The 71205-nt window shown below is 47.3% G+C and overlaps 2 protein-coding genes across 2 annotated transcripts in view; one reads left to right on the top strand and one right to left on the bottom strand.

The window, feature by feature from the left end:
• The window catches only part of ALDH9A1 (aldehyde dehydrogenase 9 family member A1), a 39639-nt gene extending 6406 nt beyond the window's left edge, over positions 1 to 33233 (top strand). The window contains exons 3-11 of the mRNA XM_075564324.1: positions 6561 to 6690; positions 16494 to 16628; positions 20824 to 21020; positions 23033 to 23173; positions 24802 to 24990; positions 25185 to 25272; positions 28327 to 28468; positions 30747 to 30859; positions 32553 to 33233. Of these exons, the coding sequence (XP_075420439.1) occupies positions 6561 to 6690; positions 16494 to 16628; positions 20824 to 21020; positions 23033 to 23173; positions 24802 to 24990; positions 25185 to 25272; positions 28327 to 28468; positions 30747 to 30859; positions 32553 to 32647 (1230 nt within the window). The 3' untranslated portion in view covers positions 32648 to 33233. The remainder of the gene's footprint in view (positions 1 to 6560; positions 6691 to 16493; positions 16629 to 20823; positions 21021 to 23032; positions 23174 to 24801; positions 24991 to 25184; positions 25273 to 28326; positions 28469 to 30746; positions 30860 to 32552) is intronic.
• An 8996-nt stretch (positions 33234 to 42229) lies between these two features.
• On the bottom strand, positions 42230 to 69989 carry MGST3 (microsomal glutathione S-transferase 3). The gene is made up of 6 exons (XM_075540460.1): positions 69903 to 69989; positions 48957 to 49080; positions 46400 to 46473; positions 45198 to 45255; positions 43598 to 43670; positions 42230 to 42481 (listed from the first exon to the last, which is right to left on the bottom strand). The coding sequence occupies exons 2-6, from the start codon at positions 49071 to 49073 to the stop codon at positions 42345 to 42347; spliced, it is 459 nt and encodes a 152-aa protein (XP_075396575.1). The 5' UTR covers positions 49074 to 49080; positions 69903 to 69989; the 3' UTR covers positions 42230 to 42344.
• Between the last annotated feature and the right edge of the window lie 1216 nt (positions 69990 to 71205).

Below are 71205 nucleotides of genomic sequence, written 5' to 3'. Positions count from 1 at the left end.
CGAGGCATAGTGTTCCATTGTGTGTATGTGACAATTTAGGTTGTTTACATCTTCTTGCTATTCAGAATAGTCCTGTGATGAACATGGGTTTGCATGTATCTGTTCATGTTAATTACCTGCTTTTCTTAGAGATTTCTTTGCTTGAGCTGATGTACTTTCCTTATATCTTTGCAATGCGCGTCGACTCATATCCCATGTTTCTACACGTGCTTTGGTGATTGTTACCCTGTCGTGGATTGAATTGTGTCCCCTCAAAAATATCTGTCAACTCGGCTGACTGATCCCAGGACAGTCCTACACTGGGCATGGCTGCCCTCCACTCTTTGATGTATTTATGTACGTGTGTACAATGCTAGTATTTCTCTGTGTTAATGAGGCGCTACGAAGGTGGGTTATGTCTTGGCTCTAGAGTCACAGCCTTACAGGGGGGCATGACTCAAGAAATGTCCTCATTCCAGTCACACCCAACTGGTCGCCGTGATAAAAACAAAGTTCTCAGCATAAAACTTTCACAAATCGCTTCCTGTTTGTACACTGTTGTATCCAAGTGCAAGCAGAACACCATTTCACTCTTGCCAGTATAAGACTGCTTAATGTACTTGAAATGCTGCCCACAGAGTCACCAGTGTGCTCATGCTTCTCACGGAGCCAGGACTTAAGGCCTCGCTAGAAGCAGAAGTGAACTAAGCTATTCATGGTTGAGTCTGCATTTTGGAAAACTTTCATATTAATCAAACACTGCTCAGTAATGGGGAATAGCTTCTGTTGGATTAATTCATCGATGCTTGATTTCCTTGTGGTGTCTTCCCGGTGTCTGTATAATGGGGCACAAACTTTAAGGGTTAAACAGTCGAGCAGTTGTTTTGGTGACTATAGAGCTAGGGAAAGAGAAGATGGCTTTGGTGAATATAGAGTCAGAAAGAGAAGATGGGTTACTGGTTTTAAAAAGAATTTAGTCCATGTTTGAACATAAGCAGTGATTCTTTGTGGAGGAATGTGCCAACTCAGTAATTGCAATGTCGACTTAGAATGTTCTGGTTTTGCCTGTTGGAAGTAAGCGCCGTAAAGGCCGAGACTGCATATATACCTTTACTGTCCCTGCGTTCCTGCTTCAGTTTCCCCTGATGTTTGTACTTGTGGAAGTTTTTGTTGGCTATTTTGCTTCTGGTCAGCCTTATTACATGGCTCTTTTGGTTGTTGCTATCAAAGGATTCTTGATTGAGCATTTTTATTAACTGCTAGGCATTGCACCACACTGCTGTTGATGTCATCGATGGTGTTCTGAGCGTGGTGGTGTCAGCATTGCAGCCGCAGACTGGCCAGTCAGCCCCCTGGATCTCTCTCATAGTTCCAGGGAGTTCTCTGGCTAAAGATCGGTTTCGCAACTGATGGGCACTGTGTGCTCATCAAAAGTGCTGTTCCCCCGGTGTTTCATATTTCCCTGCCCTTTTCTGTCCCCAGGCAGTTCCCTGCGGGCTTTGATGATCAGGGCAGAGACAGAAAGGCACCACCTCAGCCAGGGCCTCCTCTGCGTGGTCAGTTTCCACCGTCATTCTTAGCCCCTTCCAGTTACTTTGGCAATGTCATCATCAAGCTATTTTGGAGACAAAGCCAAGGGGCTGGTTTTGGGGACCAGTACAGATATGACACCAGCCTCCCGCTTCCCTACCAGTGTATTCAAGTGCACGACTTTGATGTCCTTGAGGGCAAACTTGGGGCGGCTCAGTGGAGGTACTGGTGTCAGATGAAGACCCTCAGATAGAGTTCTACTCAGGCCATCTCCAAGCTAAAAACTGCTCGCCATTTTTAATAAGAGAACATTTCTTCTTGTCAATTGCTTGATTAGTTTTAATGTATGTTTAAGTATCCCCCATATTGTTTATTTTAAATTGGATCCACAAAGCAGTTGTTTATTTCTTACATATTCAATTATTTTTATCTTCTTTCTCCAAAAAACTCACTGCCCCTGGGGAATACAAATAATAGACTTTGGAGACAGATTGTGGCACCCCATCAGACTCGACTGGAAAACACTCATAAAGGCCAACAAACAGACTTGAACTATTTATAGGCCTTTCCATTTTGTCAGTGGCTTTCTTTTTGTTTTTTATTTTTCTGTTATTGTTTTGTTGGTTTTGACTTCCTTTGTTGTTTTGTTTGGCTTTGCCTGGTTCTTGCACTTATTAATGTCTTTGCATGTCTATCTAGATAAAATCGGCAGGATAAACAATTTGGAGGTGAAAAGAATGGGGTTCTGGGGGACACAGGGGAAGGGGAGGTGGGAGAAAGAAAGGGGGTATGGGGAAACCAACCCAGGGACAAGGGAGCAACAAGTGAACTAAAATCAATAGAGAGAAGGGTGTAGGATGCCTAGTAGGACTTAATCAAGGGCAATGTAGCAGCAACGAATTATTAAACCCGAAAGAAGGCCAAACATGATGGTGGGACAAGAAGAAAGAACCAGGAGGCAAAGGGCATTTATTTCTGTAATGCTCACTTTCTCTACATGATCGCTGAAGACAAAACGGGTGCATAAACAAATGTGGGGAAGAAAGCTGATGGTGCCCGGCTATCAAAAGATGTAATGTTTGGGGTCTTAAAGGCTTGAAGGTAAGCAGGTGGCCATCTAGCTCAGAAGCAACAAATCCCACATGGAAGAAACACACCAGCCTGTGTGATCATGAGGTGCTGATAGGATCAGATATTGGGCATCTAAGACCGAGAACAAAATCATACCCAATGTGAATGGCATGGGGATGGGTAGGGGAGGAAGGATGTGGAGTGGAGACCCAAAGCCCATCTGTAGACAATTGGACATCCTCTCAAAGAAAGGTCACAAGGAAGAGATGAGCCAGTCAGGGTGCAGTATAGCACCGATGAAACATACAACTTTCCTCTAGTACTTTAATGCTTTCTTCCCCCCACTATCGGGACCTCAGTTCTACCTTAGAAATCGATTAGACCAGAACATGCACACTGCTACAGATAAGAGACCAAAAACACAGGGAATCCAGGACAGATAAACCCCCCAGGGCCAACAATGAGAGTAGAGATATCAGGAGGATACAGGGAAGGTGGGGGGAGAAAAGGGGAATCGATTACAAGGATCAACATAGAACCCACTCCCAGGGGGATGTACAACAGAAAAGTGAGTAAAGGGCAACAGAGGGTGATGTAAGATATGAAAATAATAATCTATAACATCAAGGGTTCATGAGGGAGGGTGGGCAGGGGAAGGAGGAAGGGGAAAAACAAGGAGCTGATATCAAGGACTCAAGTAGAAAGAAAATACTTTGAAACCCATGATGGCAGCCTATGTACAAATGTGCTTGACATATGGATGAATGTATGGATTGTGATAGACGTAAGAGCCCCAATAAGAGTGTTTAATAAAAAAACAAAACAGAACAAAAAACCGCTCACTGCCACTGAGTTGATTATGGATGGCAGCGACCAGACAGAACAGGGTAGAACTGTCCCCGTGGGTTTCTGAGCCTGGACACCATTGTGGGAGTAGAAAGCCTTCCCTTTCTCCTGAACAGTGGCTGGTGGTTTCAAACTGCAGACTTTGCAGTTAGCAGCCCAATGCCTGACTGCTGTACCACCAGAGAACCTTTAGGCCAAAGAAAAGTATGATTTAGCTTTCCCCTTTATTGGTCTTTTAATCTTTTAAGCTCATTCCTGTATCACATTTAAAGTCTTATAGTAAGTTGTGGAAATGGTATTTGAAAAGCGTACTGGTGGATGGTGAGTATTAAAACAGACTTATCCTATGGTTTTAAAGGCTTCATTTCTTTGGGTAAATTATAGTAGTTTCCTGCGTATAATCTTTAAGTGCTAATTTCATGTTAGACTATTTTGTCTAACTTCCCTAGGACTTCTCTCTCACTGTGTGTATCTGTCTGCAAACACGTTGTTGCGAGGGGCCAGTGAACCACCATACAGACCTTCTGCTGGCAGTGGGTTCTGACGCCTAGAGACCCTGCGCGCCCCAGAGCCGACCAGTGCCCGGTCCTGCCCCGTCCGCACAGTTGTCGCTATATTTGGTCCCAGGGTTGGCAGCACGGGTCTGTCCACCTTATTCAGTCTTCCACGCTTCACCGAGCCTGCCCTTTGCCCCGCGTGCTGCCCCCTCTAGGACATCCTGATTACGTGTCTCTCCCTCTTTGCTTCTGAGGAGCATTGTGGTGGTTCCTCCTCTGAGACAGCTATGTTTGTTTTTCTTGACCAGCACCATAATGGAAAGACACCAGTTCTTCTTTAGTCTTCTTACACATTTTCCAGATTTCTTGTACATATGAGGTAAATGAAAATACCGTGGCTTGAGTCAGGTGCATCTTCGTCTTCAAAGTGATAACTTTGTTTTTTAACCCTTTAAAGAGAACTGTGCACACATGCACGTCCATGTTTATACATATGTAATGTTCATTTCTCAAAACTTCATAACTAATCTTGAAATAAAGGTTGGGGCCTGAGTCTGTGTCAGTCTGGAGAATAGGGCTGCTATTTAGTCCTAAGCTTTTGCTTTTTGCACTTTTCATTGTGAATTCAGTGAAGGTTTATTGAGCAGAACCCTGGTTTGTCACATGGTCACGGGACAATTCATCCACATGTTGTTTTCTCTTGTTCATTGCAGCCCTCTCAATGAGCCATCCGGTCTCTCACCCTCTGCCTGCCGGCCTCACCCTACGCCCGCCGGCCTTGGGGAAACTCTGCCCCTGGGACCTCCCGTGGTTGATTAGTCTAACGTGTCCGCACCTCGCTCGCTGTGTTACTGTTTCCCGATAGACCCATCTGCTATTTGGCTGAGAGTTGAGCCATGGGAGGAGCTCAGTTCCAGACCTGAAGAGTGACTAAGGGCATAGCTTCTATCTGACAAGCAAGCCTGGTCTCCTTTCTTTTCTTTTTTCTAGTTATCATTTTATTGGGGCTCATAAAACTCTTATCACAATCCACACATACATCAATTATGTAAAGCACACTTATACATTTGTTGTCCTCATCATTCTCAAAATCCTTGCTTTCCACTTGGGCTCCTGGAATCAGCTCCTCATTCCCCTCCTCCCTCCCTGCTCCCCCTCCCTTCTTTCTTTAAAAAAAAATCATTTTATTGGGGACTTGTACAACTCTTATCACAATCCATACATACTTCCACTGTGTCAAGCACATTTGTACGTTTGTTGGCATCATCATTCTCAAAACATTTGCTTTCTACTTCAGCCCTTGGTATCAGCCAGTTATTTTTTCCCCTCCCTCCCCACTCTCCTCTTCCCCCTCCCTCATGAACCCTTGATAATTTATAAATTATTATTTTGTCATATCCTACACTGTCCAACGTCTCCCTTCACCCACTTTTCTGTTGTCCATCCCCCAGGGAGGAGGTTATATGTAGATCCTTGTCATCGGTTCCCCCTTTCCACCCCACCTTCCCTACACCCTCTGGTATCACCACTGTCACCACTAGCCCTGAAGGGACCATCTGTCCTGGATTCCCTGTGTTTCCATTTCCTAATCTGTACCAGTGTACATCCTCTGGTCTAGCCAGGTTTGTAAGGTAGAATTGGGATCATGATGGGGGTGAGGAGTGGAAGGAAGCATTTAGGAACTAGAGGAAAGTTGTATGTTTCATTGTTGCTGCACTACACCCTGATCTCCTGTCTAATTTTAACTTTTGTTCTACATTTTTCTTCCACTCTTTCCAAGACTTAGAATATCATCTCTTCTGCTAGTGGTAGCCGGCACCATTTATTTCTTCTGGTCTTAGCAATACGCTTGTATCACTTTTCCAACTACATCCCTACTATTGGTTTTATTTTCATTTAATGCACCAATATGTCTTTTAAAAATTTGCGGCTGGAGTCCGGGTTCCGAGGGGCTGAGGCCGGTGCTCGCAGGTGAGCGGGCGCCGGGGCCTTGGCTTGTGCCCCTCAGCGCTGCTCCATGTGCACCGGACCCGCGGCGGGGTCAGCCAGGCCGAGTCCGGCAGATGTGCGCCAGGATCCAAATTCCTGAAAGAGTGTGCCTGGCCAGTCCAGACAAGTTAAACAGCACCTAATATTTTAAGAAAAGGAGCCAAGTTGGGCTACTGCCAATCATCAGTTCCAACCCACCAGCCACTCTGCAGGAAAAAGACCATGGCTTTCCACTCCCATAAAGAGCGTACATCGGAACAATGGTAGACTTGGAAACCCCTTTAAGCCGAGAGCGATGGCCTGCAAGCTGTTGCACCCTGTGGGCGGTCCGGGTGCTTTCACAATGCAAAGTTGCAGTTGAGCAAACATACCCCCTCTGGTTTATACAACGAAAACCCCAGGTCCGAGTTCCCGTTTGCTCCCTTACCCACAATGCATCAAGTCGCTGGCGTAGAGCTGACTAAAATCCTCCCCCTTGGATGGAAGAATCTGGCTGCTGATAACCCCTACTCTGCTTATTGTGGTTCTGCTTATATGTAATAAAGTGATAATAAGGGCCTCTGGAAAAAAAATTAAAAAAAATAAAAATTTGGTGTTCTGAGTGTTGAATAGGTCTTAAATGTATGCATCTTCTAATTTTCCTCAAAGGAACGGAAGGATGAAATTGCCACCGTGGAGACCATCAACAACGGCAAGTCCGTGTTTGAGGCCCGGTTGGACATTGACACCTCGTGGCAGTGCCTGGAGTATTACGCAGGCTTGGCTGGCTGCATGGCTGGTGAGGCCTTAGCTACTCTTCTCTGAGGGGCTGACAAGGAGGGGCGGGCACAGCTTTCAGCAATAATGCAGTTGGACTCGGTGTCCTCATTTTCTACAGGAGAGGCTCCGGGAGTTACTTCATGTGAACAGGAGCTAGTGGTGCCTGCCTGGTTGGGTTGTTTTGGGATCCCAACACTCCACATGGTCCTCAAGCTCTAGGCTGAGTTGCTAAAAAACTAATTATCAAGAGTCCATGGGCTGTTTCCTTACAGAGTAGACTCTTGGAAACCATGTAGGGCAGTTCTGCTCTTTGCTTTAGCATCTCTGAGTTAGAATCAACTGGATGGGTTTGGATTATATGGAATTAAAATTTTCATGGTATTTAAAATATTCTTTTTCATTCTAAGTAAGATCAGATAGTCCTGACAGGGCTGATATTTATCATTAAGAATTAGTCCATTTAGAACCACTTGACCTTACTTTTAAAAAAAGGTACATAGTGGACTATACATTGAGCTGCTACCGTAAAAGTCAGGGGTTCAAACCCACGAGCTACTCTTGGGGGAAAAAGTTAGCATGACTAAATTCTGGAAAGTTACTTTTTTTCTAGTTGGCATTAATTTTCCTAAGTGTTAGTTGGTGGGGGAGGGGTTTAGTTAATTTGGGAGTTACCAATTTCTGAATTTGGGGCTTGTTCACATTACCATTAAGGACTTCACAGAGAGTAAATGAGTCCATCCAGCAGGTATTTTTGGTGTCAGCAATCTGCCTTGGACTCAATTTTATATGCAATTTGACAGAATTATTCTAAAATTATATGCTGTGTGGCTCTCTTTGAAGATAGCCCTTTTTAGCCAGTACTGTTGGGTCACATTATTTATAATGCTATTTACATACTTATAAGCATAAAACCAGGAACAAACTGCTTAAGGTGCTGGCTCCTATAAAAACACCAAACCACGATTCACAGAACGTTGCAGACAGCTGCAGCCGCGCAAGCGCTGCTGGGTTGCTGGGTTGGATATGTGCTAATGTAGACAGACTACAGGGCCGTTTTCCCTTTTGGCATTTTCGTTAGCAGTCACGTTCACTCTGACAGGTGGACTTTCACCATCCTCGGGAAGACTCCCTGATCTCAGTCTGAGCACCCTTGCTGGCTATGATGAAGCTCTAGATTAAGGTTTCTCGCTGGCTTTCTGGGATTCTTAATCCAGAGGTCTTGACACAACAGGCTGAAGCAGACCCTGCTTTTCTTTTCTGAACTTAGTATTTGATGGGTTGTTGTTCCAGTCAGTTCCGACTCCTAGCAAGCCTACGTACAACAGAAAGAAAGCACGGTTTGGTTCTGTGCCATCCTCACATTATGTTCAAGCCCACTGTGGCCACCTTGTGAATCGGTCTCACTGAAGGGCTCCCTGTTTCCTGCTCCCTCCGCGTTACACTGCGTGACGTCTTCTCCAGCGCCTGACCGCTCCTGAGTACATGCTCAAAGTATCAAAGGACGGTGTCTCGCTGTCCCTGCTTTTAAGGAGCATTCTGGTTTTATTTCACCCAAGACAGATTTGCTTACTCTTTCGGCAGTCCCTGAGACTTACAGTATTCCCTACTCACACCATAGTTCAAGTGCATCAATTAGTCTCCCTTTGTTCTTACCCTTGTCTAGATTTTCCCAATGCAATCAGTCATTTGATTTCTTCACCACGGCTTCTGTGAGCATTGGTTCTGGATCCAAGTAAGCTGAAATCCTTGACATCATCAATCCTTTTCTCCATCTACCACGATGTTTTTATTGGTCCACTTTGGAGGAATTTGGTTTTCTTTATAGTGATTTGGTAATCTGTATTGAAGTTGGTAAACTTCATCCACAAGTCCCTTAAGTCTTCCTGGCTTTCTTCATTCAAGGTTGTGTCATCTGCATATCGCAAGTTAATTGTCTTCCGCCAATCGTAATCCCAAATTCTTCATACAGTCCAGTTTCTTGGATTATTTGCTCATACAGATTGAAGAAGATGGCCAAATGATACATTCCTCATACACACTTTTGCTGATTTTCAATCAGGTAATATCCCTTGTTCTTGAATAACTGCCTCTTGGTCCATGTACAGGTTGCACCTGAGCTCAGTTAGGTGTGTGGAATTTCTGTTCTTCTCAGGTTATCTCTGGCTCCTTATGCTCCACATAGTCAGATGCCCTTGCACAGTCCCTAAAACACAATAGGCATTTTTTTTTATATTTTCTGCTGTTTTAACCAAGATCCATCTGACCTCAGGAATGATTGTCCTCATTCCGTGTCATCTTCTGAATCTGTCCTTCATTTCTGGCAGCTTCCTGCTACATTCATCTTTTAATTATGTTCAGGAACATTGTACTTACCTGTGATATTACTGCTATTGTTTGATAATATCTGCATATCGTTGGACAATCTCTCTTTAGAGTGGGTTCACATTTGGATCTCTTCCATTTGACACGCCAGTTTTCTTGGCATAAGAGAATGAATGCTTGCAGGGCTTTGTCAGTTTGTCGAATTGTTCCAGTTGGTTTGGTGTCAGTTCCTGGAGCCTTGTTTTTTGTTAGTGCCTCAGTGCAGCTTGGACTTCTTCCTTCAGCGTCGTTGGTTTTGGATCATCTGCTACCTTTTGACATGGTTGAAATTTGCTGGGAAGTGACTTCATTTTTTTTCTATTTTTGATGTTTCCTGCATCATTCAGTATTTTGCCCATAAAATTGTTCAGGATTGCAATTTGAAACTTGAATATTTCCTTCAGTTCTCAGCTAGAGAAATGATGGGTGTGTGTTTTCCTTTCTAACGCAGGTCTTGCACACTTTATTGTAAAACTTCTTTATGAGCGCCTCTCAATTGTCTTGCTCATCGCTGGTGCTTCCTCTCGTCCGTCCTAGAGCTGGCCGCAGAGGCTCCTGACGTCCACATTGATCCTTTCTTGTGCTTTCTTCATTGATGGTGTCCTTGATGTCACCCCACAACTCTCCTGGCTTGTGGTCATTCGTGTTCATGCATCGAATCTGCCCTGAGATGGCCTCCAAACTCAGGTGTGATATGGGCCAGGTCGTATTTGGACTCTCTTGGACTTGTTTTTTTATTTTCTTCAACTTTAGGTTACGCATGCGCAATTGATGATCTGTTGCACATGCAGCCCCTGGCCTTCTTTTGGCCAAAGAGCTTGAACTTCTCCATTGTTTCTTCCCCTAGAGGTACTCAGTTTGATTCCTGTGTCTTCCGTCTGGTGAGGTCCATATGTGTGTTTGCCGATATTTGATTGAAACAAAGTATTTACAGTGAAGATGTTGTTGCTGTTGCAAAATTCTATCGTGTGACCCCAGCTTCCTTCCCATACTCAAGGCCATGCTTTCCAATTACCCATCCTTCCTCTTTGATTTCAACTTTCCTATCCTTAAAACTAAAAACAAACAAATCATTTATTGCTGTTGAGTGGATGCTGACTCATAGCGACCCTAGAGGACAGGGTAGAACTGTCCCTGTGGTTTTTTGAGATGGTCACTGCTTAGAGGTGTAGAGAAGCCTCCCTGTCTTTCTGCCCAGGGGCACCTGGTGGGTTCGAATTGCTGACCTTGATGATCACAGCCCAGCACATACCCACAATGCCCCAGGGCTCCATTCACATCCTAATCGGCAGTGTTTTTTTTTAAAGATCATTTTATTGGGGGCTCTTACAGCTTTTAAAACAATCCATACATGGTGTGAGATATGACAAAATAATAATAATTAATAAATTATCAGGGGGAAGCGGGGAGGGAGGGGAAAAATGAGAAGCTGATGCCAAGGGCTCAAGTAGAAAGCAGGTGTTTTGAGAATGATGATGGCAACATATGTATGAATGTGCTGGACACAATTGATGTATGTATGGATTGTGATAAGAGTTCTATGAGCCCCTCATAAAATGATTTAAAAAAAAGACCATACAGCAAAGCAGTAATTTATCTTGATTACATGTTTGATCAGTTTGAGATTACATAAGATGGTAGACTTCTTCGTTTTCTTCATCACTGACTTTTGTAGTTGGTGGGTAAATTTGAATAATATTTATTGTATTATAAATATTATCCTATCACAGACAGCATTGTACTTCAAGATAAATCTTTAAAAGTTCTCTTTGACAATGAATCCCATACCGTATCTCTTGAATTTTTCATTCCTGGCAAAGTAAACCAGTTCAACATGACCAATAGCTGCCAATCTTCATGCCTCCTATTGTGATGACTTCTCCTTTTCCTCGGAGCCCGGCGCTGCAATGGGGTATGCGCTGCAGTGGGATATGCGCTGCAGTGGGGTATGCGCTGCAGTGGGGTATGCGCTGCTGTGGAGTATGCGTTGGCCTGCTCCCCACAAGGGCCGGCGGTTTGAACCCACCAGCTGCTCCAGGGCAGAAAGATGAGGCTCTCTGTTTTCCTAGAGAGTTAGACTCAGAAACCCACAGGGTGGGTCTCCTCTGTCCTGGCAGGTCACTGTGAGTCGGAATGACTTGATGGCCGTGAGAGGATTTCCTAGGTCCCTACCTCTCACACTCCACTTTCCTGTAATGAATGTTAGCAACCGCTTCTTCTCGCTTTCAGTCCTGCCTCATCAGCAAGTGAAGGCACCGGCAGCTTTGCTCCGTCCACATCATTCAGTCCAGCTCTGCTCTGTGCACTCAGCTCGTCCACAGTAGTATTTTGAGTGCCTTCCAATGTGAGCGGCTCGCCGTTTGTCTGAGTCTGAAAGCTTGACAGACTTCCACCAAGGGTGAGCTAGCATAGGCTTTTGTTAATTCTTGTGTTTCACCATCCTTTTGCTAGCGAAATATATCTTGGGGCTTCCTGCAAAGACTTAGGGAGAGCAAGGATCCAGGATGTCTGTCTTGACGTGATGGCTGGCACTTACCCTGGTGCTTTGTACCTTGTAGAGTCTTTGTAGATGTAGACTTCACGTGCCATCCACCACAGTTAGAGTTGTGCACCCGTCAGCACCCTCAGTGTTGGCACATGGCCCTCACTGAACGGCCTGCTATGCTGGCTTCCCCGTTTCACAGCGCACCTGCCGTGGACCAGGGTCCCAGAGTGTCGGAACCCTTGCCAGCATTTGTTGTTCTCCGTTTGTCTGTTGTTTTCGGGGATAAGGCGATGTTCATCGTTGTTTTCATGTGCGGCTTCGAATGGCTCACGGTCATGAACGCTTCTTCATGTTTGGCCACCTGAATGTCTTCTTTGATAAAGTGTCTGTTCATCGTCTCTGCCCATTAAAAAAAACCATTTTATTGGGCTCTCATACAATTGTTATTGCAATCCATCCATCCATCCATCCATCCATTGTATCAAGCACATTTGTACATTTGTTGCCATCATCATTCTCAAAACATTTTCTTTCTACTTGAGCCCTTGGTATCAGCTCCTCATTTTCCTCCTCCCTCCCCCCTCCTTCACAAACCCTTGATAATTTATAAATTATTATTATTTTTTCATGTCTTACACTGTCTGAAGTCTCCCTTCACCCACTTTTCTGTTGTCCGCTTCCCAGGGAGGGGATTATATGTAGATCCTTGTGATCAGTTCCCCCTTTCTCCCCACCTTCCTCTTCCCCTCCTGGTATTGCTACTCCCATTATTGGTCCAGCCTCTGCCCATTTTTAAATGGGACCATTTGTATTTTCCTTGTTGAAGTGTTAAAGTTTTCTCTCAATTTTAGGGATTGGGTCCTTGTCTGATGTCATTGCCAACTTTTTTTCCTAGTCTGGCTTCTCTTTTTATACTTTTTCTTGTGACCTGACTGTCGGGCTGCCAACCGCTGCATGCCTAGCAGAGGCGGGGAGTGTCAGCATGCTTTCGTGCACATCCGGAGCGCCAGTGGGATAGTTTCCAATACGGCCTTCCCCATCTTCATATAGTTGGGGGCTTTCTGTGGCGTTGGATGCCAGCACGCTTGTCTTCTTACAGTCTCTTCAGACTGTAATCACCTGCCCCTCCGGGAGGAGAGTCTGTGTCACGGGGTTTACGTTTTAGGACCTGGCCGTCTGTCCCTGCTTTCTCTCGGTTCAGATTTATGATCTGAAAGGAGTCATCTTTCTGAGGGCACCTCTGTTGGATCTGTGCTTCTGGTTTTTCCCACGGCTGCTTCTCTCATCTCGAGTTGGAGTTAACACTTCCACGTACAATCTTATGTAGTCATCTCATAAGTTACACTTAACTGTAATACAACACTAAATCCCCCTCCATGCTCTGGGAGTGTATTCACAGGGGATGCTAGGTCAGTAAATAATTAGGGGTCTTCAAGGGTCTCCTTTCCTCTCTCAGATGAAAAGAATCTAAACAAGAATCTGTTAGAGCCCCTCCCTCTTTTTGGTGAAGTCCTTTGATGTACCCAGTGTCTAATTTTCAGGGGGTCCCAGTCTTTCTTCTGCAGTTGGTGTGTTCTTCTTTGATTGATAGTTATGTTTGTTTATTTGTTCATTGATCACTTTTATAGCTCTGGGTTTTGCATTGAGATCTCTGGGCCATTCTGAGTTCATTTTGTAAATGGTATGAAGGGCCCGGGGGACCTTTGCAGAGCAAAGTGGGGAGGAGCGTGCAGCTCCGTCGATTCCCTCGAGGCAGAGGTCAGACATGTCTCCACCTTACATCCTTCAGTATCCTCCCCTGACACCAGTCCTTTCTCCCAATGGCATTCGACGCCACTGCGTTAGTTTAATTGTGACGACATTCCGTAATCAGCTGCCACGGCCACACAGAACTCAGAGACAGCACTCAGAACTAGGGGGGTTATTATGAGAATTACAGGTCACCACAGTCACGATCAGAAAATATTAAGGATGCAATCCTGTTTTCCGCAGCAATGCCTCGTTTCAGTGACGCTCTCAGCTCGTCTATGCCCGGTCCTGAGCCTTGTAGCCACGCGGTTCTTTGGCTTCTGCCCGCTCTGTTTCATGGTATCCACAAGGCTCTCTGTTCTGTGGGGTAAACGTCAATGGCGGTGGACATATGTGACCTCCGCTGCCTTGCTTCTTGCAGGAGTCAGACATGCCTCCACACTCCATCCTTTTGAGCCTATTCAGACACCACCCATTCCTCCCATGTTTCTAGGCTGGGTTCCATCGTTTGTTGTAGAGGCCACACAGACTCTCAATTAGCAAGTTCATTAGGGAAGCTCATAGATTATCACAAGTTAAGGTCAGCAAACAATAAAGATACCGTCCCTTGGTCCTCAGCCAGCAGCCAAGTCTCTCTCCTGCCCTCAGACTCTCAGCCACATGGTCCCTTGCCCTTTGCCTCCAAGGGCCAGGAAGCTAGCTGGCCGATGGCTTTGTCTCACAGGTCCATAGACTCGGGCCAGATGAGAAGGAGGTACCCTGCAGGCTCTATGCTGCCTCTCTGTGTCTCCATGCCACAGTGCTGGGGCCTCTGTGCCATGTCAGACCGTATTCTTGGACATGCTGTTCCAAATAGTCCTGCCATCTTTCCCTGTGTCCCAGGTGGCTCTTAGACACCGAGGAATGGCTTTGATGGCGGTTTGGTTGTCTTTTACTTGACCATACTCCCAAGGAACATGAAGGATGGTGTCTTAAGTCATACCCTCGCCTAAAAAACAACAAAACAAACTCACTGCCTTTGAGTCGATGCCAACTCACGGTGACCCTGTAGGACAGGGTGCCCACCACCCCTGTGGGTTTCCGAGACTATACGCTACGGGAGTAGAAAGCTCCGTCTACACCTGTCTCTTCCTCTCCCACCCCTGGTAGCCAGCAAAGTGTTTCTTTTCATTGGAAAGCATTTTCTTGATTCATTGTTGTTGTTGTTTTTTAATATCAGTGGTCTCAGTAGTGTTAGTCCTTTTGTGTGTGACTCACTTTACTCAGCACAGTGTCCTCCCGGTCCCTCCTTGTCATGAGGTGTCTCGCAGTTTCACCAGTGATTCGTAGGATTCCATTGTGTGTACGCACCAAAGGTTATTCTCCATCCTTGCCCTGAGGGACATTTAGATTGTGTCCGAGTCCTTGCTTTTGTGAATAGTGCTGAGATGAATGTGGGCGGGCTTGTACGTGTTCATGCTGTTGTTTATTGTCACCAAGTAGCAGGATTGCTGGGTCATAAGGGATAGCCATGCCCTGTGATTTGAGGATCCTCTGTACCTCTTTCCACTGTGGATGTCATGGTTCACAGTCCAGCCGTGGTGTTTTTGTAGATGCGCTTTACCAGATTGAGGGAATTCCTTTCTATTGTATGTTTTCATCATGAAAGGGGGCTGGGTTTTATCAAATACTTTTGTGGTGTAGTCAGTCGTTCCACGTTGGGCTGCTACAGCAAGGTCAGCATTTGAACCCACCGGCTGCTCCAGGGGAGAAAGACGGGGCTTTCTACTTTCCTCCAGGGTCACAGCCTTGGGTTCTCAGGGGCGTCAACTTGATGACAGTGAATTTATTAAGATGTTTGTGCAGTTTTTAATTTTTATTCTACTAATATAACTTGTGTAAGTCTGGGTAGACTAGAGAAACAAATCCACAGAAATTCATATGTATATAAGAGAGTTTTATGTAAAAGGTAAGTGTACAGTAAGAAAGCATCCCAACAAGCAGTCCAGTCCATGCCCATAAATCCGACATTAGCCCATCTGTCTGACACCAAGTCTCAAAGGCGCAACACACAAGCATTGATGCCAACTGCAGGAGGAAAGCCAAGTCAGTGAACGTGAGTCTCCACGAGGCTGCTCCAGCACTCAGGGTTGCATCGGGGTAGGTCCATGTGGCTCCTCCTCAGGGATGTCTCACAGGAAGTGAGCCTTGCCAGCTGAAGGAGGAAACTGGCTCAGGCAGCCGCACAATGGTCTGACCATCTGAGAGCAAGAGACCCGAGAACAAGAAAGGCGAGGCTTGCCGAGCTATTTATCTCTCTACCCTTAAATTAATCCCACATGTGTTTATTGGCCAGGTTGGCACAAGAAACCTTAACTATCACAGTCTACCCCTTGCCAACTTGACACCTGTACATAATTCGTTAGCCTAACAGTTGCAGTTACGGTAAGTAACACTTATACCTTAATCCTATGAATATGTTCCCCTACCTATGAAAGTTTATAAGCCAACTACTTCAAACATGTTTTCATTAATTGATTTTCAGGTTTTTAAACCCAACCTTTCCTTCTGGGGATAAATCCCACTTGGTCATGGTGTATGATGATCCTTGTAATAGGCCTCTGGTTGGCTAGTATTGGGCTAAGGGTGTTAGTTTAGCACTGATCACCATTAGAGATCATGGTGTGCAGTTTTCTTGTCATTGTCTATGCCTGAATTTGGTGTCACGTAATGCCAGCCTCGCAGAAAGGAGGGACTGCTTAGGAAACATTCCCTCGACTTATATATTTTAAGAAGTATTTGAGAAGGACGTGGTGACGGTTTGTTAAATGTGTGGTGTAATTCACCCACGAAGCCTGCTGGCACTGGGGTTTCTTTGTGAGAAGTTTTTGATTATTTAGTCTTTACTTGTTATAGGCCTACTCTGATTTTCTATTTATTTTTAAGTTAGTTTGGTCATTTGTCACTTTGATTTTTTAAGTTATCTAATATAGCTCCCACATATCTTCAGAGAATCAACTTAAGTTGAATGAGCATGGGTTTGAGGGATAGGCAGGATTCTCTTTGTGAAGAGACAGTGGGGAGTCCAGTGCACAGATGGCTGGAATGAACAGTAGAATGGAAATGAGCGGGCCCACTATACTGGGCCAGAGAGGAGGCTGGTCTAACTGGAGGGCAAGGTAAGTACAGGTGTTGGGGAAACTGGGGAGAACAGAAGTCCGCTCTTTACACTCCTGTTTGCCCCTTAGGTGAACACATCCAGCTCCCAGGAGGGTCCTTTGGGTACACCAGGAGAGAACCACTCGGCGTATGTGTGGGCATAGGCGCCTGGAACTACCCTTTTCAGATCGCCAGCTGGAAGTCCGCTCCAGCTCTAGCTTGTGGTAAGAAAGATTTATTCCTCAACTTCCAACCCTCTGTTCTCCCTCCATTCTTTACCCCTCACCTGTACACTCACCCCCCCACCCCCAAACATGACCTGCTCAGGGTATACACAGATTCTGAGGGCCTGGGTCCAGTCCTGCGTGGCCAAGCCCCATAAGAAACTTATAATTTAGGTTACACACACAGATCGTGTCTGTACTGTTCCCATTCTTTCTTTTTTACTGTTCCCATTTTTGTACATCAAGCTATTCTTGCATTTTGAAAAAAAAAGTTTCTTTTGGCATTAGACATCTTACTTTTACTGTCACATTGAATTGGATCTGGTCTATTACCAAGTTCTGTTTTTCCTGGACCACTAATGTCTGTGTTACACAGAGCACTCAGGAGTTTGACTGGATTTAGGAAGCAGAGAAGAAACCTGCTCCTTCGTTTGTATCATAAAAGAAATGTTCCAAAGAGGGGGAGTGCATGATGGGGACCCAATGCCCACCTGTAGAGAGCTGAACACCCCTTCCAGAGGGGTAGTGAGGAGGAGATGGGCCACACAGGGTTCAGTGTAACAACAATGAAACTCAAAACCTTCCTCTAGTTCCTGAACGCTTCCTCCCCTCCCAATCATCATGACCCCAATCCTACCTTGCCTTGCGGACCTGGTTGTACCAGAGGATGTACAGCGGTGCAGTGGGGATCTGGAGGCACAGGGAATCTAGGACAGACGAACCCCTCAACACCAGCGGTGGGAGTGGCGACACCAGGAGGGAAGGGCATGTAGAAAGGGAGAACCGATCTCGGAGATCTATGTGTAACCTCCTCTCTGGGAGATTGGCAAGGGGGAGGCGGGTGAGGGGAGACGCCGGGGAGTGTAAGATAAGATATAATAATTATTTATAAACTATCAAGGGACCAGGAGTGGGATCGGGGAGGGAGGGGGATGGGGGGAAAAAAAGGGAAACTGAGCTGATTCCAGGAACCCAAGTGGAAGGTGAATTATGAGAGTGACGAGTGCAACGAATGTATAAGGGTGCTTTGCTCATTTGATGTATGCACAGATTGTGATAAGAGCCTTATGAGCCCCAATAAAAAGATTAAAAAAAAAAAAAAAGAAATGTTCCAGAGGGCATCCATCCACCCACCCACCCACCGATCGGGGCCGCTTTGGCTTGAGTGATTGCAAGCAGTTGTCTCATCCTATTGAAAAAGGGAATCTGGAGGACAGTGTGAAAATGGCACGGAGACCACACTTGACCTCCTCCAAAAATCTCCACACCCGCCCAAGGCCTATCGCCATGGGGCAGGGATCAGACATGCCTCCACACTCCATTCTTCTTACCCAACCTGACACCAACCGTTCATTCCACGACACGCAGGTTCTCTGCTGGGTCTGAGAGTTCATCGGACATGGCCACATAGAGCTCACAGGCAGTACTCACACTGATGGGGGTTTATTAGGGAAATTAACAGGTGACCACAAGTCATGATCAGTCAACAGTAAGGAGACAGTCACTGGTCCACAGCAGCACGTCTCCTTAACCAGCAGGAAGTCTCTTTGTCTCTCTCTCTCTCTCTCTGTCTCTCTGGCCTCTCAGCCATGTGGTCCCTTGGCTTGTGCCTCTGTGGGCCAGGGAGCCCGCCTGCTACTCCACCTCACTGCTTCAGCCACAGGTCACAGGGGCACGGCCCCTCTGTTCTCTCTGCATGGCTCTGCCCCTCGGTCTCTATGCCACACTATGGCGCCTCGGGTCTTGGCTGCGCCACTTTAGGCAAGGTCTCAACTGGACTCTGCTGGCAGTGACTCTTCTCGGGTGGTCCTGGAGCTCCTCTCTTTCTGCTTCTGGAAGGCCCCATTCTTACGCCCACCAATCCCTTCTAGTAGTGTCTCACACACCCTATTTACATGGCTCGCGCCACACCGCCATCTGGTGGGAGTTAAAAAGACAGGATAGAAGAGATATTCCACCAACAAACAGACTTTGAACTATTTGTAGGCTTTTCCGTTTTTGTCAGTGGCTTTCTTTTTGTTGTTGTTATTTTGTTCTTGCTTTCTGCTGCTGTCACTGTTTTGTTGGTTTTGACTTCCTTTGTTGTTTTATTTGGCTTCGCCTGGTTTTTGCACTGATTACTGTATCTGTACGTCTATCTAGATAAGATAGGCAGGACAAACAATTCTGAGATGAAAAGAACAGGACCAATGGTTCTGGGGGGATGTGGGAGAAGGGGAGGTGGGAGAAGGGGAGGGGGAGAAGGGGAGGTGGGAGAAGGGGAGGTGGGAGAAGGGGAGGTGGGAGAAGGGGAGGTGGGAGAAGGGGAGGTGGGAGAAGGGGAGGTGGGAGAAGGGGAGGTGGGAGAAGGGGAGGTGGGAGAAGGGGAGGTGGGAGAAGGGGAGGTGGGAGAAGGGGAGGTGGGAGAAAGGAAGGGGGAGTACCCACCTAGGGACAAGGGAACAACAAGTGAGCTAAAATAGTTAGAAGGAAGGTCATAGGAATCCTGATTAAGCATAGGGGCTTAATCAAGGGCAATATAGCAGCGAGGGATTACTAAACCCGAATGAAGGCCAAACATGATGGTGGAACAAGAGGGAAGTCAAAAGGAAATAGAGGAAAGAACCATGAGGCAAAGGACATTTATAGAGGCCTAAATACAGGCAGGTACATATGTAAATAGACATATAATGAGACAGGAATAGAACTATGTACTTATATCTGTATGTTAAGAATTAAGGTAGCAGATGGACATTGGGCCTCAACCAAGTACTCCCTTAATACAAGAACATTTTGTTCTAACAATCTGGCATCTGTGACACTTACCTTCCTGACATGATCACTCAAGACAAATGGGTGCATAAGCATAAGTGGTGAAGAAAGCTGATGATGCCTGGCTATCTAAAGATATAGCATCTGGGGGTCTTAAAGGCTTGAAGATAAACAAGTGGCCATCTAGCTGAGAAGCAACAAAGCCCACATGGAAGAAGCACAACAGCTTGTGTGACTACAAGGTGTCGATGGGATCAGCTATCAGGCATCTAAGACCCAGAATAAAATCATACCCAAGGTGAATGGTGGGGGTGGGCATAGAGTGGAGACCTGATGCCCATCTGTAGACAACTGGACATCCCCTCACAGAAGGGTCACAAGGAAGAGATGAGCTAGTCAGGGTGCAGTATAGCACCGATGAAACACACAACTTTCTTCTAGTTCTTTGATGCTTCCTTCACCATGCTATCATGACCTCAATTATACCTTACAAATGAAATCACACCAGAGCAGGCACACTGCTACAGATAAGAGCCCACAACACAGGGCAAACAAGGAGAGTAGAGGTACCAGGAGGATTAGAGGAGGGTGGGGGGAGAAAGGGGGAATCAACCAGAAGGATCAACCTAGAACCCCCTCCCAGGGGGATGAATAATGGAAAAGTGGGTGAGAGGTGATGGAAGATGATGTAAGATATGGAAAAAATAACCTATAACTTATCAGGGGCTTATGAGGGAGGGCAGGCTGGGACAGGAGAAGAAATGGGGAGCTGATATCAGAGGCTCAAGTGGAAGAGAATGCTTTGAAAATGATGGTGGTGTATGTGCAAATGTGCTTGACACATTGGAGGAATGTATGGATTGTGATAAGAGATGTAAGAGCCCCCAATAAAAATATTAAAAAATATATTCCAAGTAATTTCACTTCACCACAGACAAGAAGACAGGTCTTAGAAAAAAACTATAATGTTAAGATAAAAGGCCTTATTAGAATATTCTATTGAAATACAGTTTTTGTCCATCGCTGCTTTGAGTTCTTTTTTTTAGCGATTGCTATGTGAGTAACAGCCGTGGAGTAGAAATGTCAGAATTCAGGCACTAGCTTTGAGACCATCATCAAAATTCATCCATCTGGTCTTCATTTTCGACTTTCATGAAAGGAGACGCCTCAGCTCTGATCCCCAATGCCATTTCGAGTGTGAAGCGAGATCATGCATGTGGACAGGGCTCGATGTGCGAGTGGAAGGCACAGGGGCTGACGCTGGGCCAGTCTGCAGGATCCAAGATGAGACACGACGACCTAGCTGTTGATACGATTCCCGGGGGAGCCCTTGTTGAGGAAGTGCAGCACAGATGGAGTCTTCCTGGAATCATCCTCTAGCTCTGACCTTAAATGATCACAGGCTTTTTTAATTCTCTTCTTGTTGTGTCTGGGGCTTATGCAGGTAACGCCATGGTCTTCAAGCCGTCTCCCTTCACGCCCGTTTCCACGTTGCTGCTGGCTGAAATCTACACGGAAGCTGGCGTGCCTCCCGGGCTCTTCAATGTGGTGCAAGGAGGCGCTGCCACCGGCCAGTTTCTGTGCCAGCATCCTGATGTGGCCAAAGTGTCCTTCACTGGAAGCGTTCCCACTGGTGCAAAGGTGAAGATCCAGCCAATATTGATGCCACAGCCCCAGCCACAGGCTATTTTGAAGGCGTGTCTTTGGGTTTTTGCTAGCCTACATTGGGAAGGAGAAGTAGGTGTTATTGGGCAAAGGTCTGCAGTTGAAGCAGTGCAGAGGGACCACATCGGGGTGTTTAAGACAGTAGATCTGCATCAAGTGAGGGTGGGGTGGGGTGGGGTAGAAGTCGTCCTTTCCTGCTTATGTTATGAGAGGGCCAGGGGCCTGTATTGTTTGGTGACTTCACTAATGTATAGCAGCCCTCTCCTAAGAAAGGGTATTTCCTTAGTTTATTTAAGATTCATTCTTGAAGGAAAGTGAAAGGAAATAGAGGAAAGAACTAGGAGGCAAAGGACATTTTTAGAGGACTAAATACAGGCATGTACATCTGTAAATATATTTAAATAAAACGATTGGGAAATATATATATATATATATGTTACGTGTCAAGGGAGCAGAAGGACATTGGACCTCTACTCAAATGCTTTCTCAATGCAAGAACACTTTGTTCTAATAACCTGGCATTCCTGACACGGTCGCTGAAGACAAAATGGGTACATTAGCAAATGCGGTGAAGAAAGCTGATGGTGCTTAGCTACCAAAAGATATAGTGTCTGGAGTCTTAACCTCTCTGGTGGTCTAATTATGTCAGTAATTTTGTAACCCAAAGAGGTACATTGTTTTGCATAAGATTTGTTGTTTTATATTGTAGGCCTGTAATTCTTAAGAAATTACTCATTTTAATCTCTCTAGTAGACATTCCAGGTATGATAAACTTTAATGCACAGTTAACATTGACCCTGAGCCACACTCGGGGTTACCGCCAGGGAGGTTAAAGGCTTGAAGACAAACAAGCGGCCATCTGGCTGAGAAGTAACAAAGTCCACATGGCAGAAGCACACCAGCCTGTGTGCTCTTGAGGGGTCGATGGGACTATGTATCAGGCATCAAAGACCAAGAACAAAAATATATCAATGTGAATGAGGGGGGTTGTGGAGTGGAGATCAAAGCCCATCTGTAGACAATTAGACATCCCCCTTACAGAAGGGTCACAAGGAAGAGACGAGCCAGTCAGGGTGCAGCGTAGCACCAATGAAACATACAACTTTCCTTTAGTGCTTTAATGTTTCCTCCCCCCCACTATCATGATCCCAATTCTGCCTTACAAATCCAGCTAGACCAGAGCATGTACATGGGTACAGATATGAGCTGGAAACACAGGTGATCCAGGGCAGATAAACCCCTTGATCAATAATGAGAGCAGCGATACCAGGAGGGTAAGGGGAAGGCGGGGGGGAGAAGGAGGGAACCCAATCACAGTGATCTACATATAACCCCTTCCTAGGGGACAAACAATAGAAAAGTGGGTGGAAGAGAACATCAGTCAGTGCAAAACATGAAGAAGTAATGATTTATAAATGATCAAGGGTTCACGAGGATGGGAGGGAGGTTAAAAAAATGAGCTGATAGCAAGGGCTCAAGTAGAAAGACATTGTTTTGGGAATGATGGCAACAAATGTGCTTGGCACAATGGACGTACGTATGTATTGCGATAAGAGCTGTACGAACCACCGATAAAACGACTAAAAAAGAAACCTGTTTAAGAAGGGTATCTATAGTATTATGAGAATTTTGTTATAGAGAAAAGAATTAAACCTTGGACAAATAAAAAATTCATTCTTGTATCCACTCTGACCTCTGCTAGCCATAAACTTAGTGCCAGTTGTAGAAACGGTTTTCCCTTTTGATAGTCGTGGGTTGGCAGTATTTTGTAAATGAACGCCAAGCTTCAGACTGGAGTGCAGCTATGCGGGTTTCTTCCGCTTTCCCAAAGGGGTATTTTCAATGGATGACGGCTAATGCTATTGACAGAATAGGCTCCCAGCTAGATAGAGTTCAAGAGGGATCGGTAGGTGTCCAGTCTGGTTGGCCCAACGAGTTGTCTGATTGGTGTTTCACTTAATCTGCATTCTCTGCTCTCGCTCTGCAAGATCATGGAGATGTCGGCCAAAGGCATCACACCTGTCACCTTGGAACTGGGAGGCAAATCGCCGCTCATCATCTTCGCCGACTGCGATATGGAGAATGCCGTGAAGGGGGCGCTGATGGCCAACTTCCTCACGCAGGGCGAGGTATGTGGTTATCTCTGGGGTAGTTTTCTTAGGATCCTCGACCCCTACAATGGCATGTGTTAAAAAGTTTTTTATTAAAAGTAATTTCAGACTTACAGAAACATTGCCCAACACAGTATAAATAAGACCTGTGTACCTTTGACCCGACCCAAACCGAACTCACGGCCATCGAGTGGATTCCGACATAGTGACGCAAATTCCCGGGACAGGAACATTTTACCACACTTCATGATCCTCTTCATGTTTATGCATTTTCATTTCCTGAACTGCTTGAGTGTAAGTTGCAGACAGACGTAGGCCTCCAACCACAAAATACTTCAGCATGTATTTTTTTAGAGTCTATTTCCTTACACGAGCACAGTACACTTAGTAAAATCAATACATCGGCATTGATCAGTACTATTATTCATCTGTCGTGTTGGTTCAAATGCCCTTTGACAACTCTTGTGCAAATGTCTTTTTACCAAAAGTGAATAGCCCACCTCTCCCCTAACTCTGGAGCGAGTCCAGGACGCTGCGTTGCGTTTATGGTGGTTTGGTGACTTCTTAACTGAGGTGAAGGGTAGTGCTGCAAGGGGACCCCCCGGGGACCCCAAGGGGACCGCTCACCTCACAGTCAGCAGCCCCACGCGCAACCCAGCATGCTGCCCCAGGTCTCCCCTTTCCCCATGGAGCGCAGACAGTGCCTCTCCGCGTACTTCACAACTCACTCCTGCAGTTGTGCATGGGACGGAACAGCTGTCCCAGGTTTAAGGAAATATGTTTGCATGTGAATTGTTTGTTCATAACGTTTGTGTATTTTTCTATTGGACTTTGGATCTTTCCAGTTAAAATTATTTTCCTTATATTTAGTAAGCTATGTCTTAGTTTTGTTTAAGTTTTTTTCTGATATGCAAAAGATTTTTGGTTAATATGTAGTCAAATTTACTCACTTTTCATTTCTTCCATTGCATTTGGATTTTGAGTAATAGTTAGGCAGCCTTCCCTGCACCAGGAGTGAAGTGAGACGGAGGAATTTCTAGAGGGGCTCGCCGGCATGGTTCCATATTTTATATTTAGCTTCCTAGTATTTATTCTGTGTCTGGGATGAGTGCTGTATCTTATAATCATGTACTTAGTTCATCTTTGCTCCAGGTGCTTGAGACCCCCCAGTGTTATACACTGATTTTCCGGGCATGCTTGGACCTGTTTCTGGGCTTTCTCTTCTGCTGCTCGGACACTGTTTGAACTCCATTTGCAGTGAGAGCCTCTCACTTATAGGAGACTCCAAATAGCCACCATTTGTGATTTTAGAGACAAGCACCGTGAAAGATTTGGTTCAAGTCTTTCTCTTTCTGCTTCGTCTTCTGTCCCCCGACTCTCTCCTCCGTCCTTACAGCATCGAGCCAGAGGGAGCACCGTGTGAGAAATGGAGCAGTCCAACGGCGTCTGTTAATAGCCCTCACTGAAAGGACGTGGTTTATGTGATGGGGCGCCTTATCTCCTAGTGTCTGGCGTTGACCTATCGAGCATGGGGCAGATTGTGGGAATGGAAATATTTTTTTAAAAAGGGTAGTGTGAAACTTCAGAGGTTTTTAAAAAGTTTTCCCTTTTCCCTTCGATGCATAGAAGCTTCTGTTGCCCTTTAGGTTTGTTGTAATGGCACAAGAGTCTTTGTACAAAAGGACATTCTCGGCAACTTCACAGAGGAAGTGGTGAAGCAGACCCAAAAGATAAAGATTGGAGATCCTCTTCTGGAAGACACAAGGATGGGTCCCCTCATCAACCGACCACATCTGGAACGCGTCCTAGGGTTTGTGAAACTGGCAAGGGAGCAGGTGAGAAGCAAGAGGTGGGGGAGGCTTAGAGGACCATTTCCCTTTTTCCATATTGGTACCCATTTGCCACCAGTACCCGGAGCAGTGTTATACCCTGCCCTTGCCATGAAGTGGCTAAGTGTGCGTGTGTTCAGGAATACATATTGGGACTCGATGTTTCATATAAAATTGCAGTATTTTGTATTTTTCGACAGGGTGCGAAAGTGTTATGTGGTGGAGACCTCTACGTGCCTGAAGATCCCAAATTAAAGGACGGGTATTACATGAGACCTTGTGTATTAAGTAAGCCCTTTTCTTGTTTGTTTTCAGGGGTTGTGAATTAAATACTGAGTGGCTGCGAAGGAACACTTAACAAGCATGTATGAGGTGCCCCACACTGTGTCCCCAGCACCCCAGATGGGAAATGGGAGTGCTCTGTTGCCTTTGAAGCCCCCTGTGCTCCGCTCCTGGCCACACGTGGTAGTTTGCCTGGCCTTTTCATGGGGTGCACCTGTTGCTCTGGAAGCTAGGAGTTCAGCAAGTTGGAAGTGTATTTTTTTTTGAGATGACAGGTTTTCTCGAGAAAGGCGATGAAGACTGTGTATGTCATTTGGGTTATAGGTCCTTACACGTAATAACAGGAACCCTGGGGGCGCTATGGGACAGGCATTGGGCTGTTAACCTCAAGGTTGGTGATTCAAACCCACAAACCACTCCCAGGGAGGAAGATGAGGCTGTCTGCTTCTGGACAGAGCTAGAGTTTCATAAACCCTAAATTGACTGGATGGCAGTGGGATATATGGCACAACCAAATTCTCCATATGATATATTAACATTTTTAAAGTTATGTAAGTTTATCACTTTTAGCACTTCTTTCCATTTTACAATTGTTGCTTTGAAGAATTTTATACTGCTATCCTACTCTGATCAAGCCCATCCATTCCCCTCCTGCCTCATAAGTAACCATTATGCAGATGTGTTTCATCTTTGCCCTACTTTTCTCTATATTTTTTCAATGTATGTTAGTGATTCCTATAGAAATAATCCACTTTGCAAGCTTACAAAACTATACTAAGGGACTTGTAAAAGTTGATGGGGAAAAAAGTATCATTGTTATATATTTTTTGTATCCAAAATGGGTTTTTTGGGATGGTTTCCCACTCATCTCGATTCAGGGTCTTTCAGCACTGCTGCCGTCTGCCGGAGCAGCCTTCTGCAAGCCTTGCTTTCCTCCTGTTGGCTGACAGAGGGCCGTGGAGCAGCCAACACACAAGACTACTGTTTGTGCTTGGCTGGAGACCGTGGTGATTTCATAAAAGCCTGGGCGAGTGTTTGACATCCATGAAGTAGGAATTGGGGCTCTGCACCCGGCGCTGCTTCTTGTGGCACCTCTTTTCTTCCTCAGGATTGGGAGGAAGGAGGTCCGTTGTCAGAGGCACGCTCGCTGGGGAGCTCGTCCCTTCCCGAAAGGCTCAGTATCATTTCCTTCCTTTCCTCCGTGAACTTTTTGAAGGCCTTTTGTACAGAGATTGAATTTGCTGCCTCATGCTTTATACCGTATCTGGAAGATGAGTAAACTGGCCTTTGCCCTGACGTTGATAAATGATGCCAGTTTTCAAATACTTGACAGTTGGTGCAGTTTAATCTTTAATCCTTGCTTAAAAAAAGAAGACCCACTCATGTTTAAAAGTTCATAGATTAGCTTGCAGTTATTCAGAGAATATTTAACTTACAAGGCAAGTTTGTTAACTGTAATTGTTAACTTGTAATATATAAGTTATACAGTAGTATGCATGTTTTTACCCATAGTCTTAAAAATAAAATTATATGCAAAAAAAGCACGCATAGCAAAAAGAAACATACACTATAATGTTGATAGTCGATTTCTCTGGAGGCCGAGATTAAAGAAAATTTTTATTATTGCACATTTTTAATATCACAGTTTTCTTCAGAGACCAATGTATTTTACAACTAGGAGGGAAAAAAGGTTATTTTATTAAAAGCTATGGACCTAGACAAACAACAGGGAGCGCACTCCCGAACGTGAACCCAGTGATTTTCAAAGCCTCCTCGGAGGTCCGCTGTCTCCTGTGACTCAGACAGCCTGTTTATAAAGGCAGGTTCCTATCGACTTCTCCAGAGCCCGGAGCAGGACCATTAGGCGTGGGGCCTAACCGTTAGTGTGTGCCACTAAGCCCCGAGTTCATTTATAGTGCACAGTTAGGTGTATAGGCGCGAGGGTGACGCCATGTCTAGACCTTTAAGTTGTTCACTCACGCGTAGGGTACTGGCGGACCGAAGGGTGACCGTGACCATCGCGAGGGTCGTGGTTCACTCAGGACCTGTTTCTGACATGTCAGCTGCTACTTCTTCCCACGTATCTTCTGACTCTTCAACGGAGAACTCAGTGCACACTGACTCAGGCGGTACCAGCAACTCAGAGAAGAGAGTAAACTGCTTTCTGGAAGCACCGACTAATGAACTGTTGTGAGCAAGCATTCTGGTCAATGACTTCTGTAAAGATTATATGTGGATTGCTACTTTTCAAAGAATTAGACTGTGATAAACTACCTTTAAACATAACTCCTCCCCCTAGTCCCCACCCCCCAAATAAAGCAAACGCCCTGCCCTTGAGACGCTCTGACTCCTGACTTGTAGCGAGCCGACAGGACAGGGTAGAACGGCCTCTCAGTTTCCCGACTGTCACTCTTTTCTCCCACTGTCCTCTCACTTATTTCTAAGTTCATGTTTTCATGCTATATTTTCTTTTCATTCTTTTTTTCAAATGACATTGTTGCTAATTCTAATCTTGCCCCAGCCACCACCAGAATTTGGAAAATGTGTGAGAAGTCATAGTGAAAACATTATTGGTTACATATAGATAAAGCATTTAAAAAGAAAATTAGGACGATACTCTATACAATTTGTATCTTTGCCAGAGAACATTTTATCATGAGCATTAAATATGCTTGTAAAATGTTATGTTTAGAAGCTTCATAACAGTTGGAGATATCGATAGTTTGTGTATGTGTAAATATAGATACTTCATGTGATCACATCTTCTCTATGGGAGACTTAGTTTGTTGCTCCCAGTTTTCACCGTTATAGTGTCATGATGAATATCGAGGTTCTTTTTTCACTTCATAAACTACTTCCTTATGCTGGATTAAAAAAGCACATTTATAGTTCTAGCACCAGAAGGATGGTGCAGTTCATACGCAAACTGCCAAGGTCAGACAGGATTTTGAAGCAGTGCGTCCCTGGCCCTGTTTACTGTGAACAGTCAGGTGGCACATTTGCAGGTGCCGGGACCGATCGGTCGTTGGCTGAAGTCTGCTCTCAATCCCATGTTTACAGCTAACTGCACTGATGACATGACCTGTGTGAGACAAGAGATCTTTGGGCCTGTGATGTCCATTTTATCGTTTGACACCGAAGCTGAGGTTCTGGAAAGAGCCAATGATACCTCTTTTGGACTGGCAGCTGGCGTCTTTACCAGGTACGTGGGCACGGGCGGCCACGCAGCTCTGGAGAGTGGGCCTGCCCTGTCTGCTGCGACTCCCAGCGGTTCTCATCATGTCACTTAGGATTTTAACCCACCCCCCTGAGTTGATTGCTACTCGGCAACCCAGCGGGGTAGGGCGGAGCGTGCCATAGGGTTTCCGAGACGGTACATGTGGATGGGAGCAGACAGCCTCAGCTTTTGCCCGTGGAGTGGCCCTAAGGGTAGCAGCCCTGTGCTTGACCCCTGCTCTCCAGGGCCCCAGAATGTGTGTCCGCGACCAGCATCCACTCTTTGCTTCACGTTAAGTTGGCCCTGGCTGGTCAGGGAACCTTACTATATTGACTTTAAGCTGAGCTTCAAACTTGGCTGCTGGAAACTGTGGCCATTTCATGAATGCAGTGCATAAGCATTTAATGCTCGGATCGATATGGAGTAGATAAATACTGGGCGGTTTGGCTATTAAGAGATAACAGCGTCTAGGGTCTTAAAGGCTTGAAGTTAAACAAGTGGCCCTCTAGCAGGGCAACAGCAAAGGCCACGTGAAAGAAGCACACCAGCCTGCAGGAACATGAGGTGTCAATGGAAAGAGGTATCAGAATTTAAAAACAAGCAACTAAATTAATGAGAAGGAGCATGGACAAAGTGGAGACCCAAAACCCACCTATAAGATAATTGGACAGCCTCTCTCAGAGGACCACATGGAAGGATGTTTAAATCCAGGGTGTGGAATAGCACTGCTGAAACATAACTATCCTCCAGTTCTTTAATATTTCCCCCACCTTACCATAATGGTCTGTGTTTTACCTCATCAATCTTATTAGATCTGCATACATTCATTTGTATAATTAAGATTGTCCGATGCATAAAAGCCAAGATAGGTAGCCCTTCAGAAACAGTAATGGGAGTAATGGTCCCCTGAGGGTACCGGAAGGGGAGAGAAGGGATGACTGTACAGCCCCACTCAAGGGCAGCACACCACAGAAGTGTAGGTGAATGGATGTGTTAGAAGGTCTGATATGGTAAACAATAATAATATAGAATAAGAATAATAAGGTTTCCTGGGGGACAGAGTGGGGCCAGGAGGGGACAAAGGGGAGCTGATACCAAAGAGTTCAAGAAGAAAGAAAATGTTTTAAAACTGATGGTGGTAGCAATTGTACACTTATGCTTGATGTAATTGAATTATGGAATGTTAAGATATCTGAAAGAGCTCCCAATGAAACGGTTAATTAAAAATTAAAATAAATAAATACTGGGCAGTCATCCCAGAATACGTGGCAGCGAAGCTTTGTTTTGATGGGGCGCGAGTGGGCTAAGTTTCTGCTTTGGCTCAGCTTTGTCGCTCTAGAGCCCAGTCCATTTACAAACGAGGCACACTCAGATGTGCACCACTTTTATTTCTGCACAGCGTTACTGGGGAAATGCACGGATTTCTGAATTTGCCCATTTAGAATGCCCAGTTCAGTGGCGTGAGTGTAATCACAGCTACCACCACATCCGTACCGCGAGTTGTGGCTGCGTTTCATTCGGCCATCCTGCTGGCTGTGAAAGGGCCCGGTGCAGGGCTTGGCTCGTAACTGAAAGGCTTTGACAATTCACATGCACCAGAGGCTCCTGGGGGAAAGATGTCACATTGTGTTTCCCTACAGCTTTACGGCTTTGCACACTCCACAGGGGCGGTTCTGCTCCGTCCTGTAGGCTGACTGGACTGGGCGGCGGTGGGTTGGACTGGGGGTTCAGTGGGAGCTCATTGTGGGTTGATTTCCATGTCCAGGGGCGTCTTGCCCATCTTCTTGGTCGTCTCGGTGGCAGCACAAAGTTTCAATTTTGCTTTGAAATGTATTTTTCTTTGTCTACTGTGCTTTGGATGTTATGGCAAAGCGAACATTGCCCGGCCCAAGGTTGGGAGGCCTACTCTGTTTCCTCTGAAGGGTTTTGTCATTTCAGCGTGCACATGTTAGCTCTGTGCTCTGCTTGGGGTCTTCTTTGTGTGTGCGCCAAGATCATCCTTGTGCCTGCGGCCCCGGCTCTCTCGTCCAGGCGGTCCTTCTGCTGTGCGTGCTGAGCGCCTTCCTTGACGGATGCCCGTTGGAAGAGACCGTAACACCCAAACCCGTGTCTGATTTGCCAGGATGATTAAAGATTTAAAGTGGATTTTGCAGGAACGAGAAGGGGGCTGAGTTTGGGGACCCTTGAAACGAGCAGTCTGATGCTCCCCGTGAGGGCAGTAGTCTAAGGAACTGCACAAGCGCTGCTTTTGTTTGCCTTGCAGGGACATCCAGCGGGCCCACCGCGTGGTGGCCGAGCTCCAGGCTGGAATGTGCTTCATCAACAACTACAACGTCAGCCCTGTGGAGCTGCCCTTTGGCGGATATAAGAAGTCAGGTGAGGGTCCGGCGAATCCGGCACGTGTGAGAGCCGGCCCAGGCCTCGAGGGATACTGGGCGCGATGCCGTTTTTTGGGAGCTTAGTGATCTCAGACCTGTCTGCCTCGCAGTGGCCTGAGGAAATAGACAGGTTCTTGGTTTGTACCCAGCCCCACGCATCAGTTCCTGGGAATGCAAACCAAACACCTCTCCCCGCCCTTCCTTCGCAGGACTCTTAGACACATGGGACACATCTCACCAGGCTCGTCTTTTCCTTTGAGGCTGAGGTCATCCCGTCAGTGTAGACCCACTCCTCCTGGGGTCCCACAACCTCCTCTGAGGGCTTTTTAGACTCAGATTCGGGCACATGTCTCTGAGGCGGCCTCAGCGAGCTTCTATAATTTGTTTTCTCTCTGAGGCTGAATTAATGAAAAGTCCCTTTGTCTAACAGTTCCAGTCCATTCCCGTGGTCGCCATCATTCCACCGAATGGCGTGTCGGGAGGTTCTCCTGGGTGGGCAGCGAGACACGTGCTTCGGTGACATGGCACATGTGTGCGTGCGTGTGGCGGGAGCAGCCTCGAGGCACCGGAAGTGCCGTCGCTCCCTTCAAGGCTCTGGCTTTGGTGCGTGCGCTGTGGTGCACACCCGTCCCCGCGGCTTTCTTTACGGAGGCTGCAAACTGCTCGAGACGTTCAGAGGCTCTGTTGTAGGAGTGTCATCTGTAGGCTCTTTGGCAGATATTCCTGCCCACCAGAGTGTTGGCACACATGCAAACCCTGCTGGGCACCGGTGAGCTCGAGGCTGTTATCCCGTCATGCCTAATCAGACCACTAGCCATCCTCATCCCGCCGGGCGCTCAGCGGTGCCATACACACCGACAAATGCATTGTGGGAGCCAGGGGCCACTTTATTTATGTTTACGCCTTGGTGCGGGGAAACGTTGATTTAGAATGAGCAGCTGAGACAAGAGGCATTAGAGGGACCTGCCAGGCCAGCAGCTTCTTCCCCGAACCGGAGTCTTTGAAGCAGCGTGCCCAGGCACGCCTGCCCACAGGGGTCCGAGAGAGACAGAGACAACCAGACTCCTGCAGAGCAGCACCCACCTTGGTGCTCAGAAGCTCTGCGAAGGCGCAGCAGACAGAGCGCGTCCTTGCAGGGCCATCGTGGGTCTTAGCCTTTGAGGGGAGGTGGACATTTCAATTCCTTTCCGGAGCTGTATGCTTGGGGAGCTATCTGAGTCGCAGGCGGAGGGCGCTGGCAAGGGCAAGCACGGGGCTTCCTCACCCACTAGTGACTGCAGAGCCTCTTGGGCTCAGTAATCACGGGGAGACAGTAGGGTCATCAGATACCTAACCTGAGAGGTAAGTTTTGAGTTAGCACCAGCTGTTCACGGTGCTGGCCTGATTGGTGTGGAGAGTGCTAACGTCATGTAGCCATGCTAGAGAAGCCCGAACATGTTCAGACGTCAACCCAGATGCCTGGAATCCGGGTGCTTGTTGACACGTGAGGAGACCTCCGCACTGTCCCCAAGGTCACTGGGGCGCTTTAGTCCAGCCCAGCTCACTGTTCGTATATGAATTGCAGACTTGGTCCCCGTGTCTGGTGGCTCTTTGCTTCCCCAGCGCAGATGAGCCCCTGGCTGCCCCTGAAGATAATGGCGACTTTCTAAGCTGTCTCAGCGATGGCTCCCACCCACCCTCTCTCTCCGCAGGATTTGGCAGAGAAAATGGTCGGGTGACAATAGAATATTATTCACAGCTGAAGACGGTGTGTGTGGAGATGGGCGACGTGGAGTCTGCGTTCTGACGCCCGTCCGTGGCCGTGTGCGCGATGGCGGGCGCAGGACCGCGGAACCTTCGGGATAATTCGAGGACGCTTCCGGCTGTTCTTTCCCGCGCACTCATCTTCTGACTGAGCGGCGTCTAAGTGCCTTCTAGATACTAATCCAGAAAGTAGTGATTCTTTTCACCCCTGACTTCTGTGACACGAGAGCCAGCGACCTCCTCCTGGGGAACCGTGAAGGATGAGGCGTCTTCCTCGCCTCTGACCCAGCACTGGGGTGAATTCTCTGGCTCCTTTGAAAGCTGCTGGGCTCCGGAGGGGGGACTGTCCACTGAGGAAGACAGGTTCTTCTTCAGTGGAGGGGGACTGTCTTCTTCATTGGAGGGGGGACTTCCGGAGGAGGGACTGTCTACTGAGGAAGATGGGCCCCAGCCAGTGTGAATGTCAGCTGGCTGCAGGCAGGTAGCTCTGGGCTGCCCTTCTGCCGGGATGGAGGACGTCTCCCGCCAGCTCTCGTGACCACAGTGTTGCTTTCTTTATATGTGTCTAATTCCTTTATATGCGGATGTCTACACGGAAATGAAAATAAACCACACCATTCATCCTTTCAGTCTGAGGCTTTGATTTTTAACAGAGGAGCCGTTGTCGTCGGGGATTCAGGGTGGCCAGGAAGCAAACAGCACGAGAACAAGGCACACACATGGTAAAGGTTCCCGGAGGGGCGAGGCCAGGCTGGTACTGAGAGCACAGGCGGAAGGAGTGGAGTTTCATGGCAGCAAGGACAAAAGGGCGGGTGTCCGTTGCTTTAAAGAGCCCCATTTCTGGCCACGTCAGCAGTTAGACTCCATGGACGCCAGCCCAGCTCCACAGCGACTGTCCTTGAGCTGCGGTCACTGCCTTCTCAGACTGCAGTAGCAATGCATGCGCCGACCTGCCCCCTCCCGCCTCTGCCTTTCAGGAGAGTGGTTCATTGATAGACGAGGGGGCTTGAGAAAGCTCCGGGAGAGATTCCAGTGTCTTTTCATGCCCTGTTCCCACAACCTTGGTGCTGGCCCTCTGGCCTGATAGCAGGACACAGGGAGGCTTGCTGTTAGTGCCTGTGTGTAAGGACACATTGTAGCGGGCTAGGTGTTCGGCCTTGCCTGGTCTCTGTTTACACTGAAGGCTGTGTGTGATACCAAGCAAGGCCAGCAGAAGGCGCTCACCCTGTCTGGGCGGGTGGGCATCCCTGTGCAATGCGAACAGAAGGTGCCTGGCAGCAGATAGGTTTCTGGTAGCTGCTGGAAAGAAAACGGGTGGAGGGAGCCAACCCTGGGTGCTCCCTGTCCCTCTGCTGCCGCCTTCTCATTTAGGACTCACAGCACAAGGCGTGATTTCTGCTTTTCAGGTGGAGAAATGGACCTTTGGAGAACTCTTCGTTTTCCAGTCAGCTAAGCTGTTTGTTGAACAGATTTCAAGCCCAAGCCTGTGGGAGCCCCAAGCCTGTGCTCTTTTCCGATCTTCCCTCGACCCTGGAACCGAACTTGGCCCAGTGCAACGCATGCGCCAGGGTGCCAGTAATTGATGTGTTTCACAAATGTGCCTGATGAGCGCCCTGCTTCTGTTACTGAAGCTTCCTCAGAGAATCATAATGCCTGCAAAACACGCTGGGAAACGCTGCCTTCATCACTGGCCAGTGCTGCTTCCGATTTGGAAAAATTACCTCATTTAACTAAATTCTCCGGGGACCTTTTTTTTCTATTTTGATTTACTTTTGAAAATTAAGAACTAAGAAGCACCTGTTTCTCCCTTCCCCATGTAGCCGTGCCTCCCAGAGACACTACCGTCATCTTGGTGTGCGTACCCTCGGGTTTCTGGAAGTTACCTGGATCCTGAGCAGGCCGCTTGTCAGCCAGCACTCAGGGCTTCTTGGGAATCAATAAAACCCGATTCCAGAATGGGATAGTAATGAAAGCGCCCAATGCCCTGGCTCCAAAACCCACTGCTGTCTAGTCAGCTGAGGTTCCAGGACTCGGGACCAGAGCCGAACTGCCCCAGGGGGGTTCAGGGCTGCAAATCTTTGTGGCAGCAGCCTGTCGCATGTTTCTGCTGCAGAGAAGCTGGTGGGTTTGAACCACCAGAAGTTTGGTTAGCAGCCCAGTGCTGTAACCACTAGGGCACCCTTTCTGCTCTCCTTGCCTGACTTAGGGTCCAACTCAGCCTTTTTTTATGTGCATCCCAAGATGCCCGACTGACTAGACTGTAGAGCCAAAGTACTGGTAGATTTTTTTTTTAATGGCTAGAAAGGTGAAAACGACATAATTTCATTGTGGCACACTCCTTTGCAAAAGCTCCGTCTTGATCGCTGGCTTGGGATGGAAGCAGTCCCTAACATATGCCAGCGGCCCGCTCTCTGCTGCTGCCTTTTTTCTTGTCCCTCTGAGGGCAAGCTCTGGCAGAACGTGGAGGAAGGCCAAACTGAGACCCGGGATTTCAGAGGAGTGAGGGCGGAGATCTTGATAGGAAAAGCAGGAGCGATTCAGGGATCCTCTCATTTCTGTAGCTCAAGTAGCTTCCACTGCCCACTGCGCTTGAGTTGATGTCAATTCACCGCGACACTGCGCGCAGACAAGAAAAGAACTGCTCTTTAGGGTTCCCAAGTTTTAGAATTTATATGGAGGGGCCAACCCCGCTTTTCTTTCCAGAACCCACAGCACCGCTAAGGCTCCTTGGTGAGAACTAATCCTATCCAGCAGGGACTTCAGAAATGAGGGATCCCGTAGCCCCTGTTTTTGAACCCAGGTCTCCCCACCCTAGTTCCTCTGAAATGTGTGAGTCTGTCTAAGTTTGGCTTTACCCCCCAGCAAAAATGAATCCTCGTTTTTCTCAAGCATCCACCTTTGTCTTCTCGGGGTTTGAAGGAGGAAAGGTCACAGCTGATAAAGAGGAAGCTGGCAGCTGCCAGCAGCTAGTTCAAGTTTCTCCCTAAAGCCATGAAAACTCATCAAGTCAGCCCAGAGCCCCGGCTCCCTTGGCCTCAGCCAGACGAGCGAGTCGTCCTGCAGCTCTGGGGCAGCGGTGGACTTGAGGCGAGGGAGACGTGCATGGTGCGCGGGATTGCCCGTGCTTTGAATACTGACTTAGAGATGGAAGCTCTATTGCGTTTCGTTTTGTGAGTTTTGTCCTCTGCTACATGAAGGAGTGCTGAAACGCTGACAAACAAGGTGACCTTCTGAAGCAATCTTGGTGAGCTCATCCAGCTTCAGGAGAGGCGCTGAGGACTGCCTTACGGTCAGGAAGGTGGACTGTAATTACCTCATGCCGCAGGGTGATACACTTTGCTTTTTTTACAGAAGGATTTGTGAGTCAGTGGGAAGTGGTTTATCAAGAATGTCACAGGTTATTTTTTAAGCGCTCTAATGCTCTGACATCGCTTTGTATTATTTATTTACAGCTGACAGTGTCATTTCCTAAAGAGCTTGTCTGTCAGATGCACACAACTGCGGCGCCTGGCGCAAAGTAGTGGGACCCATCAGCGGTGAGGACTTGTCCCTCCCGTCACACTTTCGTCCTGGGTTGTGTGTGCATTGTGATTACTGGGTACGTAGGCTGTCTTTGGAAGAAAGATGGCGCTTTCGACTCCCATAAAGTTACAGTCTCGCACACTGGGTCAGGCCACCAAGGGTGGGCACTGGCTCGATGACAAGACAGGCCTGATGGAGCCACGCCCCTCTCAGCCCACGACCCTGCTTTCTTACGTGAAAGTATTCCTCCACTGAGATCCGGAGTTTCTTGCAAGCCTGCTCCTCCAGTAGAATGTGAGCGCCGCAGAGCAGGACTGTTGTGTGCCCAAGGTGTTTGAGTGAATGGATCAGCAGGGCAAAGGGTGGTCCAGGAACCAACAGCACAGCCACGTGAGCATCTCAGACAGAATCGGCACTTCACTAGGTCGATCCCCAGGTAGGTCACATGCACAGTGTGCTCCCCACATTGCTGTAGGGCCTCGCTGGGCAATGCTGGGGAGGCACATTGAAGTTCTCGGCTTTAACACGGCTGAGATTGTAATGTCATACACCTGTAGTACCGACTTGTCCTTGGGAGCCTTCAGTTTTCCCCATGTGGATTTAACAGACAGTCAACGGGGAGATCCACTGCTTCAGAGCTGTGCTGTCCAACTATTGGACGGGGAGTCCAAAGAGCATGGAAAAAGGGTATGAAAGACAACGGCATTTTCTTTAAAAAAAATCATTTTATTGGGGCCTCGTACAATTCTTATCACAATCCATACATACACCCACTGTGTCAAGAACATATATACATTTATTGCCATCATCATTCTCAAAACATTTGCCTTCTACTTGAGCCCTTAATATCTGCTGCTCATTTTCCCCCTCCCTCCCCACTGCCCCCTACCTCATGAACCCTTCATCATTCATAAATTATTATTATTTTGTCATATATTACACCGTATGACATTTCCCCCTGCCTTCTTCTCTGCTGCCCACCCCCCAGGGAGGAGGCTATACATAGATTCTTGTAATCAGTTCCCCCTTTCTACCCCACATTCTCTCCACCCCCCCCCACCCCCCCCAGGCATCGCCACTCTCACCACTGGTCCTGAAGGGGTCCTTTGTCCTGGATTCCTGGATTCCCTGTGTTTCCTGCATTTAGCATCATTGCATTTGCTGCACGAGTCTGAGGAGGAACCCATGGGCTAACATTTAGGGGTGTGTGGTGGTGGTGGTGTGTGTGTTGGGGGTTGCTTAGAGCACAGGAACCTGTGACTTGTGAAGCAGTGCTGAAGTCACACCAGCAGGTGGCTCCAGTGCTTCGGACCACATCTTTTGCTGGAACCTGAGCCTGGCCTGGGCCAGTCATGGGAAGCACCAAGCTGGACACTGCACATGCATTGTCTTGCTTGATCTTCAGGAATCTGATGGGGTGAGCATCATCACTATCCCAGTTTACTGTTCGGTCAACAGGTGTAAGATGAGTAAACTTGTCCATGGTGCACAGCTGCCTGCAGGTGGGGACCCTTCAGGCAAAACCAGGCTTTCATAGCCAGGTTTGCGGTTGATTCCTAACTATCACAACCTTTAGAAGCTATTTCCCCATGGACGCCAGCTGACTCTGAAGTGCGCACTGCCAATGAACTTGCAGTTAATGGTGGCTGTGCTTAGGCCAACCTTTTCTCCACTTAACAAGAAAATTGAACAGAAACCTTGACTTGCCTATGGAGCCTCTGTTGGCTGCTAACTACAAGGTCGGCACTTTGAAACCACCAGCCATTCTTCAGGAGAAAGTTGAGGCTATCTACTTGGGTAGCGTTACAGTCCCAGAGACCCACAGGGTCAGTTCTACCCTGTCCTATAGGCACACAGAGTCAGAATCAATGGCAGAGTTAGATGACTTGTCCCATACGCTTATCCTCTCTAGCAGCGTCTCAATAATTGCAATCTGCTAAGCTTGAGGTATCAATCCCTAGAGGGGAGCCTGAAATTGAAAGGGCAGAACACTGGGGCCCCCACTGCAGCCACAGAACCCTTGTATATAACTTCATTTGAGTCCGTTCTGTAATAGTAAAATGACAGAGAAATACTACTTTGAAAAGTAGACAGGTCATTAATTTGCCTTTATGAATGTTATTGAATGTTTTACCATATCACCAAGCCCCATGGTTTGTGTAGTGTCCAGCCAATTAAGAGGAGTGTGTAACTCTACTCAATGAGATTGGATAACAGAATTTTATGTTAATGGATATATTGGATTGTGTAAGATATGGAAAAAATATAGGAAAAGAAAAAGAATTAGGGTTCTTAGGGGGTATGGTCGGGGAGGGAGGAGACAAAGGGAGCTGATATCAAGAAAAAATGTTTTGAAACTGTGGTAGCAATTGTATAATACTGCTTGATGTGGTTGAACTATAGAATGTTGTGCTATAAGAGCTCCCAATAACATTTTAAAAAAGAATTTACACTCTTTGTACATATGTACATGTACATAATTGTCCTATATTTGTACAATTTCCTTTTTTTTCAACAGTGTTTTCAATTCTCTAACATTGGCTAAATTAATAATACTGCCAATAGAATTAACTTATGCCCCAGGGGGATGATGTATAATGTTCTCTATCATAAAATAATGCGGCATTAAAAGTGAACCAGAGACATATATAAACCATAGATATATGAATGGATTTGGGGCCAGTATTTAATTGTAAGAACCATTAGTTTTTGTGACATGGCCGGCCCTGCTCGATGCTCACCTTCATGAAGATTTGGGTGCCGCAGCAAAGCGTGGTGAAGACACTAGATGGTGCCCATCAGAAGGAAGGGCATCTGGAGTGGGATTAAAGGTTTGTCTCAAAATAAGCAGCCATCTAAGTGAGGCATCAAGTCCACGTGGAAGAAGTACACCAGCCTGTGTGATTCAAAGTTTGTAAACAACAAAACCCAAATCTGAAGAAGGGAATGGTGTCAGAGCTTAAGTTGTGCACACCCAATTTGCAGAAGGCTATGGATGACAGTGGAGGTCCAAAATCCATTTGAGGGTGCCCACATGGATTAAGCTTCCAGGGAATCCCCTCTGAACACAGTCCAGGGGTGTGGGTAGCCCTGCGATCAGACAAAGCACTCAAGTTCGTTAAAGCAAGTGTAGTGTGGTTAGAATGTACTCTGATCATTTGTCTCCCTTTGTGGCTCATTTTATGTTTTTTTAAAAAAAATCATTTATTAGGGGCTCATACAACTCTTATCACAATCCACACATACATCAATTGTGTAAAACACATCTGTATATTCATTGCCCTCATCATTCTCAAAACATTTGCTCTCCACGTAAGCCCCTGGCATCACCTCATTTTCCCCTTCTCCTCACTGCCCCCGCCCTCATGAACCCTCGATAATTTATGTTTTTATTTTGTCATATTTTACACTGTCAAATGTCTCCCTTCACCCACTTTTCTGTTGTTCATCCCCCAGGGAGGAAGTTATATGTAGATCCTTGTAATCGGTTCGCCCTTTCCACCCCAGCCTCCCTCCACCCTCCCAGTATCGGCACTCTCACCACTGGTCCTAAAGGGATCATCCACCCTGGATTCCCTGTGTTTCCAGTTCCTATCTTACCAGTGTACATCCTCTGGTCTAGCCAGATTTGTAAGGTAGAATTGGGATCATGATAGTGGGGAGAGGGAGGGAGGGAGGAAGCATTTAGGAACTGGAGGAAAGCTTTATGTTTCATCGTTGCTACAATACACCCTGATTGGCTCATCTCTTCCCCGCAACTTTTCTGTTAAGGGGATGTCCAGTTGCCTACAGATGGGCTTTGGGTCTCCACTCTGCACTCACCCTCATTCACAATGATATTTTTTGTTCTGATGATGCCTGATACCTGATCCCTTTGACGCCTCATGATCACACCGGCTGGTGTGCTTCTTCCATGTGGGCTTTGTTGTTTCTGAGCTAGATGGCCACTTGCTTACCTTCAAGCCTTTGAGACCCCAGACACTGTATCTTTTTTTTTTTTTTTTGCTGTATCTTTTGATAGCCGGGCACCATCAGGTTTCTTCACATTTACTTATGCACCCACATTGTCTTCAGCGATTTTGTTGGGAAGGTGAGCATCATGGAATGCCAGTTTAATAGAATAAAGTATTCTTGCATTGAGGGAGTACTCGGGTAGAGGCCTAATGTTAGACTCATTTTAAAGTGGTTTGCTTTTAATATTTTCTTTTTGAGGTTTTTCCGTTTTGTTTAGTCATTACTGTTGGGGTTTTTGTTTGCTTGCTTCCTGTGTTGTGTATGATTTTCTGTACATGAACTCCAGAATAAGTAGATTTATGCAGTAACCGGATTCATAACTGCTAGGAGCATGGCAAGGGAGGATGGATGGGGGAAATGGGAAGCTAACCAAGAGTATGAGAAAATGTTCTGAAATTGATTGTGGTGATGACTGCACAAATCTTAATATGACTGAACAGTTAAATTGCATGGAATATGAAGTATATGCCAAAGGGGGGGGGCACGGTGAATTTCAAAGGTGTAAAACCAGTCTTGGCTCCAAGGCCTGCCTGAACTGCCTCAGGGTGGTGGCAACGTCTGCACTGATGAGAAGGGAAACCCGAACCACCTCTCCAGGCTCTGCGGGCCATTTCCTACATGCACACCACCACCAGGCCATCCCTCCCATACTCATACACAAAACAAAAAAAGCCTAGGCTGGTTGTAAGTTTTGTTTTGTTTCCAAAACAGGACCCAAGCCACCATTGACTATCATCACTTTACTTTGTAAAAGGGCATTTTAATGTAAAAAGGTAAGAGTTGTATGAAAAATCCTCATTCTTCACATTTGGCTCTGCAGGAGGGAAGGTCGTTCCCGGCCACACACTGGTGTGCACTCTGATCATATCAGATGCCTGAGACCCCATGGTCATCTGGCCATGGCTGCCCTGTGCATCAGTATGTGCTGTCTGCAAACGCCTCATTTCCTAAGTGGTTAGGTGGTACAAGAGAAAAATCCTGGCCTTTAGAGTTGGATTTGAGTTCAAATCCTATCTCTAACCCTCATAGGCTAGCTAAGCACTTCGAATGTGGTTATTGGGTGAACAAAGAATTTCAAATATTTCATTAACTAGAACTTTAATAGCTCCATGGCCTTTCATGGCCTTGGTCCTGGACCACACAGGCCTTTTTTTCTTTTCCCCCCATCATTTTATTGGGGGTTCGTACAGGCAGCTCTTATGATAATCCATACATACACCCATTATGTTAAGCATAGCTGTACATATGCTGCCATCATTCTCAAAACACTCTCCTATATGAGCTCTTGGTGTCAGCTAATCTCCCCCACCCCCTTTCCTCATGAACCCTTGATAATTTATAAATTATTTTTTCATGTCTTACATCGACCAATGTCTTCTTTCATCTACTTTTCTGTCGTCCGTCTCCCTGGGAGGGGGCTATATGACGCTCATTGTGAGCGGTTCCCCTTTCTCTCCTCACCTCCACTTCCTTCCTAGTATCGCTATTCTCATTATTGATCCTGAGGGATTTATCTCTTCCGAATTCTGTTTCCAGCTCTCCTCTGTACCTGTGTACATGCTCTGGTCTAGTCGGATTTGTAAGGCAGAAATGGGTCATGATAGTGGGGGATTGGACATTAAAGACACACAGGCCTTTTCTGTCGGTACAATTTATGGCCCCCTTTGTGTTTTCAGTGTTCAGGGGCTGCTGTTCATGTGATTCATAGGCTCTTCATGTGGCTGCCTCCCACGTCTTTGTTGCAAACCACACCTCCCCAGCATGTGTCTGTGCACTGCGGCCCTTATATCCAGGCATTCATCCTCAAGTGTCATCTTAAAGTTAGCTTACAGTGGGTTTCCCACGGAGCGGTGAACCTCAAGTTCAGCAGTGCAAACCTATCAGCTGCTCCATGGGAGAGTTGAGGTCATTTGCACCTGTACAGATTAAACGTCGCGGAAGCCCACAGGGGCAGTTCTGCTGTCCTATGGGGCTGCCCGGCGTGTGAGTGACTTGATGGCACTGGCTGGCTCTTGCTCATCTAATAAGAACACGCCACTTTTTAAAAAACAGAGACTCACCCCAAAAAAGGAAAACAGAAGTCGGGAGGTTTAGGTATGAGGCTAAAGCCACTTAGGTTTTATTACATTTAGAAAAAAAAATGTAACGGGGAATTAAGGTAAGTCATTCAAAATGAACACGAGGTTTTAAACCCTTATACTTCTTCAATGGCAGCATTTGGACCCAGCGCCCAAGCCAGTTTTCACCCAACCGAGATGCTGGAATGCAGAGCACACTGTCGTGCCCATCAAGCCCATGAGGGCGATGGAGCCCAGGGCGCCGCGATTCCGCTTGCTGGGCTCTGAAGGAGAGAGAGCAGACGAGTTACTGAGCACGTCCTCAGTGACGGCGTATCAACACCCACCAGCCATTCTCTCAGGCACCCGAGGGAGGGATGCTTGATGCCCATCCTTAGCTGCCTGCCTGTCAGGGACTCCATGCCGCCATGTAATCTGTCACCATCCTGTTCCCGGACCTCAGAAATCTAGGGGATGATACCCAGAGGGCCTTTGTTCCGGGGCTCTTTAGAAGGGCAATTCTCTTTCTTCTTCAATCAACAATCTACACAGCCCCAAACTATTTTCATCCTTTCCTCTGGAACACACGAGCACTGGTGTCATAAGTTGGGGTTAAGTGTTGGGCTGTTAACTTCAAAGGTTGGTGGTTCAAACCCATTGGCTGCTCTGTGGGCGAAAGACATGGCCACCGCTGTGTAAAGCTTCACACCCTGGGAAACCCCATGGAGCAGCTCTGCTTTGTCTGGAGGCTCCCTGGGTCAGAACAAACTTGACAGTAGTGGGCTTGGGTCTTTGGTAAGGGTCAAGTCGATGGGAGGCTACTAGAAGTCTCAACCCACCGAGAGGCTGCTCCAAGGGCAGGCCTGGCCATCTGTTTCTGAACGGTCACGGCCTCGAGAAGCCCATGGAGCCGTTCCACGCAACATGCAGGCCCTCCAGGGCTCCGTCCACTCACCTCCACCCCAACACATCCTGCTCCCCCTCCAACCACCGACCCACCACCAACCAACCCACCAATGAGAAACTAGCAACCACCACCGGAGAGGGGAGGAGCAAGAACTCCCAGTCAGATCACCTGGGTTTGAATCTTGATTTATACTCAGTGGCTTTGTGACCTTGACCCCAATTTTCCTAAACAAGTTTCCTCAATTATCAAATGGGATCACAGCATCCCTCCCAGAATCCTAGCAGTAAACAGCACACGCAAAGTTTTTGGAATTGCAATTGCCACATCGACAATGCTCACTTAAAGTAAGTATTGTTCTCCTCCAAGGTTAACAAGAACACAAAATAAGAAGATACTTTATTTCCCACCTTCCTTCAAGTCCTGCTAAAAAGAAAAAAATACAGCGCATGGGATTTTACATGTGCTTCCTTGGCAGGTGTGAGCAGGTCCTTACCTCCTGTGTAATAGCCATAAGCATAGAGAACACGTCCAACAATCCACGCCAAGCCCAAGCCAGAAACTATACGCTAAAATGAAAAGGCTGTGTTAGCATTCACCTTAATGAAACAGGAACACCCGCATTAACACCGTGGGTTCACTGACACAACGTTTAAGCTGACCATTTCATGGATACAGTAAACTATTACTACCGGCTGAAGGTCTTTGTTGTAGTCAGGAAGCACAAAGAGCTGTGGGTCTACCAACTACTTGTGGGCCTGGGAGCCGAGGACTGGGGGGGACCCTTCAAGTACGCTGCCTGCTCCTGATGAACACAAAGCACTAGAGCATGAGAAGAGGCTGTCCTGGGGACGGTCAGGGCGCCCGAGGAGAAGGCGACCAGAGTTTGGGGGCAATGAGAAGTCTGAAGGTGCGCGCTCTGGGTGGGAGGGTGGCTGGGGCAGTTTCCCAGTGAAGCCTTGCAGGACACTCTTGGCTACCTTCAAAGCCAGAACAGGGGCCCTGCTGTGATGGGAAAACTCTTGGTGCGATTTTTCTGGCCCATTTCTCACCCAGTTTCCAATTTTTCTTAGCCTACTTCAGAGAATGGTGTCCTCTGAGAAAATCTCATAAGAGTACACTGTTGAAGTCCCCCTCAAAAAAGTCCCCACCTTCTGAGCTGTCCTCTATGCCGTAAACTTAGCTGGCCCAGCGGCTCCTCTCAGAAGCGCTTTGTGATCACACCTCTGTTTTTGAAGGCATCCTCACAAGACGGGGACATGTGTGTCCCTGAGAGAGCTTGCCTACAGCCGATCGCAGGGGCCTGTTTAAACGGGCTGGGTAGATAGACCTGTGCACGCATGATCTGGAACCCAAGGAGCAATACTTCCCGACTTGCTCTCATGTCTGTAAGTACAGCAAAGCCGAGTGTGATGACACCAGGCTTGCCTGTAGTTTGCTTACATGGATTTCTGCTGGTGTCCCCTAACTAAAAGGTGAAGCTCCAGGAAACCAAGTCTCTCTGTGCTGTCGACCCAAGTGATCAGCCAACCTTTGTTCCAGGCATGACTACAGCGAAGGAAAATGCTCAGACAGACATAAATTTTGGGGGGATCAGATGGAGCTGAGTCCAAGTGTAGATTCCTCTACTCTTAAAGTCCCTGGACATGGACGTCATGCTTGGTAAAGTGGAGGGGCAGTGACCACGAGGAAGAGCCTCTGCAAGATGGACGCACACAGGGGCTCCAACGACAGGCTCAATCACAACACTTGTGAGGATGGCGCCAGAGCAGGGGTGTCTCATCCTGTTGTGCACCAGGCTGCTATGAGTCGGAACTCTCTCCAGGGTCCCCAACAGTAATCCTTAAAGCGATTTGACCTGGTGAAAGACACAGCCTTCTCCTTACCTTCATCTGAGAACTCTGTAAAAGTATCCGGAGGAATCCTGCTAAACATTGTCCCTGGACACTAGAGATGTCCGTTCCTTTCCCCCTTCACTGAACTCATCAAGTATGAGGGGCTTCAAAAAGGAAGTGAAAACACTCTGTTCCCTTCATTCCATTTATCAGGACATTTTTGCAGCTCCCTTGTTGATGGAAACACAGGGAAAAGCTTACCGGGTGGTAGACACCTCCAACAGCTAGGAAAAACAAGAAGGGAGGATACACTTCCAACCTGGAAGAGACGGAACGAAACGTTTAAAATAATGCCCCACAAGCTACGAAAACGTCTTTGCTAAAACCAAGCACCTGAGAGAAGGTGACCTTGGGGGACACCAAGGTCAACCGACATAGCACAGTTCGCAAAAAGACGGGGGCGTTCAACATCCTGCTTTGGTGAGCAGCAACTGGGCAGCCAGCTGAGGCGCAACTATTGGCCTCTCCGTCTGGCGGCAACGAGAGTGAAGAAAAGGCACATGGGAAGAAGGAGTCCGGGACGAACGGCCCACACAAACATCAGTCTCTCCGTAAGCAGGAGACTAGGGGAGCTAGCTAGTGCCTGGTACCGCTACCCACTGCTCTCAAAGGCATCATGATGGAAGGTTCTGGAGAGTGGGAGAAAAAAATGTGGGACAAAACCCAGCATAATTAAAAACAAGACAAAAACAAAACACTCTTACTGGCTTCAGTAAGAGTCATCTTTTAGATTTGGAAACAAACAACAGAGAGGCCTCTAGGAAGAGGTTTCTACCTTAGCCAGCCAACCAGTTGGTATTGAAAGGGAGCATTTCCCCAAGGACAAAGCCCAGAATGTCTGGAGGGATGGACAAAAGAGGGCTACGTGGCTGTGTATCATGGGGACTGCATCAGGGAGATGAAACAGAAGGTGTACAGGTGGCGGATGTACGACTGGTGACCTGCTCTTCAACCCATCACTCAACTCCCAGGGGAAACTCGAACAAGCACAGAAATGCCTCTGCAGAACCCACAGGAGCCCTGGTGGCACGGTGGTTAAGTGGTCAGCAGAGAACAACGAGATCAGTGGCTCAGACCCATGAGAGAAATCTGTAGCGACTAGCTTCCCTAACGATTACAGCCTTTCCGGGGGCAGCTCTACTCCTGTCCTGCAGGGTTGTGATGAGTCAAGAAGCAATCTGCTGGCAACAAGCTTGGTTTTGAGATAGAGATTTTGGGAGTCCGAACAGTTAATACAATATGGCTGCTAATCAAAAGCCTGGGAGTTTGAGTCTAGCCAGAGGAAGAAAGGCTCGGGGAGCTACTTCCAGCGTTGCTGTCGCCGAGAGAGCCAAAGCACATGCTCAGTGTTCAGAAGACACCAGGCTGCAGGTGTCCTTGGTGCCCCCAAGGTCAGCACTCACGTGTTCTGGTGGGCTCGCTGGATGCAGTTGAAGAGGTGCCCGTTTTCGGGGTCCGTGCTATACATGGTCGGGTACTGTGAAAACCAAGGGCATATCATTAGTCCACAGAGCCAAGAGGAACATTCACAGATAGGAAACAGAGTCAACCTTAGAGACTATCAATCATCTTCCATCCTAACTAACTCTGTTAGATGAGCGTTTCATTTCTCCTTAAACGGTTCTAGTGACCAGGGTCTCAGTTCTCAGAGGAAGATTTGCTCAGTTCCTGTGTACTATGTCTCTTGTAATAAGAATGTCGCTAATTAAAAGGTGGGGGATTCAAGTGCACCCAAGGCCCCTTGAGCTGTTGGAAACCTTGAGGGGTGACCATGAGTCAGGATTGACTCAATGGTGGTTGGGGGTCATGGCTGTGGAGTTGTGTGAGGGAGAGGCAGCTTGTGCCAGGCTCCAGGCTATCCACTGGTGCCAGACCATCAATGGTGCATTTCAGACACGTTACAAAGACTCCATAGGGAAATGGCTCTGTCCCAACAGTCATCAAATACACCTCTGCAGATTTCTCTTAATGGGAGAGGAGAAAGTAGATGTGTGAGTTTTAAGGTACATATCTATTTAAAAACAAGAAATTGCACATGTAAAAACTTAACGGATTTCAGCTCGGGAAGCTATGTAGGCATTGCTCAACAGAAATGGGTGTCTGAAATTGCTCCCTTGGGGTACTTAAGTAGCTTGCACTAAAGGGAGTGTTAAGGAGCCCCGGAGGGGTAGAGGTGATGGTTTGGGCCGCTCACTAGAGGGTGGACATTGCAAACCCGCCAGCCGCTCCTCAGGAGAAAGAAGAGGCTGTCTACTCCCTCCGGTTAGAGTCCCGGCCTCTGACACTCACAGGGAAGTGCCCTATAAGCCTCCTAAGAATTGGCACTGACTTGATGGCAGTGAGTTTTCCTCCCCCTGGAGCTTTAAGCTCAATGCTGCATCTCTCTATCTTCTTTCGCTATATGGTAAACCAACGCCAGCCATCACTACACCAGGAACAATGTCACTACTGGACCCTCTTCAGAAGACAAATAGCCCCAGCCCATAAGTTCCTTGCTCTGAACCCTGCACACTTTCCTACGGGAGCCCATGCGGAGCAAACAGCTCAGCCCCCAACTACGAAGCGGAGCGCGCCACTGAGCAGGGGGGTGAGCGAGCAGCCTGGCCCTCGGCCAGAGGGTGTTGGTTACACTTTGACACTGGATCATCGGTTCTCCCTTCCGACCCATTTTATATGTGCTCCCATTTTTATTTTGTGCTTTCTTTTCGATTGAGCTTTCCCCTCGGTTTTGTTTTGTTTCTGTTCTGGGGTTGGTTTGTTTTTCTGGGATGTTTTTTCTTTCTAGGAAATCCAAGAGAGCAAAATCGGTAACTGGATCCCCAGTTTCCTAGAGTTCTGGCAGGGAGGTTGGGGTGGTAGGGGATGGGGAGATAATGATAATGAGTACAAGGAAATGAAAACACTCTACGATGGATGGTGGTGATGACTGTGCAACTCTTTCAAAGACACTTAAGCCATTGACTTGTAAGATATGTGAATTTTAAGTCAATAAAACTGTTAAAAATAAAACAAAGCAAATGTAAGAGGAAAAACCCCTTAGAAACAAAAGGGATGTGTTTCACAGCCACTCACAGGTGCTAGCCCCCTACAGGGCCCCGTGTTTCTTGCCTCTTTTTTGCCACAAAGGACGGCATTTTATTTTAAAATAATAATTTTATTGGGGGCTCATACAACTCATCACAATCCATACATACATCCATTGTGTCAAGCACATTTGTACATTTGTTGCTATCATCGTTCTCAATACATTTTCTTTCTACTTGAACTCTTGGTATCAGCTCCTCTTTTTATCCTCTGCCCCCCCCCCACTCTCCTTTGATAATTTATAAATTACTATTATTTTGTCATGTCTTATACTGACCGGTCTCCCTTCACCCACTTTTATGTTGTCCATCCCCCAAGGAGGGGTCATATGTAGATCATTGTGATCGGTCCCCCTCCTCTCCCCCACCTTCCCCTTCCCCTCCTAGTATCGCTACTCTCATTTTTGGTCCGGAGAGGGTTTATCTGTCCTGGATTCCCTGTGTTTCCTTTTTTTTTTTCAGCCACACACTTCCCGCTGAATTCTCCAGCTCTTATCTGTACCAGTGTACATGCTCTGGTCTAGCCGGATTTGTAAGGTAGAATTGGGATCATGATAGTGAGGGAGGAAGCATTAAAGAACTAGAGGAAAGTTGTATGTTTCATCGTTGCTATACTGCACCCTGACTGGCTTGTCTCCTCCTTGTGACCCTTCTGTAAGGGGATGTCCAGTTAAAGTACAGATGGGCTTTGGGTCTCCACTCAGCACTCCCGCTCATTCTCAATGAAATGATTCAAAGGACAGCATTTTAAATAGTGTCAATTCTGAAATTGCCACTAGTGACAACTAGCTCTGTATGCTCCTCCCTATCCTCAGTGGATGACCAATTCTTGAACACATCGCCATGACAGACGAGACAACATGTGCGCCCTACTCACCTCCACCTTGTACTTCTTGCGGGCCTTGGCAACATTGATGGCTAGATGAGCTACCATGATGAAGCTGGCAGCACCAGTGAGAACCACGAAACCATATTCCTTCGAGAGGACAGCCATCTCGGCTCTGTGGACGAAAAAGCACATTAGGACGGCAGCCGTAGCACCGTGGCAGTGCACTGCTTTCTTACCGGCAGGCGTGCACCTGCAGACCAGAAGGAGCGCGTACATCGAGGATTCTCAGCGCTAGACATCGTGCTGTGTGCCACACGGCAGAATGCGAGGTGTTCTCTGACAAGGTACACCCAGAGTACACAATCACATGATCTTGTGTGCCTGGCTACTTTTGATCACTATTAGAACTATGAGATTTCTTTATACAACTGCAGCAGTTGTTAATGTAGAATGATATTAACAAACAAATGCAGTGCCATGAAGTCCGATCCAAATCATCTGATTTTTGGAAAAATAGCTAATATGGCCAAGTGGTAAAGGATATGTTAGATGACAAAATAAAGTAAAAAAGAGAGAGAAAAGGCAGTATACATAAAGCAGGGTCTACACCATGATTGTATAGTGTGTGTGTGTGTGTGTGTGTGTGTGTGTGTGTGTGACACAGTGAGGGCAGGCCCCGTGGTAACCCTTCAGACCTGGGGCGCACGCAGGAACAGCAGCAGGGCCATCACACAGGCAGGGCAGGGTCTGCCTGAATGCTACTGAAGAAATATGCCACCAAGAAATAATGCCACCAAGAAATGTCAGGCAGCTCTCGGGAAGCCAGGTTGCTCAGCCCATCATTTTAAAATGAGTCCCACGAAATGCTGTGATGTGTGTTTACTTTGAAATGCACCAATCAGCCAGTATAGCAACTTGTGAACGGCAGAGTCCAGGTGGGGCTACGCCCAGCTCTTTCAACTGTGGTGTATGCCTGGACATTTTTATAATGAGATGTTTGAGAGGGGAAAAAGCTAATTCTAGCTTCTTTTCCCAGTGTTCCTGATCTTTGCTATTGTCCTGTGTCAAGAGGAAAGAAATAGACTGGGCACAAGAAGATAATCCCTAGTAGGTGAGAGGAAGTCCTGGTAATCTCAAGATGAATGAGTGTCGCCCTGCTGATGTCTTTAAGTGCTGCCCACCCAAAGGGAGCTGGCTCAGCGCATGGCAGGATGCAGCAAGAGCCCCACTGCCTCCTCCGGAACAGGGGCCGCAGCTGCTGTCTGCATTCGGCATCTTATGTCCCTCTCTGAAAGGCCACCTGGCTTTACTTCTCCTGTATGTCAGAGGACCACCTGACTGCAAAATGGTACCCAGTCATCCATCCAACAATCCACCCGATGGAAGCAACCCAAACTGCCCCAGCGACGCCAGGAGAGGAAGTAAGGCTCCCAGGTCTAACACAGTTAAGGATCAGGGCGGAATCTGGACTCAAATGCTTTTAGAGCTAAAGTCCCTTTACATTCCCACTGAAAAATTGAGGCCTTCGCTCCACTGAATTGGGGTATCTTCCTCAATAGAGATTTTGAGGCAGGAAAGTGTTTTAAAAAATTTTTTTACTAAAACAATTTTTTTTAAATTGTAAAATTAGGTGGGGGCTTACATTCAAGCTGATCAACTTTATATTCAATGGCTTAAACTACCAGTCACCTGCTTCTGGATTTCTCGTCTTCTTGTGGAATACTCGCTCAATTCTTAAAAAATAAGTTTCCCTTTGCTGTTGAGTGGACTGCTATGTTCAACAGAGGCAGACGTTATCAAGTTTCCCTTAGGTCGGAGAAGTAACATTTGGGGCTGAAGTTGTGGAAATCTTTACCCACTCCCCCATCCTTCCAGCTTACAATAGAATTCCCGTCTGTGTTCTCTGTCCATTTCTCCAGCATGAGCCCTTCCTAGGGTGGGCATGGCCACCATCCCAGCCTCGTTCTGGAGAAGGTAGTCCCGTGACTCAGCACAGGAAACACCACTGCATTTGCCTGCCCTGGATCCGAGCTTGTGCAGGCGGAGAGCAAGGAGTCTCTGACTGCCTCTGACTGCCTGCCAAGTGCCCCTGTCCACATTCACTTCTAAAATGAGTAACTTCTAGCAGGGGTCCTCAAACTATGGCCCGCGGGCCACATGCAGCCTGCAGAGGACACTTATCCAGCCTGCCAGGTGTTTTTGCCCTGATTGTTGCAGTGTGCATAGGAATTTGTTCATATATATATTTTAAACTATAGTCTGGCCCTCCAATGGTCCGAGGGACAGTGAACTGGCCCTGTTTAAAACGTTTGAGCACCCCTGAACTAGAGTTAGAAAACTCAGCTAGAGGAGGGTGCTACAGTAGTAGTCAAGGAAGTACACACAGTGACCCTGGAACACCTCTGCAAACACAAACAGAAACGGCCGAGCCTTTCTGAAGTTGCCCTGGGATGCTGTGGTTATCACAGGGCTGCAATCTGAGACGTCAGCAGTGTGAAACCACCGCTGCTCTGCGGGGAGAAAGACCGGGCTCTCTGCTTCTGTAACTGGTTCCAGTTTTGGAAACTCATGGGGGCAGTGCTACTTTGTCATGTGGGGTCACTATGAGTCAGCAGTGACTCACGGCACTGAGTTTGGTTTCTTTTTTTTCCTTCCTGCCTGCCTGCCATCATAGAAGTTCAACGCCTTTGGGCCCAACAGGGCCATTTAAAATGGAATCATCTCGGATGCTGTCAGAGAACAGCGTAAGCATCGTAAGATGAAGCGTACTTGGGGAAGGGCACAGCTTGCCATTAATGGGAGCCTGCTTGCTGGTCCTACGCTGCGGATGCGGTCCCAGGCTGCTGGCAGTGTGGGGCTCCCCTGTATTTGTCCAGCTCTCTATTTCACTGTCACCCTTCAAAAACAAAAAACCTGTGAGTTCCATCTTGCAGAAAGGAAAGGAGATCCCACAAGGGCAACAGCTAGAGCAGGTTCTGGAGTCCTTCCCAGAGAAGGCAGTGCAGTAGTGGTCACCGACCTGGGCGTTTCAGATGTGTCGGGGCCTGGGTCAAGGAAGCTAGATGATAAGACAGAGGACTTCGTGGATAGATGTTTCCACGATAGGTAAGGAACACTCAAAAGCACTGCTCAATAATGGACCCCCTTTTCTAAGGAACACATGCAGTGTGGGAGGTGAAGCCTGCTGAGACAGTTACACCCTCGTAAAAGGGACTCTCTTCACACTTTGATAGAGGTGATATGGACCAAAGGAGAGGGAATTGGGATGGGGGCAGGAATAATAAGCAATAATGAAAGGCAGGGCACATACAGTGTTGGGGACCCAGAGTCCCACCCTAAAGCTGGCAGTTTGTGAGGATGGATAATTAGCCATGGAGCCAGCAGGAGTGCTCCCGCAGGTGGCAGGAGAGGGGCTGCTCCCGAGGCCGGCTCTCCCTGCAGGAACAGGAGGTCCAGCTGTGTGGTTGCGGGCGGAAAGCTCAGCAAGCTTCCTGTCACCCAACAAGGAGCCCCGCACAAGACCACGGCAACCTGCACGTCCTTGCTGGTGTGGCCGGTGCTAAAGCAGAGCGCGCAGCCAACAACAACAGCCTCCACGCTTCCACGGGGAGTGCATTAGGTTGGATTCTCTAGGGCAGCAACACCAAGGGACACTTACATATGTTTGCACAGAGATTTACACTGAGCAACGGCTCAATTACTAGAAGCGGGTAAGCACAGTCAGGTTCAAGTCAGGTTTCTCCTCACTTGCGTAGCTATGGAAGGTGACAAACAGGATGCAGGATGATGAGGCAGAGGTAAGGTGTGGGGGGGGGGAGGCTGGTGGATGCAGAGGTAAATGAATGTAACGTTGGCCAAATGAATTCCTGAAAAGTCTGGATGTCAGCATTGGGGTATTATAGTACCCCAGGCGTGTCGAGTGGACATCATCTCTAATCCATTATCACAGGGAGGGTCCGAGTTTGCCTGGTACCTGCCATTCCAAGGAGAGTGTGTTGGCAGCTGTGTAATAAAAGCCAGCCACAGCTCCAGTGGATTTGGGAGTGATCCCCAGCCGAGAAGTTTGATCACACAGTGCCTGGCAAAGAACAGGCCCCAAGCAATTTACATTTTCCCTTTCTTTAAAAAATTTTTTCCCCCTAAATAAAAAAAAAAAAGGCACTTTTTATTGTGAGTTGGGGGAAGGTTCACAAAGCGGATCATCATCAGTTTTACATTCGACAGTCCATGCACACTGTGTCTCAGCTCATCCATGGGTACCATCGCTAGTCCCAACTCATGTTGCCATTCCTCCCCCTCTGCTAAGTTTCCTCTTCTTACATCAAAAGTACCTACGGAAACAATGGAAGCAACTGCATCTAGGAATGACTCAAGAAAGCAGTTCAGAACCGGAATAAACCTGTCACCACAGCCGCTGAAAACAAATCCACCACACACTCAGAATAGTGAAGAATTGTCCTTAGAGGAGTAAGCAGACGTAATTCACTCAGGGTTTATAAACACTTTAACGGTGGCTGAATTCCTATTTTCTGAGGATCCCTAGGCAAAGAGATGGATGTTCCACTCTTAGAAAGGGCCTGTGTGTGCAGGCGAGTGCCTGGGAAAGGCGGGCAGGCCAGGCTGGGGCACCTGCCACACCATGCCTTAGCTGTGCCGGCCCAGCCCGAGTAGATAGCTTCCAGAGGACAGGCTGGAGCAGCTGATAAGTGGCACGTGAGTTCTCGGGCCTGGGCACTCCTTTGGATGTTTCCCGAGGCATGTCACAACACTCATCACCTACCTACTTTGTCAGTGGCAACTCATGTTATCAACAAGCCATTTTTTGGTTGCTGTTGTTGATAATACACAGAGAACATATGAGGGCTTCAAAAGTTCATGGGCAATGGAATAAAAGGATCATGGGGTTTTTCTCACTGACTTTGGGGGGCCTTTTGTACACTAAACTTCTACACGAACAGTTTGGTGGCACAGGGGACATTCAAGCTACGAGACCATTCGCACCCTTCTCTGAATTCTTCCTCCATATTAACATACACTCCCTGTCCCTTTTCTACCTTTTTGGGTGGCTGTTGCCAGTTTGAACCATATAGACAGTTCTTCAAAAGAGCATGATGCTCAAGGCAGACGCGGTTTACTGATGAAGCTCAACTATGGTTTAATTTAAAGAAAAAACTTAGGGGATACTTTTGGTTTATGGTTTAAAAGATGATCTCAATGTAACTGCTTTGAGGGTTCATCCAAACTCAATGGCTAAGAAAGTCTGGAGCCCAGGAGAACTTGAACTTCTGTTCTGCCCTTTCCCCCTTTGATCAGGATTCTTCAACAGAATCAAAGTTGGGTAACACAGCACAGTCTGATCCTGCTGCTTATGCATCTCAAGCAAGCGTTCTGCTTTAGCAGCGACTGTTAATATGAGGAGAGAAGTTCACTTTTGTGTTTGACTCTTGGATTCAAGTCAGTAGAAACTTCTTCATGCCTCTTGCAGTTCCATGAGCCTTACAGGTTGTAGTGGAGTTAATCTTTTAACAGCTTGGAGAAGGTTTGCCTTGTTTTTGAGGATTATTGTGATTGTCCAGTGCAGCATATCTAACTCATGAGCAACAACAATCACTGACTTTCACCTTCACGTTGTTGAATCTTTTTCACTTCCAAATTGATATTTCTCCTTGGCCTCTTGAAAAGAACATTGGTTTTGCTGCATTTGAAAGCCATGATGCACTTAATAGAAAGATTTTTGAGAGAAAATTAAACAAAGAAAGCTACAACACTCAAGAGATATTCAATACATGAAATTAGATGCTACCACTTGAGTCAAAGAATACAGTTACACAGTAAACTCTTTATATAGAAAGTACAGTACCTACATAAGCTAGCACACAGGTGTTTATTATGATTCAAACTCACTGTCTTTGAGTTCATGCTGACTCAGTGTTCCTATAGGACACAGTAGAAATGCCTCTGTGGGTTTCTGAGACGGTAAGTCAGCAGTTCTCAACCAGTGGGTCGCAACCCCTTTGGGGGTTGAATGACCCTTTCACAGGGGTCGCCTAAGACCATCAGAAAACACATCTTTCCGATGGTCTTAGGACCCGAGACACCGCTCCTCTATCTGTCTCCAGGTGGGTCCGCCCACATGCAGATACGCCCACATACACGAGTACCCAGCGTGAAGACTGTTACCCATGCTACACCATGCTTCAAGACAAAATTTCATTCATTTGTAATTACAAATAAATATTTCACAACATATAATTACATATGGTTTTCATGATTAATCACTATGCTTTAATTATGTTCCATTTGTAACAATGAAAATATATCCTGCATATCAGATATTTACATGATGATTCATAACAGGAACAGAAGGACAGTTATGAAGGAGCAATGAAAATAATGTTATGGTTGGGGGTTACCACAGCATGAGGAACTGTATGAAAGGGTCGCGGCATTGGGAAGGTTGAGAACCACTGCTATAAATCTTTAAGTAGTAGAAAGTCCCAATTTTCCCCCCAAGGAGTTCCACATAGAAGCACACCAACTTGCATGATCCAAGGATTATAAATAATGTAATCCAAATCTGAAGGAGGGAATGGTATCAGAGCTTAAGTCAAGAACACCCGATTTGCAGAAGAAGGCTGTGGATGACAGAAGCCCAAAATACACTTGGTCAGGATGTGCACATAGAAGCCTCCGGTGATTCCCCCTGATCATTATTGAGGGATGGGACGAGCTGAGCTCTCAGAAAGTGTTGTAGGGACAATTATAGTAGATTAAAATGAAACATCTGATTGGAATGGTTAAAACCTTAGCAGTTTATCTCCCTTTTGTCACATTTTGAGTTTGCTCTAGTTTTTAAATATTGATATGTCTGGATTGTGTCCTAATTAAAACACAAAAAAAACCTTCACAAACCAAACAGCAGTTTAGTGTAACTGATCAAAGTGTCTGCTTGAACAGTGTGCTTTCTGCAGCATGAGTGACCTGGGGTAAAACTGACAATAGCAAGGAGAAAGATCCGTGGGGAAGCTGAGTAGGCAATGAGTTCATGTTACTGCGAGAGGAAAACTCAGAAAAGGCCCGAGGTGAGGAGAGCCTGACAGAGTCACCAATGTGGCTTCCCCACCCTGAATGGTGGCGATGGTGGGAGATGAAGTCCGAGAGGGCAGGTCCAGATGATGAGGAGGACTGACTATACCATGGGAGAAAGATGGGGCTTTCTACTCTTGTGAACGGCTACAGTATTGGAAACTCACAGGGGCAGTTCTGTTCTCTCCGACAGGGTTCTCACTGTGCGTCGGCGCTGAGAGAGATGGCAGAGAGAGGGAGAGACCAGGCCATGGAGCAGTTAATATTTCCGGCTTCTCCCTCCAGAAATATGATCAGCATAGAAGACGATGTCAGCAGAGCAAGCCCCACTTCCCCAAAGGAAAGGGATGCAAATAAGCAAGCCAGCATGAGTATTACCCGAGGGAGCCCCTCTGAGTGGAAATCACTTTCCCTAAAGGTTAGAGGTGGAGGGCAGTAGTGGTTCTGCAGTAGAATTCTCAGCTTCCACTATGGGAGGCCTGGCTGGATTCCTGGCCAATGTGTCTCCTAGATCAGTGGTTCTTAACTTTCCTGATGCCGCGGCCCTTTCATACAGTTCCTCATGTGGTGGTGACCCCCCACCCCCTCCACACACACACCATAAAATTATTTTCATTGCTACTTCATCACTGTAATTTTGCTACGGTTATAAATCGGGCGACCTCTGTGAAAGGGTTGTTGGGCCCCCAAAGGGGTCTCGACCCACTGGTGGAGAACTGCTGTCCTAGGCGGTCACCCCTGTCTGTCTGTGGAGAAGAGAGCGTGGCTCTGAACCTGGGGAAGCCCTGGTGGCACAGTGGGCTATTCGGCTCAAAGCCACCAGGTGCTCTGCCGGAGGATGAGGTCATCTACTCCCTCAGAGCTTTACAATCTCAGAAACCCAAAGGGGAAGTTCTAACCTGTGCCCTGTAGGGTTAGCTATGAGGCAGAATCGACTCATGGCAGTGAGTTTGGTTTTATATGAAGCCGCACAGGTTTCAGGGGAGCTTCCAGACAGAGGGAGACCAGGTAGAAAGGTCCATTGATCTCCTTCTGCAAACTAAGCCACTAAAACAACAGTGGTTGTTCCCCAACTGATCTCCCTTCACACATCGTGCGGATGCCACAGGACCAGGCAAGTGTCTTGGCCCTCTGTGTCTAGAGGACTGGAAACCCTATGGACAAGGGAGAAGTGGTTACCTGTGAAGATGCCTGTATACAGAAAAAGAATATGCTCGGCTTTGTTAAGGGGGCCTTTGACAGCTAGGTTTTAGGGGACAGCCCAAGTACTAACGGTTAAGAAACAAGAGGGCTGTCCTACCTCCCTCATTTAGGAGGCAGAATAGCATGTGAGCAGGCGTCCAGCTGTCTCTTCTCCCCGATGCCCTCCCCCGCATCCTGTGCATCTTCCCACAGGAAGAGACATATCCCAGGATTCCAGGTCCTAGGAGCTACCAACATGGCCAAGTGCAAGTCCTGCTCCCCCTTTCTCCAAGAAGCCTTTACTCTGATCCTCACAGGCTCTGCCCCGGAATGGGTGCACACTTCTTCCGCACTGATCAATGAAAATGCTGTGCATCTCCACATTGCTCTAAGCTCTTTGAGGACACAGAACACATCTTTGGCTTAGATTTTTTCAAAATAATTTGCATGAAGACTGAAACTTAACAAAATGCTGTTGGACCATGACCTAGGTCAGTGGTAACCAATTACTTTTGTCGTTGGTGGCGGTTCAGTCATCTCTGACCTATGCTGATCAGAATGGAGCACTGCCCAGTCCTGGGCCATCTGCATGATCCCAGCAGGTTTGGGTCCACTGTTGTGGCTATTTTGTCAGCACAACTCTCTCATTCTTGTTGACCCTCCCCTGCCCCATAGAGCAGGTCTATCCCATCACACACACCGTCACCGTAAGACAGAAGGGACCCAATGGTGACTGGGTTGGTTTTGGTTTTCTATTTTAACAAACACGACAAGCAATGTCCCATTTGGTCCTTCCAAATTCTGTTTTTCAAGTAAGCAAGTCAAAGTGTCGCCATCCATACATCTAAAGAACATTTCTGTTGTATATCTTTTAAGACTAATTTCTTATTTCTTTAGACCTTTCATGATGTAGTCCATATGTTTTGCCAAATCAAAACTCCCAGGCATTGAGCCAATGTCCACTCATATCAACCCTACAGAACAGGGTAGAACTGCTCCTGTGCATTTCTGAAACTAACTCTTCACAGGAGTAAAAAGCCCCGTCCTTCTCCTGAGGAGTGGCTGCTCGTTTCAAACCGCTGACTTTGAGGATTGCAGCCCAACACATAACCACTGTGCCACCAGGGCTCCTTAAATGCATCAATTCTACACCTGTCTTCCTTCATCGCTGTCCAACTTTCGCATTCCTTCTGAGGAGACTGTGCCTCACCTCAGTCTGCTGCACCTTCGACTCTAGCATTAACAGCATGCAGATCACCTGGAGGGCTTAAACACACCCCACTGTTAGAGTTCCTGATTCACTAGGTCTTAGGTTGCATCGAGAATTACATTAGTAATGAATCCATAGGTGATGCTGGTGATCTGGGATTACATTTTAAGAACCACTGTTCTAGATTTTTTTTTTTAAACAGAAGACCAAAACTACATGGCAAGTGTTACTCTGGGGATCCATATTCCACCAGTGCCCTGGAGGCTCCGTCTCCTAGAGTGTCCCTGACAATACCATGGGGCCGAGGAGACCACCGGGTTGATTTGCAGAGCACTCTAGCCTGGACACATTGAGAGTGTGCCACCAGATGACTGTTTCTTCTAGCTTCAAAAGGGAGCGCGACAAACCATGTGACACTTGATATAAAAAATGAAGAAGGAAAAAGCGAAGTGGGCAGAGGAAAATAATGAAATACGTCAACGTACTCATCCAATAATCCTAAACATAATAAACGTAAGAAGAGTACTCTACAGATACTGCAGGTGGGTTAGGCAGGGTTTGCTAGAGAAACAAAACCAGGACATTTATGATTTTATATATAAAAGGATAGGTTTATGCAGCAAGAAGGAATATAATGGCTAATTAATTCACAGCACACTTTCCTGGGAACAGTTAATATACTGAAGGTTCTTTAACTCATGTGGGCTGCAGGTCATGGCAAGCCTTTATCTTGATTTCCCTCCAATCAAGTTGCAGCCTGATTAAACCCCACCCACATGTTCCTATGGAGGCCTCATTGGCACAATCAACCTACCACAGCCGTCAACTGCTGAATACCAAAGATAAAGAGAAAATACTTAAAAAGCCAGATAAAAATGACAATCAGAATGATGGGTTCATTTTCATTAGAAATAGAAGGCAGTGAGATAGCATATTTAAAGGTAAAAGATTTTCAACATAGAATTCTGTCTCTAGTGAAAAGTTCTTTAACCATGTAGGTGAAAACACCCCACATTTTCAGAAAGGAAAAAGCAAAAACAGGTGGTAAGCCAGCTCAGTGCTTCTTGAGACTGTTTTGTGAGCCTGTCCCATGACAGACACTGGATTTCCAAATCTCTCCTCACTCACAAGGTCAGATTTTCCATCAGTCAGATGAGTCAGTGTTCAAGGTTTTTTTAATCTTTCAAAATCAACTCCTTATGCTAGGGGAGGACCTCTCAATACTATCTCCTCCAATACCCAGATTGGCTATTCCTTTAATTCCGAATGATTAGCAACACAACTCAAATGAAATCTCCACTTAGAGAGCCAATGGAACCTTCAACTAACTTCTCATGGAAAATTTCACACCCATCTAGCAGAAATAGCAAAATGAGAAACAGTACCACTATAAACACAAAATACTATATATGCCACATACACTATGCACACAACTTTACTATATATACACTATGCACACAACTTTACTATATATACACTATATACACAATTTTAAGGCCCACTGTATACCCACTAAATACTCAATTTTTTTTATAATTCTTTTTTTTTAATTTTAACAATTTATTAGGGGCTCATACAATTCTTATCACAGTTCATACATATACATACATCAATTGTATAAAGCACATCTGTACAGTCCCTGCCCTAATCATTTTTTTCTCCTCTTTTCTTTTTTTACATTTTATTAGGGACCCATACAACTCTTATCACCATCCATACATATACATACATCAATTGTATAAAGCACATCCATACATTCCCTGCCCCAATCATTCTCAAAGCATTTGCTCTCCACTTAAGCCCCTTGCATCAGGTCCTCTTTTTTTTTCCCCTCCCTCCCCTTTCCCCCCTCCCTCATGTGTCCTTGGTAATTTATACCTCGTTATTTTGTCATATCTTGCCCTATCCGGAGTCTCCCTTCCCCCCTTCTCTGCTGTCCCTCTCCCAGGGAAGAGGTCACATGTGGATCCTTGCAATCAGTTCCCCCCTTCCAACCCACTCACCCTCCACTCTCCCAGCATCGTCCCTCACACCCTTGGTCCTGAAGGTAAATACTCAATTTTAAGACCTACAATATACACATATTAAGACCCACTATATACACAAAGTGCTTCCCATATGCCGGACACTGACACTGTGTCCTGGTTTCCTAGGCTACTGAAACACTGTTCCATAAACTGGGTAGCCTACAACAAGAGAAATTTATTCTTTTATAGCTTGGAGGCTAGAAGTCCAAAATCAAGGTGTCCACAGGCCTGTGCTGCAGTTGAAGCCTCCGGGAGGAAAATCCTTCATTTCTCCTAGCTTTGATAGCCTCACGCATTCCTTGGTAAATGCCTGCCTAACTCCAATCTGACTCCATCGGTATGTGGTCAAGACGTCTTCCCTCTGTGTCTGTGCATCTTCACATGGCATTCTTCCGTCTTCTTCTAAGGATGCCAGGCAAGCTGGATTAGAGTTCATGCTACTCCAGTTTGTCATATTAATTAATCACCTCTGTAAAGACCTGATTTCCCAGTAAAGCCATTTTCACAGGTACGGAGGGGTAAGGACTTGAACATGTCTTTCTGGGGGAAAACATACCAATCCCTAATCCACTGTCAAAAACCCTTTAAAAACTGATACTCTTCATACAGGGGATGAAATTGTAAAAACTTTTTCCACATAACCCAACACCTTGTGGGAACAACTCGCTGAGCCTGGCAGTCAGGACCATCGTCTCAGGAGCCGCTAAGGTCAACTGGCATTAGCACAGTTCACCAAGACAATGTTCTACATCCTACTCTGGTGTAGAGTGACTAGGGTCCTAAAAGCTCATGGGCCGTCATCTAAGCAACCTAAGGAGCCACTTTTGGGTTCTTCTGACCCCGAGGAAAGAAGAGAGTGAAAACAGAGACAATTCATCCAACGGAAGCATCAGTCCATGCAAACATCAGTGTCCAGACCCGGGCCAGAAGAGCTAGAGGGTGCCCAACTAGTACTACCAGCTGCTCTGAAAAGAATCACATTAACAGGTCCTACATGGAGAGGGAGCAAAAATGTGCACCAGAGCTCAGAACCAAGTTGGCTGGTTGCATGGAGATTGGTGCGACCCCCCATGACCATGCCCTTTACACTTTGGGTTTGGAATTAAACTCACCTCTGTGTCAGAATGAACCATGGACGACCCAAAGGGCAGCATTCTTGGACAACATTCAGAGGGTTGGGAAAGAAGGACTGGAAACAGGAGGCAGAGAGGATACTGGAGGGATTGTAATATTGGTGAGTGGAATCAGAAGGTGTTGAATATGGCATGTAAAGGAATACTTTTACAATGGAAAAGGTTTTTAAAAATTAATACTCTTTATCCTCGCAACCATCTATGTGGTGGTCACTCTTATCATTCATTTTTACAGATGAGGAAACTGAGGCAAGGAGAGTTAACTTACTTAAGGCCACACAGTTAGTGAACACTGAACATGCTTCATTACTAAATCACACTGCTGGATTTTCCCCATACCTGGTAGTGGGAACACCTCCTTTCTCTAGCTCAGGGAACCAGGAAGGGAAAACCTTCTACAAAGTTCTCATTCAGGGCAATACCAAAGCTACACTCAGGGTCGTCCCTCCAGGAGCAGAGGGAGAGGGCCTAAGAACCCAGATTTAGTGTAGCTCTGGCTCCAGGCCCAATGGAACACCTCACGTCTTCCTAGAATCCGGCTGTCTGTGCAGGACGACTCCCACCATGGCCTCCCAATGTACATGCCTTCATTTCCTGGTCTAACCTGGCGACCCAGGCTAGAAGTACAATGTTGAGCAGACGTGGTGAGAGTAGACATTACTGCCTTACTCTTGATTTCACAGATAAATATTTCTATTTTAGCCTTACTAAGCAGCAAAGTCTTCATCATTAGTCAAATATTGATTTTTAAAGCACATATCAGGTTAAGGGAAGAAAATTGGGAAAATCATATGAAACTAATGCCGGGATGGTCTTTGGGGGCAGCTGAAAAGTGCCAAGTTATGGTGGGCTTCTGCAGGGAGACCAGGAGAAATGCTGGCGCCTTGGTAACCGCTGTGGGTCTTCAAGGCCATAGGCTAGTGTGGGTGGTTGGACCTGCACTGGGAAATACTGCTGTGGTTTTACAGAAACTAGAACACTTCATTTTAAACACTTACTTTGGGAGTGATTAAACGTAGGCTGTACTGGTCTACCTCCTAGAAGACATGCTCCATTCCAGTGCCTGCGTTAGCAATGCAGTGTTATGATAGTATTGGCCAAGGCGCTCTCCTGGATGGGTATGAGTATGTGCTAAAGCTTCTCCCACCCTTTCCTCCCACTCCTGCTTCTGCTACCACCTGCCTTATCTCACTGGGGTAGGAGTTTCTTCAGTTACAAAAGGGCTAAGCCAGAAATCTTCCTTAACTATATCCAACTGAACACTCCTCGGGGCAAAGTTCTTCTGCTTTATTTACCCAACCCCCTCCTAGGTTCTTAACAAAACCTCCCGAGGCCACATCACGAGTAGAGGTCAGGCAGCTTTATAGACCTGGGCACTTGCCTCAAATAATTCCTCACTCTAAACCAGGAGGTGACAGCAATGTATCTGTTACTAAAATGAAAGTCAATCAGCTTTTTGAGGGACAGAAGACTTGGCCTTTAAGCCCCTTCTCTGCCCCCGGCCACAGGCACCAGAGCCAGCTTGGACAACGGTAACCCCACCCAACTCCCATTGGAATAGTGCACTCCTCAAAACTAACTCAACTGGAGTCGTCTTTTTCTTTCCCCTCTCTGCATCCAGGGTGGGGCAATGAGGAAGTCCCCACGGATCATCCCAGAGCCATGACTCAATCTCTACCCCAAACCAAATTCACTGCCACAGAGTTGATTCCGACTCATAGCCACCGGATAGGACAGGGTGGAACTGCCCCCATGGGTTTCTGAGACTGTGACTCTTTACAGGAGTAGAGAGCCTCATCTTTCTCCTGAGGACCGACTGGTGGTTTTGAACTGCTGCTGACCTTGCGTTTAGTAGTCCAACAAGAAACCCACACCACCACCAGGGCTCCTTTATCCAGTCCAGGTTTCATCAAAACCATTAGCTGGCTCTGCCTGGGCTCTTCATCCACTCTCCCTTGCACAGGTTGGTCCCTAGTTTACATGGGGAAAAAAAAATCAAGACTGGAATTAGAGAGTAACACCTGAGGATGGTAAGGGCAGGGGAGTTCTCTGAGTTCCAAACACACTGTGGGGGTTCAGAAACACTGAGGCAGCCCTGGATGTCTGCTTCTTTAGAGCCCCTCCCGGGAAGCTGTCTCTACTTCCTTCTAGCTCCTGATGTCCCCACAAAGGAAGAGGTCTCAAGAGTCCCCCTCAGCCGGACAGCTGCCCCCCATCATGGGGACATGTCAGAAAGTGGTGGGAAGCCAATGTGGGCACCTCGTCCTTTCCACTGTGGGAGAGAAACAGGAGGCCCGCGGTTGCTGTGGGCTCAGCCTACACCCTCAGAATGCCAGTTCTGCTCACTTCTACATGAGACAATGGTAAATTCCATTTGAGTGTCCCCATGTTTCAAGTGACAGGTTTTAAATAGAGCACCTGGACGGGCACTGAAGGAATAAAATTCAGGTGAGGAAGAGTCACTTTCACTTCACAATGACTCGGCATATTATTTTTTAAGGACTAATCGCGGAAGGTAAGTTAATAAGAAAACAAAACAAACACCTCCAGATGCTCAAATCTAGTGCCATGCAGTACACTACTGCTCCTGACAACCCCGGTGTGGGAGGACAGCTGACGCGGTTGGCTCCCTAACTGTGAGCTGTCAGAGGGAGAGAACCAGATCTTTCTTCCCAGGTGCCGCTGGGAGGGTTACACAAACCGGTCAGCCAACAGCTGGGCACAGTTTGTGCCACTGCCGTGAGAGCATGGTTTCTCCAATGCTTGATTATTTGCTCAAGTGAGGTGCGAGAGCACCAAGCCAAGTCAGTCATAAGGTAGGACTTTTCCAATCAGGTTTTTAATCCGCAAACAACTCAACTCACACCCACCATACTGTTGCCGACTCACAGGAACCCAGGAAGATGAGCAGAGCTGCTCCCTAGGGTTTCCAAGGCTACATCTTTATGGAGACAGATTATCTTTCTACCATGCAGTGGCCGGTGGGCTCAAACCTTTCAGTTAACCCCCCAATGTTGAACACATCGCCCCCCCCAGGGCTCCTTTCCTAATCCCAGCACCTCGTGTTCTTCAATTCCTCATTGAGGTTACTGGTAGACTAGCTGCAAAGTGGAGACTATGAATGAGAAGAATGGAAGCCCTGCCCCTTTAAGAGCCACAAGTCTATCCTCCAAGTGTATGTAGTGTTTATAGTTACATAGATACAGATGAGCTGTAAGGCACAGTCAAGTTTCAGACACCATTTTAATTCCCACGCCTTGATGGGCCGTCAGCATGGAAAACAATTGTTTAGAACATACCTGCGCTGGCTGGGGCAAGAAGAGGGACGGCATGTTGCTCAAGTCCACATGAAGGACTCTGGGTTAGCGGCCACAAGCTTGCAAAGAGGTTGGTCAAGATTAAAGCAAGCAAATACTTATACCTGTTTCTCTGGAGTCTGATGTCTGCATCCAAAGGCATGAAGCGTGCCTGCCTGAATGGACTGTGCATCTCCTGGGGCACACTGGCAATGTGCCCGTCAGGAAGAAGACAGGATGATTCTAGGCTCCCTTGACTGTGTCATGACAGACTTTCCCCACAGGCTTGTGGTGACAGAGGCTCCATGGGTGACAGTTTGTAGATTTGTTAAAGCCTAATCTAGACGTGCAGGTCAGAAGGGGTCACCTAGGGATGCCTCCCAGGAGATGTGACTCCAGAGACAGCCCACAGGCTATTTCCCATGGTCTGGAGGCTACACATTCCGAAGACAGGGAAGAAAATTGGAAATGGCCTCAAACATGGAGGGAAAGAGAAAGACGTTTCATTTCTCATAGCTATTCATTAAATAGGAGCATTGGTGGCATAGTGGTTAGGTATCAGCAGTTCAAAACCACCAGCTGCTCTGACAGAGAGAGTGCTTTCTACTCCCCAAGTGAGTTACAGTCTAGGAAATTCACAAGGGCAGTTCTGCCTCGACCTATAGGGCTGCGTGAGTCAGCATCAACTCCACGGCAGTGCGTTTTTCTTTTTTAGTTATTTGTTAAATAAGGTGCCGCCTTGGCAGTGCAGGTTAAGCCTGGGACTGCTAACCACAAGGTCAGCGGTTCATACCCACCAGCAGCTCTACAGGAGAAAGCCGAGGCTAACTTATTTGCTCCTGTAAAGATTTACATCTTGGACTCCCTATACACAGGCACTATGAGTTGGAACCAATTGATGGCAATTGGCTTGGTTTTATTCATTAAATAAACCTAGTTCCTTAAACTCCAGACTGGACAGAGCATTTTACCTATAGAATGCTTGTCCCAAAGCCATGCCTACCACCTTGTTCAGTAGCCCTTGGGCATGGCTCCTGCAGCTATTCTGCCCTACTACTCAGCGCCGCGCACCATGCTAGGTGCAGGCTTACAGTGGGGACCAAGGCTAAGCAGAAAGGAACTAACATTCTTGAATATATTCAAGGGGACATAGGGCATCAGAAGAGGGCAGTGAGCAGGAGGGTGAGAGCCTGGGGCATGTGCTAAGAAGGACCCACAATGACAGGAGAGAGAAAAGAACACAGGCAGAGATAACAGCAAGTGCCTATCATGTAGGGGGTTGTCTGAGGGATACAGATATAGACACTACAGGAAGACGCAGGCAATGTTACACATCATTCTTATTATGGCTGAGTGTGTTATTTACTGTGGGCCAAACATTCTTCTAAGCATTTTACCAATATCGACTCATCTAAAGCGTTATGAAACCTGCTGACATTGAGTGGACTCCGACTCCTAACCCTATAGAACGCAGTAGAAGAGCTCCATTGGGTTTCTGAGATTGCAAATCCTCATAGAATCAGACAGCCTCTCTTTCCCTCTCAGGGTAGTTGGTGGATTTGAACTGCCAAACTTAGGTTAACAGCCAATTACCTAACCCACTAAACCAGCAGTTCTCAACCTGTGATTTGCGACCCCTTTAGGGTTCAGATGATCCTTTCACAGGGGTCACCCGATTCATAACAGTAGCAAAATGACAGTGATGAAGTAGCAACGAAAATAATTTTGTGGTTGGGGGTTCACCACCACATGAGGAACTGTATAACAGGGTTTCAGCATTTGGAAAGATTGAGAACCACTGCATTAAGCCATCAGAGCTCCCCTAAATCCTTATAGTATCCCTATTAATACATATTGTATTCAGGTGCTGTCAAATCCACTCAGACTCATAGAGACTCGCAGTATAATAGAATGAAATGCTGCCAGGTGTGACTGAGCTGATTGGCTGTAGCTACTGTGCCAAGCCATCTCATGGAGGGCCTTCCTCTTTTGCCCACACCCTCCACTTTAACAAGCGTGAGAACTTTCTCCTGGTGAGAAAACTGAGCAAGGTCCTATAGCCACCATATGCTACCACAGGGCAAGACCTGGGCTCACACACACCAGGCAGCCTGGTCCCAGAGCCCATGATTATACTGCTGCTCCATGAGGCTGGATAACACGACTGATCACTTTTGAAATTTTCCATGTCCCCTGACACACCTGAGCATAAAATACATTAACAAGGACAGAGAACTAATAATTAACTCCAAGTCTGAAATGGATTAAAGGCTGAGATGTTGCTAATTGGAAAGGGGTGGGGCAGACTCGAGGAAAGTCCAACAAGAAGCAAATGTTTCCTCATGAGCCCTAGAGATCATAAGAAAGGGGGGAGGGGGACCCTCCTATTTTTCATAGCAAGCAAATCTGCAACAAGCAAAGCAACCAAGAAACCTGCACTTTATTTTGTTTGCATCCCTATTGGCACACACCTGTACCTTAACTACCACCTCAAAGGAGCCTAGGGCCACAGGCCAAGGAAGCCACAATTCCCAAAAGAGGGGGGCGGGGATCTGGAATGAGTCACATTGATACCACTTGGGTTTTCCATCACAGATATGTAAGTTGTAGTTAATTCTGAGCAGCTGCGGCATCCCTGCTGAACGAAGGAACTGCCTTGGATGCTGGCTTCTGTCTGAAAGAAGGGTCTGACTTTTCCACGCCTGTAGTCTTTAGAATGATCTCATAACAATCATTTGCACTCTGAAGATGGAGACATAAGGTTTCACTTATTTTTTTAAAGGTGACCAAGGCCTGAAATCTGAGAACCCAAATTCCACTTGGTAATCAGGTGAGCTCTAGAAAGAACTGAGGGGAAGAGGGCCTATGTGGTTCCAGACGATGAGAACCTTAAGACTCTTTGCACATGCCTTTGGAAGGCAGTATAATCTGTCTCATTTGCTGCTTCCCTTTCCACAAACAGTGAGCAGATCCAGTAAGACAGTGAAGGTTGAGGAATATTCATTTTACATACCTGGTAACTTAAATTCTCCCTGTTCAGGAGGGCAGCATACTCACTAAATAGCATCCATGGATTCAGTTGCAAAAGCATTATAACAGAGTATCATTCTTCCCCAATGAGTCCCTTCTGACAGTGACCCTCTGGAGGGTTTCTTTGGCTACAAATCTTCATGGGCGGAGGCAGCCTTTGATTTCTGCAGTACAGGGGCTGCTGGGTTTGAACTGATGGCCTTGCAGTTAGTAGCCCCATGCTCACCTGACAGTACCAGCAGGGCTCCTTACGTTTGCTAAATGGCTGATGATTAAAGGGGACAGTAACAGTGAGCTGAATGTAGATGAAGAGCACGTAATTACAAGGGATGACATACTAGTCTGTAGAATAGGCATTACTTTGTGTGTGTATGTGTGTGTGTGTGTGTGTGTGAAACATACTACACAGTGGCATTAAGTGAATTTACAATGCCATCCAACCATCACGACCACCTGGGCTGCCCGCACCCTCTATCACCACAGAAGAGCACCGGAGACCATTAAGCAGCCATTCCACACGCTGCTCTCCCCCTACATGACTTGACAGGGTGGCTTGCCATCTACCTCACTGCAGCGCTTTCCCCAGGGGAGATTCAGCATTCATCTGCACAATGGGCAAGGTCCTTTAGCAGTGCTAATCTCCAGGTTAAGGTCCCCTTTCTGGTGAGCGCCTCCTCCAAGCAGGAGGAAGTCTAAATAAAGGGGCGAAACTGCCCTCCCCAGCTCAGTCTCGCTCTTTAACCTAAGGAAGGGCCTGGGTACAGGGCTCATGGCTGGCCTCGGAATCGTTATCATTTTATATATAGTAACATCTGTTGAAAAAAATATTGCGGGACAAAGTTTTCTATTTCTGTAACAGTGAGTCAGGAGGGACAGTCCAACACGCTGTTTTCCCAGGGATGAAAGCAATTGTTTGAATTTTAGATGTTAGCTTAAAATTGGACTCCTGTGAAAATAATCATTCTTGATTCCGATCCAGACAAATGTTCTCACTGCTAATTCACAGAACTAAAACATAGCCTGCCACCCTGGCCAACAACCCTGGGGGCTTTTCCGGGGGAGGGCAGGCGCTGCAGGCTCAGGGTCGTGTAGATTCCCGACAAGCCCCCGCTTCAGCTCCCACAAAAAAACCCTTCAAAGGCTGCACCTGCCGCACGCACTAGGTCCCTGTAAACTCCGACCCCCCACTCCATTCCTTTCCTACCCACCCGCCCACCTCCGTTTTCCCTTTCCCACGCTCGGGTTTCTCCTTTCAGCTACAATGTCGCTAGTAAACTTCCGACTCCCAAGGAAAAAATTAGCAGAAGCCACCACTTCACGGGGTGACTCACCAGGGAGTCTCCAACTCCCACCACCGCCCTGCAGTCGCCCCTAGCTCGGTGGCCCTGGGCCTCCCAGATAAAGGGGAAATTCTCCAAAAGCCCAGGCAGGCGCTTAAAACGAAGAGCCCTCCCTCCCCTCCCCCGGCGCTTCTCGGATAGGAAACGAGCGGGTTAGAGGTTCCGATTCAAAGGAACACATGTTTCTAGGAGGCAGGGGTAAAACAAACAAAATTCCCTGCGAGGCGGTTCCTAGCAACACATTCTCAGCCGCAGGAGGCGCGGCGCATCCAGGCCATTTTTAAAACAAGTGCCTCCGCAGGGCTGCGCAACTGTGCCCTGCAATGCCCGCCCGCTGCCCGCTCCGGAGCTGCAGAGGGCAAGGCCGGGGAGGGTCCCGGAGGCAGCCCCCGCCTCCCCACCTCGGGGGCTGCACCGCCGCGGAAAAAGAGAGGAGAGGCACCCTAGCCCGGTTGACCTTGAGACTCTCCCAGAGCTACGAATAGCGAGGCCTGGCCTCACTTACAGGTTGCACACCCACCCCTTCAGGGAGATGGCGAAGAAGGTGGAGGAAGGCAAGGGCAGGGAAAGGCAGAAAGCAAATCCACTAAAATGTTGGGGGGGCACGCGCGCGAGCTCCCCCTTAGCTCCGGGCAGCGGGGGGTGTGGGAGGGCTCAGCGCGGCGGGAGAGGTGGAACAGCCGCACTCACCGGGTCGGCCTTTCTCCGCAGCTGCAGACCGGAGCAGACCGCAGAGGCGCAGCCTATTGTGGGTGAGGCGCCGTCGGTCTGGTGAGGGGCGGAGCTGCGCGGGGCCCCGGCCAAGCCCCGCCCCCGCCCGGCGGCCCGCGAGGCCACGCCCCCAGGCGGGGCTCCAGGCGCCTGTGCTCACTGAGCTGTTAGCTGGCGGTCTCTGGTTCCGAAGCGGCCGCTGAATTTTCTTCCAATTCTAGGTCAGTCACAGTTTTACACTTCCTCCCCCCCCCCCCAATCCATGTGCTGCTGCTTTTCTCCAGGTGCCTTCCCGGATGGCTCCCTCGACTGCTCCCAATAACTGAGTAGTTCTCAGATTGGATTGGCAGAGCATTCCTTGTTCAGCACGTTCTCCATTTATGCCCAGGAGCCAAAGGCAGGTGCGGCGAGAAAAGCGCGTCCTCTGGATGCAATGTGCTGAGCTGTTCACCAACAGTTTCCATCCCTGGATCATTCCGCCAGTTAAACACCTCTGTATTTGAGCGCCTCCATAGAGCAAAGCAAACTGTGTGATCTTGCCCTGTTGAATGCAGAAAGAGTAGAAATTAGGGTGGGACATTTGACTTTGAGAGCATCATAGACCAATTTTCATCAGTGAAAGCGAGGAGGGTGCCTTTTCACCTGGTGCCATAATGTGTTATGTAAAGGATTAACGAAGTGCCTCTTATTTTGGAGCGGATATGGTAAAGTTCTCCGAAAGATGGGTGTCAGATGTTTGGATAAGGGTGCAATGTCAGTGCTTGCCATAGGTGCCTCTGCCAGCAGCGCCCTCGTGCACTCGGTGGTTGCAGGCACTGCGCCCTAACGGTGAGTTGCAGCCTTGTACTGCGCCTGCGCCGAAACCCAGCCTCTGGCGCTTTGTGTGTGTGTGTGTGTGTGTTTTGTGCACCCTGAGTGAGAAGTGTCTAGGACTAGAACCGCTCAGCGTCACACTTAGCGACATTAGTTTAGAAAACGGATTTAAACATTTTAACTAGGGCCTTACTTTTAGTCAATTTTGCCAAGAGCCGGACCCAAGTCCTGCCTGAGTGATGGGCCCCCTTGCCCAGCCAGACACTCTGCTTGCTGGCGGCGGGCATGGTCCAGCCCAAACCGGACCAAAGAGCTCAGGGGCCCATTCCACTTTGGTAGCGAACACATTCCCAGTTCCCTTCACACGGAGTATTTCAGGGCCAGGTGAATTCTTGGATGAGCCCTGCAGGCCAGGAAGAGAACTTGATTTTGGCCTTGACCTACTTGCCTCATGTATTGGAGGGTAGAA

Source organism: Tenrec ecaudatus, chromosome 1, assembly GCF_050624435.1.
Source record: "Tenrec ecaudatus isolate mTenEca1 chromosome 1, mTenEca1.hap1, whole genome shotgun sequence".
In the NCBI taxonomy this organism is placed as follows: Eukaryota; Metazoa; Chordata; class Mammalia; order Afrosoricida; family Tenrecidae; genus Tenrec; species Tenrec ecaudatus.
Note: the sequence above shows the minus strand (reverse complement) of the source record. Positions and strands in the feature narration are given on the sequence as shown.

What these genes read in the sequence shown, in the direction of transcription:
- MGST3 (XM_075540460.1), bottom strand. Translation starts at nt 49,073, where the DNA reads ATGGCTGTCCTCTCGAAGGAATATGGTTTCGTGGTTCTCACTGGTGCT. An exon ending in GCAAGAAGTACAAGGTGGAG is followed by an intron (nt 46,474 to 48,956) that starts GTGAGTAGGGCG and finishes TGGTTTTCACAG; the next exon opens with TACCCGACCATGTATAGCAC. An exon ending in CAGCGAGCCCACCAGAACAC is followed by an intron (nt 45,256 to 46,399) that starts GTGAGTGCTGAC and finishes CGTCTCTTCCAG; the next exon opens with GTTGGAAGTGTATCCTCCCT.